This window comes from Dendrobates tinctorius, unplaced genomic scaffold (genome assembly GCF_039654945.1).
Source record: "Dendrobates tinctorius isolate UK_male_01 unplaced genomic scaffold, ASM3965494v1 ptg000011l, whole genome shotgun sequence".
Classification (NCBI taxonomy): Eukaryota; Metazoa; Chordata; class Amphibia; order Anura; family Dendrobatidae; genus Dendrobates; species Dendrobates tinctorius.
In genome coordinates this window covers 121,144,836-121,216,924 of record NW_027361679.1, presented here as the reverse complement: position 1 = coordinate 121,216,924, position 72,089 = coordinate 121,144,836, and positions in this window count along the sequence as shown.

Genomic DNA, 72,089 nt, shown 5'->3' with positions numbered 1-72,089 from the left:
TTATTTTAGTTTCTTTATGGGTTTCCTTCAAATGTATTAACTGACTTGAATCAACTCACCCATCCTTTAATCATACTTTTTGCTACAGTCTTGGTAATTTATAAACTCTAAAGTTTAAAAACATTTTAACCCTATTTTTGTCAGCTTGTCGAAATTGAGAAATTCCTATACAAATTCTACTCTATCTATAATAATAAATGCCCTAACCAGCTTCCGGTTGTAACAACTTCCGTCCAGTTGTAACCGGTGACGTCACCACACACACACGCACATGTTAACCCTCAACATACCACACCGCCTCAACACACACTCCTCTCACCTTTCACCTCCACTCATGTCCACTCACTCTTTCACTCCACATACGTTCCTTTCTCTCACTCCGTTTCTCATACTCACGCCGTCATCGTTGCTGCCCCGACATCTTCCTCCGCCGCCGCGATCCAGGATCCAGACGTTCTCCAGGCCGCCGACATGTTCTTGCGGGACGCCATCTTGGATGTCGTGAAGTCCCGCGAGATTCAAGATGGCGTCGCCGCAACAATATGTCGCTGGCGTGGACGACATCGGGATCCAAAAAGATGGCGTCGGCGAAATCTCGCGAGACGCCATCTTGCATTCGTGAAATTGCGTCATTTACCTCACGCCGACTTGCTGTGCGGACGCTTGGCATTGCCTGTACCACCATAACTATGCCTGTTTACTGCCGGTGTCTAATTACTGGACCAATTTGCCTGTACCGCCATAACTACTGCTGCCTTGCTCCTCTGCCGGTGTCTAATTACAGGACCAATTTGCCTATACCGCCATAACTACTGCCTTTGTCCTCTGCCGGTGTCTAATTACAGGGCCAATTTGCCTATACTGCCATAACTACTGCTGCCTTTGTCCTCTGCCAGTGTCTAATTACAGGGCTAATTTGCCTCTATCGCCATAACTACTGCTGCTTTGGTCATCTGCCTGTTTACTGCCGGTGTCTAATTACAAGGCCAATTTGCCTCTACCGCCATAACTACTGCTACCTTGCTCCTCTGCCGGTGTCTAATTACAGGGCCAATTTGCCTCTACCGCCATAACTACTGCTGCCTTGCTCCTCTGCCGGTGTCTAATTACAGTGCCAATTTGCCTCTACCGCCATAACTACTGCTGCCTTGCTCCTCTGACTGTTCACTGCCTGTGTCTAATTACAGGGCCAATTTGCCTCTACCGCCATAACTACTGCTGCCTTGCTCCTCTGCCGGTGTTTAATTACAGGGCCAATTTGCCTCTACCGCCATAACTACTGCTGCCTTGCTCCTCTGCCGGTGTCTAATTACAGGGTCAATTTGCCTCTACCGCCATAACTACTGCTGCCTTGCTCCTCTGCCGGTGTCTAATTACAGGGCCAATTTGCCTCTACCGCCATAACTACTGCTGCCTTGCTCCTCTGCTGGTGTCTAATTACAGGGCCAATTTGCCTCTACCGCCATAACTACTGCTGCCTTGCTCCTCTGCCGGTGTCTAACTACAGGGCCAATTTTGCCACTACCACTTCATAACTACTGCTGGGCAATTACAGGGTCAATTAGTATCTGTTTACTCTACAATACTCCAGGACGCCTTCTTCACTGCCAGATAACTGCCAAATAGACTCCTTTACCTGTGCCAACATGAGTCATAACAAAAAGTATGCCAATGCCAGTGAAAGGAAAGCAGCTTTAGCACTACGACAAAAACAACGCCGTGCTAATGAGACTCCTGAGGAAAAACACCATCGCCTTGAGAAGATTAAGGCTTATAAACGCCGTCGCCTCACACACGAATCCCCTAACTCTAAATCCATAAGATTGGCTGAAGAAGCCTCTGCACGCCGTCACCGCCGACAACAGACGGCCTCTTCCTCATCATTATTATTAGACTCACAACAGGATGCTTCCACATCAGCATGTGGAACAATTTACTGCTACACTTCATCCCATATGCCGTTCACTGACATAACTAATCAGCAATCTGTTTCTGCCCTATCAATACCACCATTCAATACCGATGCACAGTATGCCAATGCCAGTGAAAGGAAAGCAGCTTTAGCACTACGACAAAAACAATGCCGTGCTAATGAGACTGCTGAGGAAAAACAGCATCGACTTGACAAGATTAAGGCTTATAAACGCCGTCGTCTCACACACGAATCCCCTAACTCTAATTCTATTACATTAGCTGAAGAAGCCTCTACACGCCATCACCGCCAACAACAGATGGCTTCTTCCTCATCATTATTAGTAGACTCACAACAGGATGCTTCCACATCAGCATGTGGAACAAGTTACTACCACACTTCATCCTATATGCCGTTCACTGACATAACTAATCAGCAATCTGTTTCTGCCCTATCAATACCACCATTCAATACCAACGCACAGTTTCTTCACATACAAGCTGCAGTTAGCCCGCAGAAAGTGCAACCAAGACAAATATACGTTGGTCTCAAAACTAGGCGCACCCCATCGGTTGAACATGCACTTCTACTACAACCTCACATTTTCACTAATGATGAAAATAGTATTACCGAACACAGCTGTGGTGACATGACCCATGTATGTGAGCATTGCGAAGCTTTGCATTTTGTAGCAGAGATACCTTCTGATAACAACTTTACGCTCTGCTGTCAGAAGGGTAAAGTCCATGTACCCATACTACAATATCCTGATGTCTTTACACATTTGCTGAAAGGGCAAAGTGAATTTAGCAAAAATTTCATGGATAATATTCGAAGTATTAACAGTTCCTTTGCTTTTGCCTCCATGGGTGCAAATATTTCACCACCTCCTGGATATGGCCCATACTGTTTCCGCATACATGGCCAGATCTATCATAGAACTGGAACACTACATCCCTCAGATGACCAGCAACACGCATTTGCCCAACTTTACATTCTCGATACCACTACTGCAAACGAACAACGCTTACGATGTAAAGAAAATCAAAAATGTCATCCTACATTGATGAACATTATTGCCCTTCAAATCCAAACTATTAATCCTTTTGTGGAAGCTTATCAAATGTTACGTGATGTGGAAGAACAAGAAAAAATTAAATCTCTACAAAACGGAACTGTCATGCCAAACATCACTATGGCTATTAAACAAGATCGTACTCAAGACCCTCGACGCTACAATAATCCCACTGTCAGTGAAGTAGCAGTCGTGTTTCAAAATGACAATGGTGAGCCACCTTTCAATAGAGACATATTAATTCATTTAAAACCTGATCCCCATAACCCTTTAGCTCCAAAAACACAACAAATTAGTATTCTCCATAGCAATTTGGATGCCCTCCTCTATCCAATATTTTTCCCTTATGGAGACCAAGGATGGCATGATGCACTCAAACAACAAGGCAAAAGTTCGAGGAGGATCACTCAACTCCAATACTATTGCTATATGTTATCTGTCAGAAATTACTTTAATCCACTCCTCAATGGTGGTAAGCTAACACAGCAATATTTAGTAGATGCTTATGTCAAAATCGAAGCTAATCGCCTACATTACATCCGCAAACACCAAAAAGATTTAAAAGTGGAGGATTACTGCCTCCTTCAAGAACATCTACTCAAAAAATCGGTTCAAAAGGGCATCCCTATTGGGAAAACCGTCATTTTACCATCTTCTTTTGAAGGCAGTCCAAGAAACATGCAGCAGCGCTACCAGGATGCTATGGCTATTGTTACAAAGTATGGTCGACCAGATCTATTTATCACCATGACATGTAATCCTAAGTGGAATGAGATTACTACACATTTAGAACCGTGGCAGCGTGTTGAACACAGACCAGACTTGGTTGCACGTGTCTTTAAAATTAAACTGGAATCCCTCTTAAAAGACATTAGCAGTGGATTATTTGGAAACGTCACTGCAATGGTCCATGTCATTGAATTTCAGAAGCGTGGTCTCCCACACGCTCATATTTTAATTATTCTTGACAGCCTGTCTAAATTACGGACTGAGGCGGACATAGACAATATAGTCTGGGCTGAAATACCTGATGAAACAATCTACCCTCAGCTCCATAACATTGTTCTTCAACACATGATTCATGGTCCCTGTGGAGAACACAATCCTAATTCTCCCTGTATGGATCTTGGAAAGTGTAGCAAAGGTTTCCCAAAACAAAACCAACCATATACCATCAAAGAAAAGGATGGCTATCCCACTTACCGCAGACCCATTGGCAAAACATATGAACACCATTCTAAGACGATTGACAATTCATGGGTAGTTCCATATAACCCATTTTTACTCACCAAATACAAGTGCCATATTAATGTAGAAATATGTGCTTCCATTCAAAGTGCAAAATATTTATTTAAATACGTTTACAAAGGACATGACAAAGCCAACCTTGAAATTTCCCAAAATAACATTCAACATGATGAAACACACCAATTTACGGATACCAGATATGTTAGTGCACCTGAGGCTGCATGGCGGATATTTGCTTTTCCTATGCATAAACAATCTCATGCCATCATTCGCCTAGCCGTACATCTGCCTAATTCTCAACCACTCTATTTTCATGAGAATGACTCTGCAGACAACATCCATCAAAAGCTCAATTCCAATTCTACACTTATGGCGTATTTCAACCTTAATAAGATCGACCACAATGCACATAACTATTTCTACCGCGAAATTCCAGAACACTACGTTTGGAAACAAGGCACATGGGAACAAAGAAAACGAGGGGGTCTCACAGTTATTGGAAGAATGTATACTGTTAGTGTGAAAGACCAAGAACGCTATTATTTACGTTTGTTGTTACTGCATGTAAAAGCTGCTACCAGTTTTGACAGCATTAAAACCGTCAATGGAGTTATGCATGAAACCTTTAAGGATGCTGCGTTAGCACTTGGATTATTATTCGATGATAGCATCTGGAGACATACTTTAACAGATGCTTGCATTCTTAACATGCCTTCCCAACTTAGAGACATGTTTGCTTATATCTGTATTTTTGGCCCCCCCAGTAATCCACTTGAATTGTGGAATTAATTTAAGGACCATTTTTTACAAGACTATTGTCATACATACCACAGCAACACTGAAGAGTGTATCGATTGTGAAGGATATGCTATGAAAGATGTCCAAGATGTCCTCATTAGAGTTGAGCGACTTTTGGTTTTTAGGGTCGCGTTTCGTTTCGTGAAACCCGACTTTTCCAAAAGTCGGGTCGAGCAAGATCGTCCGATTATAGGGAAAAGTCGGGGTCGTCCCGAAACACGAAACCCAATGTAAGTCAATGGGGAATAAAAGTCGGCAGTGAGAGGAGGACAGGAAACACACCTACAGTGCCCATTTGAATGCCAAAAGCATCAATTCTTCTTACTTAAGCTTGTCAACCTTAATTAACTTCATAATACAAGTTACGCACTGAAAAATGGGGGTTATTTGGCTAAATTTGTGGGGGGGGAGGGCTGGCTGCAGGTTTTCATGTGCCCTGGGCGAAAGAGCGCCCCTTTAACACATACCACAACTCATCATGCTCCGATACGGCAGAGAAATAGCGGTATAGTACAATGAAAAATACCTCACTTTTTACATCTCATGACGAGGCCCATCTATTTCTCCATACAAAATCATTGGTCCCATGTAATGTTTGAAACAGTATATGATGAGCTCCACATAATGCTACAGTATATGTTGGTCCCCATGGATGAAGCTCCACTGTCTAATGGGCCCAAATAATGCTCCAAACATAATGGGCCCCATTTCTAATGCTCTAGTGTATAATGGGCCCTGTAAATGCTGCTCCAGTGTCTGATGTCCACCTTTGGAATGTTCCAGTGTATGGTGGGCCCCATCTATCATTCTCCAGAGTATAGTGCTCCCCAAAAATTGCTGTCCCAACATTGAAAACAATCAAATAAGTCTCCTCGCTAGGGAATCCCTGTACTTGTCTGGACAGGTGCTGTAGCTTGCTTAACAGCTCGCCAGCCGTTCTCACGCCCAGTATGGATTGCACGTGATTGCACAAAGGTTAGAAAGGGTACCGTATCCCTGAATAACATGTATGGATAGCGTACACATTCAAAATATATGTCTATACAGCATGAGGCAGGCTCAGACGGTGTTAGGCCCAGTATGGATTGCACGTCATTGCACAAAGGTTAGAAAGGGTACCGTATCCCCGGATAACATGTATGGATAGCGTACACATTCAAAATATATGTCTATACAGCATGAGGCAGGCTCAGACGGTGTTAGGCCCAGTATGGATTGCACGTCATTGCACAAAGGTTAGAAGGGGTACCGTATCCCCGGATAACATGTATGGATAGCGTACACATTCAAAATATATGTCTATACAGCATGAGGCAGGCTCAGACGGTGTTAGGCCCAGTATGGATTGCACGTCATTGCACAAAGGTTAGAAAGGGTACCGTATCCCCGGATAACATGTATGGATAGCGTACACATTCAAAATATATGTCTATACAGCATGAGGCAGGCTCAGACGGTGTTAGGCCCAGTATGGATTGCACGTCATTGCACAAAGGTTAGAAAGGGTACCGTATCCCCGGATAACATGTATGGATAGCGTACACATTCAAAATATATGTCTATACAGCATGAGGCAGGCTCAGACGGTGTTAGGCCCAGTATGGATTGCACGTCATTGCACAAAGGTTAGAAAGGGTACCGTATCCCCGGATAACATGTATGGATAGCGTACACATTCAAAATATATGTCTATACAGCATGAGGCAGGCTCAGACGGTGTTAGGCCCAGTATGGATTGCACGTCATTGCACAAAGGTTAGAAAGGGTACCGTATCCCCGGATAACATGTATGGATAGCGTACACATTCAAAATATATGTCTATACAGCATGAGGCAGGCTCAGACGGTGTTAGGCCCAGTATGGATTGCACGTCATTGCACAAAGGTTAGAAAGGGTACCGTATCCCCGGATAACATGTATGGATAGCGTACACATTCAAAATATATGTCTATACAGCATGAGGCAGGCTCAGACGGTGTTAGGCCCAGTATGGATTGCACGTCATTGCACAAAGGTTAGAAGGGGTACCGTATCCCCGGATAACATGTATGGATAGCGTACACATTCAAAATATATGTCTATACAGCATGAGGCAGGCTCAGACGGTGTTAGGCCCAGTATGGATTGCACGTCATTGCACAAAGGTTAGAAAGGGTACCGTATCCCCGGATAACATGTATGGATAGCGTACACATTCAAAATATATGTCTATACAGCATGAGGCAGGCTCAGACGGTGTTAGGCCCAGTATGGATTGCACGTCATTGCACAAAGGTTAGAAAGGGTACCGTATCCCCGGATAACATGTATGGATAGTGTACACATTCAAAATATATGTCTATACAGCATGAGGCAGGCTCAGAAGGTGTTAGGCCCAGTATGGATTGCACGTCATTGCACAAAGGTTAGAAGGGGTACCGTATCCCCGGATAACATGTATGGATAGCGTACACATTCAAAATATATGTCTATACAGCATGAGGCAGGCTCAGACGGTGTTAGGCCCAGTATGGATTGCACGTCATTGCACAAAGGTTAGAAAGGGTACCGTATCCCCGGATAACATGTATGGATAGCGTACACATTCAAAATATATGTCTATACAGCATGAGGCAGGCTCAGACGGTGTTAGGCCCAGTATGGATTGCACGTCATTGCACAAAGGTTAGAAGGGGTACCGTATCCCCGGATAACATGTATGGATAGCGTACACATTCAAAATATATGTCTATACAGCATGAGGCAGGCTCAGACGGTGTTAGGCCCAGTATGGATTGCACGTCATTGCACAAAGGTTAGAAAGGGTACCGTATCCCTGGATAACATGTATGGATAGCGTACACATTCAAAATATATGTCTCAGGAGGCAGGCTCAGACGGTGTCAGGCACAGTATGGATTTGACGGCCCAGATTACACAGCGGAGGAGCAGGGAGAGGTAAAGATTGCAAATGCTGGGGCCCTGGCCAAGCAAGGGGGGCCCACTCGTTGGCGTCGGTACTGGCACTGGGCCCCTCATAGTACAGCGGTGTGTCTGACGGCGGGTGTGCACCACCACCGTCAGAGACACTTGATTGCACTATGAGGGACCCTGTGCCAGTGCCCGCGCCCAAGAGTCGGCCTACCCACCTGTCCAGGGCAACGGCACTCGCACGGTGTCGTGCGGTAGGTGGTGACCCCGGCCATGGGGGGGGAGGCAGCACAGTTAGGGAGTTTTAGAAAGTGGCATATGTTGATGTTGGACATTCAGCTGATGCAAAAGGCGAAATAGGTGAAGTACCAGGAAGAGGTGGACCAAAGCAAGCCATTTTTCTGTCACCCTATGTGTCATCAGGGGAAGGTGGAACAAAATCCTTGGAAACCCATGCGTGGTTCATTTTAATGAAGGTTAGATCATCCACATTTTGGGTTGACAGACGGGTCCTTTTTTCTGTCAGGATTGATCCAGCTGCACTGAAGACTCTTTCCGATAGCACACTTGCAGCTGGGCAAGCGAGCTCCTGTAAGGCATATTGGGCCAATTCAGGCCAGGTGTCCAGTTTAGCGGCCCAATAGTCAAAGGGGAATGACCTGTGTGGGAGAACATCGATATGGGAGGAAAAGTAGTTTGTAACCATAGTTGACAACTGCTGTCTCCTGTCACTTTCCATCGATGCAGTATTACCAGTTGTGTGAGCGGTATTTGAAAAATCAGTCCACAACATTGTCATGAAACCCCTGTCTCCAACGCCACTTCTGCTGTGTGCACCACGAACACCTCTGCCAAGCTGCCCCCGGCCCGTACGGCTCTTGTGAGAACCATCACCGCTGCTGTGTGCTGGGAATGCCTCAAGCAACCGATTTACCAGAGTTGCTTGTTTATTAGCCAATATTAGGTCAAGGTTCTCCTGTGGCATGATGTTTTGTAATTTGCCTTTATAGCGTGGATCCAGGATGCTGGCCAACCAGTAGTCGTCATCGTTCATCATTTTGGCAATGCGGGGGTCCCTTTTTAGGATCCGCAAGGCATAATCTGACATGTGGGCCAATGTTCCCGGTGTCAATGATGCACTGCGAGTGCTGGGTGGAGGAGCACTTTCTGACAAATCCACATCCCTCCAGTCACGCACAAACCCTGTACCAGACCTTGCCACGCCAACATTTTCACTTGCCCCACGAGATGCATCCTCCTCCCCTAAGTAATCATCCCCATCATCCTCCTCCTCCTCCTCCTCTTCTTCCTCCACCTCGTCCAGGAGAGGTCCCTGAGCAGACAATGGCTGAATGTCATCAAGGATTCCCTCCTCCTCTTCCTCTTCATCAACATTGGCTGCAGACGCCTGCTCCTTAAGGTGCGTCAAAGTTTGCATGAGCAGACGCATAAGTGGGATGCTCATGCTTAGGATGGCGTCGTCTGCGCTTACCAGCCGTGTGCATTCCTCAAAACACTGAAGGACTTTACAAAGGTCTTTCAGCTTCGACCACTGCACGCCTGTCAACTCCATGTCTGCTCTCAAAGTGCCTGGCTGTGTATCCTCCCACAAATGCATTATGGCCTGCCTCTGCTCGCACAGCCGCTCCACCATGTGCAGGGTGGAGTTCCACCTTGTTGCAATGTCGATAATGAGGCGGTGGTTGGGAAGGTGGAGCAATCGCTGCATCTTCTGCATACGAACGGAGTGTACAGGCGACCGGCGGATGTGCGCGCACAGTCTTCGCACCTTCTGGAGCAGGGCTGTTAACTCCGGATAATTTTTGAGGAAGCACTGCACCACCAGGTTCAAGGTGTGAGCCAAGCAAGGTATGTGGCTGAGTTTTGAAAGGGCTATGGCTGCCACAAAATTACGGCCGTTATCACTAACTACCTTGCCTGCCTCAAGATGTACACTGCCCAGCCATGACTCAGTTTGTCGCTTCAAGTACTCGGCCAGCACCTCGGCGGTGTGTCTGTCGCCCAAACACATCATCTGCAACACAGCCTGCTGACGCTTTCCACTAGCTGCTCGATAGGGGGACACATCGTGTGCAACAGTGGCAGCTGCAGATGGAGTGCTCGTACGACTGCGCTCTGTGGACGAGCTTTCGCTTCTGGAGGAGGAGGAGGAGGGTCGAACGCCTACAGCCAACTGTTTCCTATACCGTGGGCTAGGCAGCACTGTCCCACCACCGATGTCCCCTGTGGACCCTGCATCCACCACATTAACCCAGTGCGCAGTGATGGACACGTAACGGCCCTGGCCATGCCGACTGGACCATGCATCAGTTGTGAGGTGCACCTTTCCGCTCACTGACTGCTTGAGTGCATGGACAATGCGGTCTTTCACATGATGGTGGAGGGCTGGGATGGCTTTGCGAGAGAAGAAGTGGCGACTGGGTAGGTCATAGCATGGTACTGCATAGGCCATGAGTTCGCGGAAAGCTGTGCTTTCCACCAACCGAAAGGGCATCATCTCAAACGAGATTAGTTTGGCAATGTGGGCGTTCAAACCCAGTGTACGCGGATGAGAGACTGAGTACTTTCTTGACCTACTCATAATGTCTGGGAGGGTGAGCTGGACTTGAGAGCTGCATATGGTGGAAGTAGCGGTGGACAGGGCGGACTGAGAGAGGGTTGATGATGGTGATGGAGTTGGTGTTCTTTCTGATGGCCTAGAATCAGTCTTTCGTTGATATAACAGTGGGATTCCCTGACTGCTGTGGCCTTGCAACGACACCTCAACATTTGCTGCTGTGCTAACCAGTGGGCTTACAGTGGGGGAAACAATGTAGCGTTGCTGACTACCTTCGTTGTGATCAGTTGCACATGTGGCACTTGAGGTTTGGTGTTGTGTCCACGCTTGCTAGTGCATGCTGGTTAAATGTCTAAGCATGCAACTGGTATTCAAATTTTTCAGATTTTTCCCTCGGCTAAAGGTCTTTGCGCACTTCTTACAGATAACCTTGGCCTGATCATGAGGATTTTGTTCAAAAAAGTGCCACACTGCACTCTTCCTACTTTGGCAGACATTTTGCGGCCTAGCACGCTGTGATCTTTTGACCCTCTGGACAAGCTGTCCAGCAACTCTTTTGATGTTTGGAACCTGTCTTTGGAGTGCTCCGGGCCTGCCAGATAACAGCTGTTGCGATGTCGATGTCTGCTGTGGATGCTCCTCATCTGAGCTATTGGAAGCAGCACCCTCTTCCCCCAATGGATGCCAATCTGGGTCAACAACTGGGTCATCCATCACCTCCTCTTCTATGTCATGTGCACCTTCCTCTGTGTCACCGTGTATGGTGGTATAGTGTGCGGGAAGGGGCACCTGAGTCTCATCAGGGTCAGAATCTGGCTCTGTACACTGCGAGGACAATGTAGTGCTCTGAGTGAATGTACCAGCAGAATCATCCATCAGCGGCTGTGCATCAGTGCACTCCATGTCAGATTCATCTTGGCCTGGGTAATTCACCATTTCACTTGATAATCCAGGCATGGTATGTGAAAACAGCTCCATGGAGTAATCAGTAGTATGGCCTGCGTCATCCTTCAATCTTGGTTGGGGTGAAGGACACAAGGAAAGGTGTGGTTCATGAACATGAGCCTCCAATGACGACTCAGTGCTTTTACTTTTTACAACTGAAGAAGAGGAGGCGATAGAGCTGGAGGCTGAGTCAGCAATGTAAGACAAAACTTTTTCCTGATGCTCTGCCTTTAAAAGCGGTTTGCCAACTCCTAGAAAACTAAGCGTTCGAGGCCTTATGTAGCCAGACGATGACACAGGGTCAGCACCTCCTGCATTCGGTCCTATTTTGCTCTTGCCACTACCATCAGATCCACCACCAACACCATCATTACCAGCTGCCAACCCCCGCCCAATTCCACGGCCTCTTCCACCAGCCTTCCTCATTTTTGGTAGAAATGTAGACAAAATCCAACAAACTATATAGTAATGTAAAACAAGGTACAAGGTGTCTATAGGACAGGGGAGTTTTAGAATTTCTGCACACACTTGTGGACAGTGGACACTTGTGGATTGTGTGAGGCCCACTGATATCTGAGCGCTATGTGACACGCTCGATGGCACAGCTGCCTGTGACCAAAGTGACGAGAGGATAATGGAGATTTTGAATCTCTGCGTACACTTTTGGACACTGGACACTTGTGGATTGTGTGAGGCCCACTGATATCTGAGCGCTATGTGACACGCTCGATGGCACAGCTGCCTGTGACCAAAGTGACGAGAGGATAATGGAGATTTTGAATCTCTGGGTACACTTGTGGACAGTGGACACTTGTGGATTGTGTGCGGCCCACTGATATCTGAGCGCTATGTGACACGCTCGATGGCACAGCTGCCTGTGACCAAAGTGACGAGAGGATAATGGAGATTTTGAATCTCTGCGTACACTTGTGGACAGTGGACACTTGTGGATTGTGTGCGGCCCACTGATATCTGAGCGCTATGTGACACGCTCGATGGCACAGCTGCCTGTGACCAAAGTGACGAGAGGATAATGGAGATTTTGAATCTCTGCGTACACTTTTGGACACTGGACACTTGTGGATGGTGTGAGGCCCACTGATATCTGAGCGCTATGTGACACGCTCGATGGCACAGCTGCCTGTGACCAAAGTGACGAGAGGATAATGGAGATTTTGAATCTCTGCGTACACTTTTGGACACTGGACACTTGTGGATGGTGTGAGGCCCACTGATATCTGAGCGCTATGTGACACGCTCGATGGCACAGCTGCCTGTGACCAAAGTGACGAGAGGATAATGGAGATTTTGAATCTCTGCGTACACTTTTGGACACTGGACACTTGTGGATGGTGTGAGGCCCACTGATATCTGAGCGCTATGTGACACGCTCGATGGCACAGCTGCCTGTGACCAAAGTGACGAGAGGATAATGGAGATTTTGAATCTCTGCGTACACTTTTGGACACTGGACACTTGTGGATGGTGTGAGGCCCACTGATATCTGAGCGCTATGTGACACGCTCGATGGCACAGCTGCCTGTGACCAAAGTGACGAGAGGATAATGGAGATTTTGAATCTCTGCGTACACTTTTGGACACTGGACACTTGTGGATGGTGTGAGGCCCACTGATATCTGAGCGCTATGTGACACGCTCGATGGCACAGCTGCCTGTGACCAAAGTGACGAGAGGATAATGGAGATTTTGAATCTCTGCGTACACTTTTGGACACTGGACACTTGTGGATAGTGTGAGGCCCACTGATATCTGAGCGCTATGTGACACGCTCGATGGCACAGCTGCCTGTGACCAAAGTGACGAGAGGATAATGGAGATTTTGAATCTCTGCGTACACTTTTGGACACTGGACACTTGTGGATGGTGTGAGGCCCACTGATATCTGAGCGCTATGTGACACGCTCGATGGCACAGCTGCCTGTGACCAAAGTGACGAGAGGATAAGGGAGATTGGATTGCTTTTAAAAAAGCAGTTTGCGGAGCAGTGGGTAAACAGCAATGCCAGCGTGTCAGGAAGCCTTAAAAGGCAGCCCAACAACCAACACCACTGATGCACCACAATATAGCCTCCCCTTGCACTGCACACACAGTGACTTGTGTGTTGTGCAGGCCAAATCGCTAGCAGCAGAAGCAGTTTTTTTGTCTTCTTCCCTGCCTAACGCTCTCCCTACAGAATCAGCAGCAATCTCTCCCTATACTAAGATCGGCAGAAGTAAGATGGCGGTCGGCGTGCACGCCCTTTTATACCCCCTGTGACGCCCACCAAAGCAAGCCAATCACTTGCATGCCCTTCTGAAAGATGGTGGTGACCCATGCCTATGTCATCACGTTGCCCACAGTGTCCGTGGATCCTGTTTGGCTGAAAAAGAGCGCAAAACAAACTTTTGAAACGCGACTTTGGCGCGTAAGTCGCCGACCTCGTGGCCGACCTCATCCTAGGGTCGGGTTTCGTTTCATGAAACCCGACTTTGCCAAAAGTCGGCGACTTTTGAATTTTTTCGACCCGTTTCGCTCAACTCTAGTCCTCATAGTCCATGGAAAAACTTTTGCTGATTATAATTTACCACGCCCAGCAAAAAATATTAAACAACTCCTTAAACAATATGATAAGGATTATGAGTTAAAAAAAGCTGCAGAGATGAAAGAAACTCTTAATCAGGAGCAACTTTTTGCCTATGATGTCATTACTGAAGCTTTACAAAATAGCAGTTTAATACCAAAGTGCTTTTTTCTCGATGGACCTGGTGGCAGTGGAAAGACCTACCTATACCATCTACTTACACATCATTTAAGAGGACAAGGAGAAATTGTGTCACCTGCAGCAACTACAGGAATAGCATCTAACTTGATACAAGGAGCCCGAACAATCCACTCTCTATATGGCATACCTATTCCGATCAACAAAACATCTGTTTCCAGGATTAAAAACGATACAAATGCAGGAAAACATTTACAGAGTACAAAACTTTTTATTATTGATGAGTGCACTATGGTCCAAAAACATGCATTGTATGTGATAGATAGACTTCTACGTGACATCATGACAACAAATGTTGCTGAAAAAAATAAAACACCATTTGGAGGTAAAGTTATTGTTCTTGGAGGAGACTTCAGACAATGTCTTCCCGTCATCGCTCATGGAACAAGAATAGACATTGTAGATTCCTGCATTAAATATTCAGAACATTGGCAACATTTTACCAGACTACCGCTAATTAACAACATGCGCTCCACTGATCCTGAATACAGCACTTGGTTGCTTAAACTTGGAAATGGTGAGCTGTCTAATGAACATAACCTTGGAGAGGATGTCATTGAAATTCCTCCAGACATGCTTTGCACTGGCTCTATAGTAACCGAGATCTTTGGAGACCATATTTGCATTGATGTTAATGACCAACAAAGCCTCGACACTGCTGCATCACATGCTATACTATGTCCGAAAAATGATGACGTCGATTTTCTGAACTGTAAAGTAATGGATCGCATTAGTGGTGATTATACTGTATATACAAGTGATGATTCTGTCGATGCTGATGAGGCAGAGGAATGTGAAAACTACCCAGTTGAATTTTTAAACTCTCTGACACCATCAGGAATGCCATCACATCTCTTAAAACTTAAAATTGGCACCATTGTGATGCTATTAAGAAACCTAAACACCAAGAAAGGTCTCTGCAATGGCACTCGCCTCATTGTCATTGCCTTACTCCGCAACATCATACAGGCTAAAGTGATTACTGGCTCAGCTGAAGGAGACATTGTGTTTATTCCACGCATCGATTTGTGTCCTTCAGAAACTGGGTTACCTTTTAAATTAAAACGTCGACAGTTTCCTCTAAAACCTGCTTTTGCTATGACCATTAACAAATCCCAAGGACAGACCCTCAATCGAGTTGGAATTTTTTTGCCCGAACCTGTATTTGCCCATGGACAATTGTATGTTGCATTCTCCCGAGTAAAGCAACGCAGCAACGTTAGGGTCAAAGTGGTGGATACACCACTTCAAGGACAATTGCTACCTAATAGCCCAAAAATCTTCACTAGAAATGTCGTTTACAAAAATGTCTTACTTTAAACTATTTAAGTTGGTCCTGGAATGGATAGATATATAGATATATAAATGATAGTTACATTCTAAATAGATATAGATAATAGACTTCTAAGACTTCTATACATAGCTTGATATATGTTATATATATAAATATTTTAAGCAGATAGATATATCTTACACTAATTATCTCTTTCACATATATGTCATAGACATATTTAAATCCATAAAAATATACATAGGTATAGGTATATATAGATTTAAAAAAAAAACGGCAAAAACAAAAAAAATTTAGGCAAACATACGTAGATTTCAACTACATAGCTAACACATACCTACATAACTTAGGTAATAATAATTAATTTTTTATTTATTAATAGAGTACTATTATTTCAATAGCACTTTACATACATCAGTAATACTGTCCTTTTTGAGGCTCACTATGTAAATATCTTATCCACATAAAAACATAGGTGTGATACATCTATCTACTATAATAAATGCGCTAAGCAGCTTCCGGGTTGTAACAACTTCCGTCCAGTTGTAACTGGTGATGTCACAGCACACCTCTTGCCATGTTAACCCTCAACACACCACTCCTCCTCAACACACACTCCTGTCACCTTTCACTATCTCCACTAACGTCCAGTCGTAGGATTTTAGAATACTCAAGATGGCGTGGCCGCAAGAACATGTCGCCGGCGTGGACAACGTCGGGATTTAGGATGGCGCCGGTGGAAGAAGATGTCGGGGATCGTGGAGCAGCGATGATGACGGTGTGAGTATGAGAGACGGAGTGAGAGAAAGGGTCGTATGTGGAGTGAAAGAGTGAGTGGAGATGGTGAAAGGTGAGAGGAGTGTGTGTTGAGGCGGTGTGGTGTGTTCAGGAGGAGAGTGTGTTGAGGGTTCACATGGCAAGAGATGTGTCACTATCCTCCCGATGCGATAGCATCGGGCCTTAATCTACTATAATAAATGCGCTAAGCAGCTTCCAGGTTGTAACAACTTCCGTCCAGTTGTAACTGGTGACGTCACAGCACACCTCTTGCCATGTTAACCCTCAACACACCACTCCTCAACACACACTCCTCTCACCTTTCACTATCTCCACTAATGTCCACTCGCAGGATTTGAGAATACTCAAGATGGCGTGGCCGCAAGAACATGTCGCTGGCGTGGACAACGTCGGGATCAAGGATGGCGCCGGTGGAAGAAGATGTCAGGGAACGTGGAGCAGCGATGATGACGGTGTGAGTATGAGAGACGGAGTGAGAGAAAGGGTCGTATGTGGAGTGAAAGAGTGAGTGGACGTGAGTGGAGATGGTGAAAGGTGAGAGGAGTGTGTGTTGAGGCGGTGTGGTGTGTTCAGGAGGAGTGTGTGTTGAGGGTTCACATGGCAAGAGGTGTGTCACTATCCTCCCGATGCGATAGCATCGGGCCTTAATCTACTATAATAAATGCGCTAATCAGCTTCCAGGTTGTAACAACTTCCGTCCAGTTGTAACTGGTGACGTCACAGCACACCTCTTGCCATGTTAACCCTCAACACACCACTCCTCAACACACACTCCTCTCACCTTTCACTATCTCCACTAATGTCCACTTGCAGGATTTCAGAATACTCAAGATGGCATGGCCGCAAGAACCTGTCGCCGGCGTGGACAATGTCGGGATCCAGGATGGCGCCGGCGGAAGAAGATGTCGGGGATCGTGGAGCAGTGACGATGACGGTGTGAGTATGAGAGACGGAATGAGAGAAAGGGTCGTATGTGGAGTGAAAGAGTGAGTGGACGTGAGTGGAGATGGTGAAAGGTGAGAGGAGTGTGTGTTGAGGCGGTGTGGTGTGTTGAGGAGGTGTGTGTGTATTGAGGGTTAACATGGCAAGAGGTGTGTCACTATCCTCTCGATGCGATAGCATCGGGCCTTAATCTACTATAATAAATGCGCTAAGCAGCTTCCGGGTTGTAACAACTTCCGTCCAGTTGTAACTGGTGACGCCACAGCACACCTCTTGCCATGTTAACCCTCAACACACCACTCCTCAACACACACTCCTCTCACCTTTCACTATCTCCACTAATGTCCACTCGCAGGATTTCAGAATACTCAAGATGGCATGGCCGCAAGAACATGTCGCCGGCGTGGACAATGTCGGGATCCAGGATGGCGCCGGCGGAAGAAGATGTCGGGGATCGTGGAGCAGCGACGATGACGGTGTGAGTATGAGAGACGGAGTGAGAGAAAGGGTCGTATGTGGAGTGAAAGAGTGAGTGGACGTGAGTGGAGATGGTGAAAGGTGAGAGGAGTGTGTGTTGAGGCGGTGTGGTGTGTTGAGGAGGACTGTGTGTTGAGGGTTCACATGGCAAGAGGTGTGTCACTATCCTCCTGATGCGATAGCATCGGGCCTTAATCTACTATAATAAATGCGCTAAGCAGCTTCCGGGTTGTAACAACTTCCGTCCAGTTGTAACCGGTGACGTCACAGCACACCTCTTGCCATGTTAACCCTCAACACACCACTCTTCAACACACACTCCTCTCACCTTTCACTATCTCCACTAATGTCCACTCGCAGGATTTCAGAATACTCAAGATGGCATGGCCGCAAGAACATGTCGCCGGCGTGGACAATGTCGGGATCCAGGATGGCGCCGGCGGAAGAAGATGTCGGGGATCGTGGAGCAGCGACGATGACGGTGTGAGTATGAGAGACAGAGTGAGAGAAAGGGTCGTATGTGGAGTGAAAGAGTGAGTGGACGTGAGTGGAGATGGTGAAAGGTGAGAGGAGTGTGTGTTGAGGCGGTGTGGTGTGTTGAGGAGGTGTGTGTGTATTGAGGGTTAACATGGCAAGAGGTGTGTCACTATCCTCTCGATGCGATAGCATCGGGCCTTAATCTACTATAATAAATGCGCTAAGCAGCTTCCGGGTTGTAACAACTTCCGTCCAGTTGTAACTGGTGACGTCACAGCACACCTCTTGCCATGTTAACCCTCAACACACCACTCCTCAACACACACTCCTCTCACCTTTCACTATCTCCACTAATGTCCACTTGCAGGATTTCAGAATACTCAAGATGGCATGGCCGCAAGAACATGTCGCCGACGTGGACAACGTCGGGATCCAGGATGGCGCCGGCGGAAGAAGATGTCGGGGATCATGGAGCAGCGACGATGACAGTGTGAGTATGAGAGACGGAGTGAGAGAAAGGGTCGTATGTGGAGTGAAAGAGTGAGTGGATGTGAGTGGAGATGGTGAAAGGTGAGAGGAGTGTATGTTGAGGAGGTGTGTGTGTATTGAGGGTTATCATGGCAAGAGGTGTGTCACTATCCTCTCGATGCGATAGCATCTGGCCTTAATCTAGTGCTTTTATAATTAAATTTATTTTACATTGATATAAGTCTAACAACTGAAACATAGCAATAAATAGAGATGAACTAACTTTTTCAGAAAATGTGCTCCAATCTCAAATTTGGCACGAATGTAGCACATTCGGATTTGTGTTGACTTTCACGTGCATTTTTACTCAAAGTCGTCAACATTCGGTCACAGTTCGGTAAATCATTACATTTCCACTAAAGCTTTTGTTGTTACTTTGGCTAGGATAATGGTGTTGTATGATGAGCAGGGGGGGAGGACAGGGGTATGTGTTTGATAAAGGGAAGGGATGTGTCTAGGTCAGTGGAGCTGCAAATTATTTTTTCTTTTTCTTTAACTTATAGCGTACATTCCAGCAACCAATCAGGGCGCAGAAACCATTTACAACTAGAGATTGGCAAACCCCTGGATATTGGGGTCTGGCAGGTTCGGCAGAACAATGAAAAAAAGCTTGGGTTCGGGTGCTAGAACAGCACCTGGACCCAAACTCAGACCCCATTCACTTGAATGGGGGCGCAAGCATCCAGTGTTTGCTGCACTGTCATGTGCAGTGTGTGACAGCTCCACAAACACTGCTTCTGATTGGCGGTAAAATCATTACCGCCAGCCAGATAGCTGAGGTTCCCACGCTGTCAAATGACTATTACTCCCATCAGCCGATGCCATCTGCCGCTAATAACAGCGAGAGAAGGCGACAGTGTGTATTTTTGATAACCAGCCAGGCAAAAGTGTCGCATGCCGTAATGCATCTGTGCGACACGTGCTCTTCAGCAAGGATAGTGGCATCATGTGACCGTTTATGCTGAGAAGCAAGAAAGAATGAGCTGCAACGAGCGGGCCCCTGAACTACAGTGATCATCACTAGCACAGTAAGAAAAAGTCACACTGTGCAGAGGTGAGTTCACAGCAGTTCACCGTGAGAAATTTCTCCTGGTGAAATGCAGTTAACATACTGCAGTTTACTGGCCCAACTGGGAACAGAGCCTCAGTGACTGACGGTAACCTCGCTGACATCACTGATGCTGTGCTTGCAGCAGCTCATTCTCCCAGTGGTTCTTAGCCTGAATGGTCGCATCTTGGCACCGTCCAGGTTGAAAACTGTTTATCCCCAGACATGGATTACGATTTTTGTTTTATTACATGAGACAAGGGATTCAATGAAATGGGTATTAGGTGAGTATAACTGTGTTTGTGTTTTTTTTTAAATAAAAATGGAAAAGTGTGTTTTTATTTTAAATAAAAGACTTTATTCTGGCTGTGTGTTTATTTACCATATAACTATAGGATTAGTAATGGATAGGTGTCTTATAGACACAAACATTACTAACCTGTGGGCTTGATGGCAACGGATAATACAAAGCTGACATAAACCCCACTTGCCACCACCACAGGGCATGTGGGAAGAGCCGGGAAAAGTGCCAGAATTGGCGCATCTAATAGATGCACCTTTTCTGGGTGACTGCAGGCTGTTATTTCTAGACTGGGGGGGGCAATATCCATGGAATCTTACCAACCTGAGAATGCCAGCCCCAGTTGTCTGATTTACCTTGGTTGTTTGTCAAAAATTGAGGGATATCATGCCTTTTTTTAATTACTTATTTAAATAATTTAAAAAAAAACAGCGTGACTACCCCTCCACCCCTCCATCTATATATATATAATCGTCTTATCATGTCTGTCTGTCTGTAACCGAAATCCAGTGGCGCTGATTGGTCCAATCAGTGACAGGCGCAGCTGTAATGGTAAGCTGCACCTGCCACTGATTGGTCACTGCCGCCAGGCTGCAACCAATCAGCGGCAGGCGCAGTTGGGCGCAGCACTCAATCGGGCGCAGGGCTCTGTAAAAAAAAGAATTAAAATAAAAAAAAGGTTATTCTCACCTTCCGACAGCCCGTGATCTTCACTCCACGTGCCCGGCTTCGCGGTCTCAGTAATGCTTTGCGCCTTAGACCGGAGATTACGTAACTCTCGCAAGAGCGCAACGTCATCAGCAATGTTTTGCGCAATGCATTACTGGGACCGCGAGGCCGGGCGCGTGGAGTGGAGATTGCAGGCCGTCGGAAGGTGAGTATATAACTATTTTTTATTTTAACAGAGACCATGCATACCAGGAAAGAAGGGTGGCGGGACCATGCATACCAGGAAAGAAGGGTGACGGGAGCATGCATACCAGCAAAGGGGGGTGACGGGACCATGCATACCAGGAAAGAAGGGTGACGGGACCATGCATACCAGGAAAGAAGGGTGACAGGACCATGCATACCAAGAAAGGGGGGTGAGGGTGACAATACATACCAGCAAAGGGGGGTGAGGGGACAATGCATACCAGCAAAGGGGGAGGGGGACCATGCATATCAGCAAATGGGGGGGTGAGGGGACCATGCATACCAGCAAAGGGGGGGACCATGCATACCAGCAAAGGGGGGGAGGGGGACCATGCATACCAGCAAAGGGGGGTGAAGGTGACCATGCATACCAGCAAAGGGGGGTGAGGGTGACCATGCATACCAGGAAAGGGGGGTGAGGGTGACCATGCATACCAGGAAAGGGGGGGTGAGGGTGACCATGCATACCAGGATAGGGGAATGAGGGTGACCATGCATACCAGGATAGGGGGGTGAGGGTAACCATGCATACCAGGATAGGGGGGTGAGGTTGACCATGCATACCAGGATAGGGGGTGAGGGTGACCATTAATGCCAGGAAGGGGGGGTGAAAGTGACCATGCATACCAGGAAAGGGGGGTGAGGGGGACCATGCATACCAGGAAAGGGGGGTGAGTGGACCATGCTTACCAGGAAAGAGGGGTGAGAGGACCATGCATACCAGGATTGGGGGGTGAGAGGACCATGCATTCCAAGATTGGAGGGTGAGGGGACTATGCTTACCAAGATTGGGGGGTGAGGGGTACCATGCATATCAGGATTGGGGGTGAGACGACCATGCATATCAGGATTGGGGGGTAAAGGGACCATGCATATCAGGATTGGGGTGTGAGGGGACCATGCATACCAGGATGGGGGAGGGGTACCATGCATATCAGGATTGGGGGGTGCATTATTGCATTATTATTAAAACTTCATAAATAAACTACATACATATTCTAGAATACCCGATGCGTTAGAATCGGGCCACCATCTAGTTCTTGATAACCAGCTAAGCTGAGGACTGCAGCCCGCAGCTGTCAGTTTCAACTGGCTGGTTGTCAAAAATACAGGGGAACCCCACACTGTTTTTTATTCTTTGTTATTTATTTAGAGTACAGGCAGCGGTGGATGAATACCCCCGTCAGCCACCGCCTGCTCTCGCTGTTATTACCGGCAGCAGGCGTACTACTGCTCCAGTAGTCCCATCAGCCGACGCCAGTGGCTGGAGGTAAATTTTTACCTATGATAACAACTGTGGGCTCACACTGATCAGAAACAGTGTTTGCCATGCTGTCATGCACAGGACAGCTTGAGAAAAACCCAGTGTTCAGGGAGCCAACCCCCAAACAGTTACAAGAACTTCATGGTGAAGTCTGTGTTTGGTGTCCATGCCCGAACAGTAGGTAATTGGTATGTAAGAGGGTGCCAGGACTTAGTCCTGACTAATTTGCTGTCATTGTTTAACCTGTTATTACTCCCATGCTTGAGCGCATCATATGTGCAGCATGTGTGTTATGTGCATGTGTGTTTGTGGCCATAGGGCTGTTATGAATGGGTCGCCGAGGAGGAAATAAAAAACAACACAAGCTAAGTCTCGGAAAACCAAAGAGGTTGGTAACTATGCAGACTGCAGACCCCTGATCCTAACACGCAACTAGCAGCAGTCGTGGAGCGTTCCTATGGTGGTCCTAGACGCCTCGTCACAACCAGAGAGCTAAATAAGCCTAAAGCCGGAAAAGAGGAAAACTAACTGCCCCAGAGCAGACCCCCAAAGGAAAGACAGCCCCACACATGTATTGACGGTGAAACAAGATGAAAACACAAACAAAGGCAGGAAAATAGGCTGAGCAAACGATGGGGCCAAACTAACTAGAAAGGACAGGAAAGGAAAGACACTGTCTGCAATCTGCCAAAAGCCCTACCAAAATGTCCAACACAACTGATAGCAAAATTAACCCTGAAGTCACTAGACTTCTCCCACTATATCAGCACTCTGAAATATTCTGAGACAGAGCAAAAAGAGGCAAATCTAATAAGGGACAAAAAAAGGCAATTTGGCAGATACAGATAAATAAGAGTGGAAATTCAGCACAGCCCAGCTGGGCTGGCTGACCACACAAAAAAACTGAATTGACCAACAAGAGCAAGTGTGAACATTAGCAAAAACAAACTTAACTTGAGAAGACTGGAACAGAGCTGAGTCCAAGACCTGAGAAGCAGACTGAATCACCAGCACCAGGATAGGGCATCGGCTGTCTTATATCCAGTCTGATACTCCAGAGATCCAATCGTTATCTTCCTCACCAGGTGGCAGATCACTACCAATTAAACCAACCTCACTACCTCCTGTCACCACCAGAGGGAAAACGGAAGGAGAACTCTCAACTGGTGGAGCAGAAAATGAGCTCATAACAGTACCCCCCCCTTGAGGAGGGGTCACCGAACCCTCATCCATGCCACCAGGCCGATCAAGATGGGCCCAGTGAAAAGCCCGAACCAATTTATTTGCATGAATATCAGAGGCAGAGACCCAAGAATTATCCTCCTGGCCATAACCCTTCCATTTGACCAAATACTGGAGTCTCCGTCTAACCAAACGAGAATCCAATATTTTCTCTACCTCATATTTCATATTGCCTTTAACCAACACAGGGTCAGGAGGTGCCGCCACAGGAACTACTGGCTCAACAAACCTCTTCAACAGTGATTTGTGAAATACGTTATGGATTTTGAACGTAACTGGAAGAGCCAATCGAAAAGAAACAGGATTAAGAATCTCCAAAATCCTATAAGGTCCAATAAATCTTGGCTTAAATTTTGGAGATGCAACCTTCATAGGAATATTCTTAGACGACAACCAAACCATATCACCCACTTTAAACCGGGGACCAATGGTCCTATGCCGGTTGGAAAAACGCTGGGCCTTTTCCTGAGAGAGTGACAATTTATCCACCACTTGGTCCCATATCTGCTGCATTCTCACAACCACAGTGTCCACACCTGGGCAGGACGAAGATTCCACTTGCCCTGAAGAGAATCGAGGATGAAACCCAAAATTACAGAAAAAGGGTGACATCAAAGTGGCAGAACTAGCTCTATTGTTCAGCGCAAATTCGGCCAAGGGCAAAAATGAGACCCAATCATCTTGATCAGCAGATATAAAACATCTTAAATAAGACTCCAGGGTCTGGTTTGTTCTCTCAGTCTGCCCATTGGTCTGGGGATGAAACGCGGAGAAGGATAACTGAATTCCCAGATTGGAACAAAAGGCTTTCCAAAATCTGGAAACAAACTGGACCCCTCTATTGGACACAATGTTCTCAGGAATCCCGTGTAACCGAACCACCTGTTGTAAAAACAAGGGTACCAACTCAGCGGAAGATGGCAACTTTGGGAGTGGTACAAGATGGACCATCTTCGAAAATCTATTACAAGTTTCCCAGATAACAGTCATTCTCTGAGAGACAGGAAGATCAGAAATAAAATCCATTGAGATATGGGTCCATGGCCTCTTGGGTACCGGCAGGGGCATCAGCAACCCACTAGAACGAGAACAGGGTTTAGACCGAGAACAAGTCCCACAGGACCGTACAAAATTCCTGACATCACGAGATAAGGCAGGCCACCAAAACGACCGACTCACCAAATCTCTGGTACCAAAAATACCTGGATGACCAACCATTGCAGAGCAATGGACTTCAGACATCACTCTCTTTCTCCACTGGTCAGGAACATACAATCTTCCCATAGGGCAACGCTCAGGTTTATCCTCCTGAAATTCCTCCAGGGCGCGTCTCAAATCGGGCGAAATGGCAGAAAGAACTACCCCCTCACCTAGGATAGTAGTAGGCTCGGTCACATTAAGAGAATCAGCAAAGAAACTCCTAGAAAGGGCGTCTGCCTTAACATTCTTAGAGCCCGGAAGAAAAGAGACCACAAAATTAAAACGCGTGAAAAACAAGGCCCATCTAGCCTGTCTAGGATTCAAGCGTTTGGCTGACTCCAGATAAGTCAGATTCTTGTGATCGGTGAGGACCACAAATTGATGTCTAGCTCCCTCCAACCAATGTCTCCACTCCTCAAATGCCCATTTCATGGCCAACAATTCCCGATTCCCCACGTCATAGTTGCATTCAGATGGGGAGAACTTTCGAGAAAAGAAGGCACAGGGATTCATCTTAGAAGTCACAGGATCTTTTTGGGACAAAACAGCTCCTGCACCAATCTCAGAAGCGTCTACCTCCACTTGAAATGGAAGTGAGACATCAGGTTGCCGTAAAACTGGGAGCTGAAGTAAATCTCCGCTTAAGCTCCTGAAATGCTGAGACAGCCTCAGGAGACCAATTCAGCACATCAGCACCCTTCTTGGTCAGATCAGTCAGCGGTTTGACAATACTAGAAAAATTACCTATAAATTTATGATAGAAATTAGCAAAACCCAAAAACTTCTGGAGGGCCTTCAAAGAAGTAGGCTGAACCGAATCATAAATGGCCTGTACCTTGGCCATGTCCATTTCAATAGTCGATGGAGATAAGATAAATCCCAAAAATGAAATCCTCTGAACACCAAAGAGACATTTTGATCCCTTAACAAACAGGGAATTCTCCCACAAAATCCGGAACACAGTCCGGACATGTTCCACATGGGAAACCCAATCACTAGAAAAGATCAAAATATCATCCAGATAGATGATCAAAGACTTATCCACAAAGTCTCGGAAAATATCATTCATAAAGGACTGGAAGACAGAAGGGGCATTGGAGAGCCCAAAAGGCATCACCAGGTACTCAAAATGTCCCTCTGCAGTATTAAACGCCGTCTTCCATTCATCCCCGTGCTTGATGCGAATAGGATTATACACCCCCTGAGGTCAAGCTTAGTAAACCAGCAGGCACTCTTAACTCTGGAGAATAAATCAGACATCAGAAGTAACGGGTACTGATATTTAACCGTCATCTTGTTAAGGGAACGATAATCAATACACGGTCTTAATGAACCATCTTTCTTGGCCACAAAAAAAACCCCAGCACCTAAAGGTGACGAGGATGGTCTAATATTACCCTTCTCCAACGACTCCTTAGTATAGGATTGCATAGCATCATGTTCAGGTACAGATAAGTTGAAAAGCCGACCCTTGGGAAATTTACACCCAGGAATCAACTCAATTGCACAGTCATAACTCCTATGAAGGGGCAAAGACGCAGACTTACTCTCACTAAATGCATCAGAGAATTCAGCCAGATAATCAGGAATATCATGAGACTGAGGAGAGGTGGAGAAAACAGGAGCATCCCTAAGAACACACTGACAACCCCAACTCACCACAGACACAGATCTCCAATCCAAAACTGGGTTATGAGTTTGCAACCAGGGGAAACACAGAACAATAGTATCATGCAAATTATGCAGCACCAAAAATGTACAATTTTCTTGGTGGTCTGGGGCAACTCGCATTATCACCTGGGTCCAAAACTGAGGTTTATTCTCCGCCAAAGGAGTAGCATCAATACCCCTCAAAGGAATAGGCGTCTGCAGAGGTGTCATGGACAAACCACAACGTTTAGCAAAGTCAAAATCCATCAGATTCAGGGCTGCTACTGAATCCACAAAAGCCTTAGTGGAAAACATGGACAAGGAGCAGATCAGAGTAATTGCCAAAAGGAACTTAGGTTGTACACTGCCCACAGCAATTGTGTGTGCAAAACGTTTCTCTCATTTAGGGCAGACAGAAATAGTATGAGAGGCGTCTCCATAGAAAAAACACAGCTTATTACGCCTTCTAAACTCCTGATGTTGCGCCCTAGACAAAACCCCATCACATTGCATAGGTTCTGACATTTGTTCAAAAGGTGGCAGCACCTCCTGTGTAGTTTTACGTTCAAGTAAACGCCGATCAACTTGAATGGCTAATGACATAGAGCCATCCAGACCAGAGGGAACAGCAGCAAGTTGCTCCACACAATCAGACAATTGCTTAATCTCCATTAGGAAAAAGCAAAAGAAAAAAAAAAATCCTCCTACGGCCCCAGAAAAAAAAGAGGAAAAAATAAATAAAAAAAAAATTCTGACACTTTTTTTTCCCCTTTATTTTTTTTTAACAACTTCCTCCTGCTTTTGAGTACCCTAGAATCTGCGGTATGGCTGGTGATTCTGTTATGAACTGGTCGCTGAGAAGGAAATAAAAAACAATACAAGCTAAGTCTCGGAAAACCAAAAAGGTTGGTAAATATGCAGAATGCAGACCCCTGATCCTAACACGCAACTAGCAGCAGTCGTGGAGCATTCCTACGGTGGTCCTAGACACCTTGTCACAACCGGAGAGCTAAATAAGCCTAAAGCAGGAAAAGAGGAAAACTAACTGCCCCAGAGCAGACCCCCAAAGGAAAGACAGTCCCCCACATGTATTGACGGTGAAACAAGATGAAAACACAAACAAAGGCAGGAAAATAGGCTGAGCAAACGATGGGGCCAAACTAACTAGAAAGGACAGGAAAGGAAAGACACTGTCTGCAATCTGCCAAAAACCCTACCAAAATGTGGAACACAACTGATAGCAAAATTAACCCTGAAGTCACTAGACTTCTCCCACTATATCAGCACTCTGAAATAATCTGAGACAGAGCAAAAAGAGGCAAATCTAATAAGGGACAAAAAAAGGCAATTTGGCAAATACAGATAAGTAAGAGTGGAAATTCAGCACAGCCCAGCCGGGCTGGCTGACCACACAAAAAAACTGAATTGACCAACAAGAGCAAGTGTGAACATTAGCAAAAACAAACTTAACTTGAGAAGACTGGAACAGAGCTGAGTCAAGACCTGAGAAGCAGACTGAATCACCAGCACCAGGATAGGGCATCGGCTGTCTTATATCCAGTCTGATACTCCAGAGATCCAATCGTTATCTTCCTCACCAGGTGGCAGATCACTACCAATTAAACCAACCTCACTACCTCCTGTCACCACCAGAGGGAGAACGGAAGGAGAACTCTCAACTAGTGGAGCAGAAAATGAGCTCATAACATAGGGCATTATGTAGAGACATTAGGTAGTGTAATACTAGAAAAGGGACACAAGATAGGGGCACTGAGCACATTTAGATGGGAGCCTTTAGGAGGGCATTAAGAGGGTTAACTAGAGGGACATGAGAGGAGTGGCTAGCCGGGAGCAAAAGGAGAGAGATTTTCCATTTAGGAGCAGAGGAGAGAAGTGTGTGCAGCTGGGGGCAGTCTCATGGTACAGATGCAGAGGCAAAATTCCTGATGAGCCTAGCTGACAGAGACAAGTGGTGAAGCAGCGTCCCTCAGCCATCCTGAGAAGTGAGTCAAGTGTTGTGCCTACAGCAGCAGCCAGTGAAGGCGAGTCACTAGAGGCCCATTAGCTAGAGACTGGGAGCTAACGTGCTAGCGAGGCTAATAGGAGAGCCTCTGGAGTCAAGTCAGCGTGTGTATGGAAGCTGAAGTGACACTGAAGCCAGTCTGTGAAACCAGCCCATGTCTGGAAGTGGTCAAGCTAGGGAGGTCAGTGAGTGAGTCCCTGTGGAAGTGACGGCCAGAGTGTGGGAGCTGAGTAAACAGTAGAATGGGCCACTAGCCTAGAGCATGAACAGAATCAACAGTGTTGTAAAGGGGTGAACTACAGTGTAGAAGACGTGGTTACCTTCGTGGTCTGTAGTGGAAGACGAAGAGCCATATTCACGGTGTTCTGCGTTCGTCGTGTGGTCCACCCTTGTGTAATTAAAGAAGTTGTGTGCTGCTGTAGATGAAGATGTATTGCTGGTAACGTGTTGAGATCCCTAAAGGCATCATGGATGTGCTGTGTCCTGAGGAAAATAAAGTTTAACTGTTTAAGTTTATTCCGGCCACTGCCTACAATTCTTTGAATACCAGGAAGAGTGAGCATTGTACCAGGAATGAAGCAGCCTCCATCACATTGAGTACTGGAGCGGCTGATGAGGCTACCCCCTGTCTCCCGTGTTCTTACAAGTACACATGCCGAACTTTACTTTTATGGTTTGCCCATCTCAATTCACAATGTCATGACACAAAGTCTTCTGTGATTGGCTGCTGAAGTCATATGTTCCTGGTCATAAAAAAAGTGGACATCTCATTTTGATGGTGCAATTTTCTCAATATTACAGTGCAAAGAACCTGCTCCTGATAGTTTTGCAAATGAACTTGTCAGTTAGCTAGATAGGATCCTGTGCTGTGTGAAATCGATCTTTCAGCATCTAACTAGATTGTGTTGCAGTCTCAGAAGGCACTATTTGCTAATCCAAATCGTTTGTGATAAAACTATGTTGGAGTGAGGAATCAGGAGGCCACATATCTTCTTAGAAATCGTTAGGCCTAATATAGGTGTTCAGCCAGGAGTTCCTATTTGCTTATGCAAATGGTTTGTGATAAAACTGTGCTTCAGTGAGAAATCAGAAGATCAGATTTCCATTTAAAAATTGTTAGGCCTAATATTGGGGTGCAGCCGGGATTCCCAATTTGTTAATCCACTCTATTTCAGTGAGAAACCAGAAGACCACATTTCCTCTTAAAAATCGTTACGTATAATAGTGTTGTCCAGGCACACTAGCTAAGAAAATAAATGATTGTTCATATAGTGACAGGTGACTAACAGATGTGGACCTAAGGTTGTTACACAGCAGGTTACAAGAGGGGAAGGCTACATAAAAAATGAGTGGGGAAAAAGGGAGGTCAAGGTGGAAGGGGGAATAGGCTTGATATTCGAGGTGTATGTGAGTTAGGTGTTGATGTTAATGAAAGCTCAACAGAACAAACACCGTCTTGTCCTATCCAAAGATCACTGAACACATCTGCACTCCCTTCCTTTTGCAGTCACACAGCGGTACGCCTTGTAGATGAGTACCAGAAGAAGCATGTGCTCCAGTTGTTGGCAAGCACTGCATCAAGTGACCTCTCTTCTTTCTCCACCTTAACAACACACACAGTACAATCCTCAGAGGTAGCACCCCAATCACCCTTGCTTTCCACTATGTCACAAATTTCCAAACACCCAAATGACTGTGGGGAACCACAGATGGGCCATTCTGCATAGCTGTTCACACATGAGCACAGAGGTCTGCTCCAAAGATTCACAGAATCCAAAGGAGGAAAGCATCTGCACCGATGCCCAAAATCTTTTCATGTTGAATCCAGGCCCAGATGAAGTGAGAACTACATGCATGAACCAGAACATAGAATCATAGAATCGCAGAGTTGGAAGGGACCTCCTGGGCCATCTGGTCCAACCCCCTGATCAAAGCAGGATTCGCTAAATCATCCCAGACAGATGTCGGTCCAGCCTCTGTTTGAAGACTTCTATTGAAAGAGAACTCACCACCTCTCGTGGCAGCCTGTTCTACTCATTGATCACTCTGTCAAAAAGTTTTTTCTAATATCTAATCTGTGTCTCCTCCCATTCAGTTTCATCCCATTGCTTCTAGTCTTTCCTTGTGCAAATGAGAATAAAGATGATCCTTCTACAATGTGACAGCCCTTGAGATATTTGTAGACAGCTATTAAGTCTCCTCTCAGTCTTGTCTTCTGCAAGCTAAACATTCCCAAATCCTGCAACCTTTCCTCATAAGACAGGGTTTGCAGATCGGTCACCATTCTGGTCACTCTTTTCTGAACTTACTCCAGTTTGTTGATGTCTTTTTTAAAATGTGGCACCCAAAACTGGACACAGTATTCCAGATGAGGTTTGACCAAAGAGGAGTAGAGGGCAATAATGACTTCACGTGATCTAGACTGTATGCTTTTGTTAATACATCTAAGAATTGGATTTGCCTTTTTTGCTGCTGCATCACACTGTTGACTCATATTCAGTCTGTGATCTATTAGTATACCCACGGAATGCTGAGGTTAATAACAGAATTACCAAAGAAGGTCTACTGCACGGTGGTCCTCACCACACTTCTCTATGCTAGCGAGACCTGGACAGTCTACAGCCCACATGCTAAACAGCTCAATCATTTTCACATGAGTTGCCGCCACAGACTTCTCCACATTAGGTGGAAAGACAATGTCCCGGACACGGCAATTCTGGAACAAACCAAACTCTGCAGCGTTTACACTCTCCTGCTGAAAACCCAAGCCAGGTTGGCTGGACCTGTCTGACAGCCAGCTACCGAAACAACTGCTTTACGGAGAACTGTGCCAAGAAAAGCGAGCAGTTGGGGGGCAGAAGAAGCGCTATAAAGACTGCCTTAAGGCGTCCCTCAAAAACCTGGAAGTTAACAACAATGAATGGGAAGAGCTTGCCCTGGATCGTCCAGGTTGGTGAGGCAGGATCACCTCAGGAGCACGTGCAGCTGAAGACAGGAAAATCTTGGATTGAAAAAGAAAACGTGCTGTCCACAAGGCACAAGCAGAATCTGATGTACTGACCACATCTTCTTCCTTATGTCAAATATGTGGGCGAACCTTCAGGGCCCGGAAGCCATGGTCATCTTCGACTACGAAGGATGAACATCATCAGATAGTGTAGTTAGCTAGTGTCCAGTGTGGCTGTTAAATTTACCTTCCAGCACCTTTTTCTCTGTGGCCATTACTGAGGTCCACAGACAAAGCCAGCAGGGCACATGTCCTGGAAGTGTGTTGTGCACTGCTCCTATTGTGCTCCATGTTCGAGTATAGCATTCTACATAATTTTTTTTACCTAGCTAAATGTGAAATAGCCTGCTATATCCCACCTTGTCATTTAGTGCTGCGGTGATATGAACCTATCTGCAGACATAGGGCACAATAAAAAAAATTAACTTTTGAGTTGCAAAAAGTTAGACAAGCCGCCGTATCACACTTTGTCATTTTGTTGAGTTGAAGTGAGGCTGTAGAGGCCTGATCCATAGGCCACAAAAAAATTCTGTTCTTAGTGTCATACAGTAGAGGACCTGACTTTCTAATTGTTTGTAGCATATCTTCTTTGTCAAACAGGCCTCAGCCACACTCAAACAATTATTTTTTTCTGTGACTAACACGATGCATCACACTATTTTTCAAAATGCAATTTACTGTCGCTGAAATTCAGCTGTTTGCAGAGGTGGTGCAGAGTTTAAAATCACGTTTTTTGTTGCTAATACTGTGCTCCTAACACACTAAGCAACATGACTGGAGAAAAAGCGAGGCCATGGTGGAAGGGGAATTAGGCTTGGTGTTCAAGGTGTAGGTGGGGTAGGTGGTAATGTTTGTAAAAGCACTAGTGATGCAACGTCACATCCTATGTAAAGACAGCTGACAACTCCTTTTAATAGGCTAAAACAGTATCTTTCTTTGGCAGACACACAGCGTTATGCCTTGTCGATGATGCCCAGAAAGAGCATGGACTTGAGTGGATGGCAAGCGCAACCTCAAGTGGCCTCGCCTCCTCTTTCTCCACCTCAACATCACACCCAGTACAGTCCAGAGAGATGGAACCCAAATTCCCTTAGCTTCCCCACGCGTCCCAACTTTTCAACCATACAACTGACTGTACAGAACCATAGATGGGATGAGTCTCAAGAGCTATTCATACATTCTATGCCATGCTCATCAGAAGTGTACTTAACAGCTTCCCAGAGCTAAGAGGAGGAAATCTGCACCGATGTCCAAAATATTTTTAGCTTGGATCCATGGCAGGATGAAGTAGGGTCCGAACAGCATCCTGACTCTCGTCATCAGTCGGTAATCCCTGGGGGGTGTTGATCCTGATGAGACTCAGATATCTGAGTCTTTCAGCGTTTCCAGATCAATGGAGAGCCACAGGAGGTGGTGAGCAGTGTGGTGAGCAGTGTGTTCACCACCTCCTGCCACTCTCCATTGATCTGGAAGCGCCGAATGAAAGGAGTCCTTTTTGTCCTCCTCATTAATTAATTCTATGGCAATTATTTTATTCATTAGCAATAAATATTTATATGAAAAATATACAAAAAATTATGTATGTTTTCCGGATCCCGGGTTAGTGCAGAGTTTTGCGGCTCTTTATTAATCTATAGCACTGGACTGAGAAAAACTGTCTTCTCCCCACAGCTTTTTATTATTGACAACCAATATGTATTTGAACAAATTTTATAAACTCTATTTGAAGAAATTTTGTAATTTCTTAAATAAATACCAGACTACTAGTTTTTAATTTAAATTTCTATTTATTAATAAAGAACAATTTTATTAGACATTATATAATAGGATTCAGTTACATTAAGTTTGGCAAATTGGCTTCTTCAAACCACTCGGTGGTTTAAATGTCATGCATCTGTCTTTGAACTCGAATGCCCCCTTTTTTGCAGGTTCTTGTCCTCTTCAAAAGAAGGTCGGGATCTGCTTTCTTAATTCTTTCATTTTTCTTCTTTTTATCATATTTCTTTAATCTTGACCTGTTAACTTGTAAAAGAAATGGATTAATGATAATGACAAGCATTTGTTTTACAAATATATACATGGTTCAACTGATATGGATTTGTTAACCCTGTGACAGCAATGAACTTTGACCTTATGTCACCTGATGTATTGGCAGCACTTTTTGAGATGCAGCGTGTATTTAAACCATGTAAGTCTGTGATATCTATACATGAAATGTGGCATTTCCTGATGAAGGGGACATAGGAACCCCGAAACGTGTTGAATAAACCCACTTTGTATCCTCAACATAACTCTTATGTCAGCGTGGAGTTTATCCACAAATTTCTACTGAAACCTTTGATTTTTTTTATCCCAGCAGCAGCATATGAGGCATATATTAATATGGAGCATTTTATGGGGCCATTAACCTACATGGGGCGTATTTTAATATGGAGCATCTTATGGGGCCATCATTAACCTTTGTGCAGCATTATATGGGGCATATTTTTGTATGGAGCATCTAATGGGGCCCATCTTGAACTTTTTGGAGCGTTATATGGGGCTCCTGACTCAATATGAATATTCAAAAAAAATGTAACCTACTGATGTCTCAATTAATTTTACTTTTATTGGTATCTATTTTTATTTTTGAAATTTACCAGTAGCTGCTGTATTTCCCACCCTAGGCTTATACTCGAGTCAATAAGTTTTCACAATTTTTTGTGGCAAAATTAGGGGCCTTGGCTTATACTTAGGTCGGCTTTTACTTGAGTATATATGGTACATTCCCAAACTAATCTATACATCCACACAAGTATTCTAAAGGACTCACAAGACCGCCTTACGTCCTCTGCTCTCATATGCTACTCACCCAATCGCCTCCAGCATTCCCTATCCTCTAAAACTCAGTGTTTCAACATGTTTGATTATGTCTCACATTTGGAACCCTCAAACATAACTTGAAAACTCATCTATTCAAAACCACCTACAGCCTGCAATAACCCTGCTGCTACCTCACTACCAGTGGAGGTGCAGCAACCCTCCCCTCTATCTATTGTCTCCTTCCACAATACTCTGTAGCTTGTAAACCCGTGAAGACAAGGTGGTCTCCCCCCTGCATCTTCCCCCCTTTCCACTTCTGCATCTTTCTAAATATGTTATATATGTACACCATTTTTCACAAGTAAAGCACCCTGGAATTAAGGATGCTTTAAAAATAAATAATGATTATTTAAACCCATGCATTGCTTTTGTAGAAAATATGGCACCACATCAAAGCAACAAATGGTGACAAATAGAGTGCCTACATATGTATTGTGGCTGCGGAACAATATATTGCCCCTCAAACGCACTGAATATATTGCACTGTATATATTGTGTCCATGTATTGCTTCTAAGAGAGAATAGGATATTTTACATAAGCACTACTTATTTTTCAAATGGGCACTGTGAAGACACATCGTTTTATGCCAGACATGTTATTCAGCAGGTCAGGAGACTTGAGCCATTGTTCATATGAGCCTGAACGTTGACTCTTGAATTAATATTTGTTGCAGCTTATTGTCTGCTATTGTTGGGGAACAGAGAAACTGAATAATTGATGTTTGCTAATATGTTGATTACTAGAGTTGAGCGACTTTTGTTTTTTTAGGGTCGAGTTTCGTTTCATGAAACCCGACTTTTCCAAAAGTCGGGTCGAGCAAAATCGGCCGACTATAGGGAAAAGTCGGGGGTCCAACCGAAACACGAAACCCAATGTAAGTCAATGGGGAATTAAAGTCAGCGGTGAGAGGAGGACAGGAAACACACCTACAGTGCCCATTTGAATGCCAAAAGCATCAATTCTTATTACTTAAGCTTGTCAACCTTAATTTACTTCATAATACTAGTTACGCACTGAAAAATGGGGGTTATTGGGTTACAGTTGTGGGGGGGTAGGGCTGGCTCCAGGTTTTCGTGGGCCCAGGGCCAAAGAGCGCCCCTTTTTTATCACATACCACAACTGATGATGCTCCAATACGGCAGAGAAATAGCAGTATAGTACAATGAAAAATACTTCACTTCTTACATCTCATGACTGATATCCATTTTAAATTCTCCAATAGCTCCAAAAACGGACAGTATATAGCTCCATACAGTATTATGGCCAGCGCTTAGTGCGCTATACAGAGTAATGAGGCCCATATATTTCTCCATATGGAATCAATGATCCCATATAATGTTTCAAACCGTATATGATGAGCTCCACATAATGCTATAGTATATGTTGGTCCCAATGGATGAAGCTCCACTGTCTTATGGGCCCAAATCATGCTCCATATATAATGGGCCCCATTTCTACTGCTCTAGTGTATAATGGGCCCTGTAAATGCTGCTCCAGTGTCTGATGTCCACCTTTGGAATGCTCCAGTGTATGGTGGGCCCCATATTATTCACCAGAGTATAGTGCTCCCCAAAAATTGCTGTCCCAACATTGAAAACAATTACATAAGTCTCCTTGCTAGGGAATCCCTGCACTACTCTGAACTCCTTGTCGTCCTCATCTTCCATCTCACTGCACTTGGCTGTTTAGGCCCTCCCACCGGCAGAGACACTTTTGCGTACTATGCGGTGCCCTGTGCCAGTGCCATCGCCCATGAGTATGCCCCCCCACCTGCTCAAGGAACCTGCACTTTCATCTGCACCTTCCTCTTTGTCACCGTGTAAGGTGGTATAGTATGTGGGAAGGGGAACCTGAGTTTCCTCTGGGTCAGATTCTGGCAGTGTAGAGTGCGAGGGGAATGTAGTGGTCTGGGTCAATGTACCAGCAGCATCATCCAGCAGTGGCTTGGCCTCAATGCACTTGTGGCGTCCCAAAGAGTACGGTTGCCACTATGGCATTACCTTCCTCCTAGGGAGTGTGTTGTCAAGCTTGGGAGCAACGAAGGATCTCTCTAGCAGTGAAACCAACACACAACACATTTCCCACTCCAGGCTAGCAGGGAGACCTCTGAACCTGACTGCTGAGGAGCTGCTCTCTGTGGTCGGGAGGAGGTAAGTTAGGGCACTCTGTGCAGGGAAGGGGAAGTGTGTGGACGTGAGAAGAGGAGCTGGAGGATGAGCAGAGTTAAGGCTCACTCCTAGCTGGAGCGCATGGTCCCGATTCCGGTCTCCGAGTTTGTAGGGACACTGACGTTCCTGCAGCAGAAACCGGGGGAAGTAGCAGCTATACAGTAAATGCTCTGTACCCAACTAAGGCTCGGAGGCCCCAGCATCGACGTGTGGGAGCCAGAAGGAAAAGGCTACAGCTGTCTGCCATACAAGTAAAGTCTGAGGAACATCTGTTAGACAGGAGGCGCTTCAGTGAACCACGGTCCTGTGAGTGCTTCCCCCACAAGCGCTAGAAAGGAGACGTTCAGGAAGGTACATGTTGGCGGAGTGTTGGAAGGGAGCTTTCCATTTTGGTCCCGGAGGTTGGCTGTGGTCCTGACCCGGAGGACACAGCAAAGAGGCCGGCATCTGTGTAACCTGCAGACTGTGAGTAAAGCTTTGGAACTGCACGCTCTGGTGTCCTACAGTTATTCCAGCACCGCTACATCTGGGTACCAGCACCTACACCGCCTGTGCCTTTCCCCCATCACTACATCTACACTTCCCTGGGACTCCAGCTCCACCTGTGGGGAGCTTCACCATCTTTGCTGCACAACACCATCAGTCCCAGAGGATCTGCATGCAGCGTCGGCCTAGCATCTATGTTGCCGAACACCACAGGTGGCGTCAAACTATCTATATAAACTCTTTACCATTATACCACGCCATTTACATGGGCGCCCAGGGCCACCGTCCGGGTCACCGCTGCTGTGACACATCCCACTGACACCGGCCCGGTACCGAGTACACCACAGCCCTGGGAGGGCGACCCATATGCCGACTGCTGATCGGGCGGCGTTATTCCTACGAACCTCCAAACAACGTCCATGAAGGCAAAGTTTTTGGTTTCCGGGGGCAGTATGATTGCAAAGCTGAACCTTAAGGGAATGTCCAAAAGGGCACCACCAGGAGTGGAGCCTGTGGCTTAATTGGACTCCACCCGGGAAACCACAACCATGCCACCTAAAGAAAAGATGCACACTTTGAAAGCCTTGTCGATTCTGTGTATGGTGTGGTATGTGTGTTTGTAGTTGTGCTAGCGATTTCTCAGCTTTATTCCGTTAACAACCGAGACTCCGGCATGCCCCGCAGTACGCGTCAAGCTTACTAGAGGGATAAGCGAGGCTCTGGCACGTGAGATCGAGCAATAACAGGTCTAGCATTCCCGTACATGTCCAGGGCTGCATGCACGCTACACTGAAAGGACCAGGTTTTGTCGCTTACAGGTGCAGATAACCTGCTGAACTCCATTAGTGATGGGGATCTGGGATTCAGATTATTCCCCGCGAACGATGATTTCCCAGTAAGTTCAGGTCAACCGCAATTCCGGAGTAAGGCCTAACTTTCATTCCTGAAAAAATTACGTGTCCAAACCACAGGTGCTGTAGCTTGCTTAACAGCTCGGCAGCCGTTCTCAGGCCCAGTATGGATTCAACAACATTGTAGAAAGTTGATAAAGGGTACAGTTTCACCGGATAACACGTATATATGTAGCCTAGTTTACACATTAAAAATATATGTCTATAGATCAGGAGGCAGACTCAGATGTTCTCAGGCCCAGTATGGATTTGACCAGATTGTACAAAGTTGAGAAAGGGTACTTTATCACTGGATAGCAGGTATATATAGCATAGTTTAAACATGTAAAATCTCCGGGTTCTCAGTATGGATTACACAGCAATCTAAAAAGTGGAAAAAAGGAAATCCATTTGAGGCGTACACAACTATATACTTTTGGTGTTATTTTTAAATCTTCATATATATTTCTGTCTCAGTAATACAGCCCAGCCTCTCCGCAATAGGAAATGAGATGCATACAATTACTGACATAAAGGCTAGTGATTGCAGAAATCTAGGAATTACTATTCAGGGAAAAACTTCCATCACAATTCTCATAGGCAATGCTGACCCTCAATTAATTTGTGTGTTGAGACAGTGAAAACATTTTTTTGTGAATAAAGTCTTGCTGTATTGCACTTCCGTTGATTCCATCACTGTTACTCATCTCAATCAAATTTTTATCACAGGGAGCGATGTAAACATGGTGCTCACTGGCTATCATGATCTGTCACGTAACTTTGGAGTGCAAAAGACAGAAGCCACAGGCCGTAGGCGATTCTATTTGATTGGCATGAGAGGGCACATTTTAAAATGTGTGCCGGAATGTCACACGTTTGTGAGTAGGAAAACTGTGAAAGCTGATGATAAACCACCACTGCATGTCATTGTGAGTCGATGTCCATAAGAAATGGAAGCCACTGATCATCTGGAGCTAGAGCCCGGACAGCAGGACAGGGCATAGCTACATCTTAACCATCATCTTTCAATTCAATCAATTTGTAGTGGCACTCCCAGTGAAGGATTTGACAGCCCAGACTACACAGCGGAGGAGCAGGGAGAGGTAAACATTGCAAATGCTGGGGCCCTGCCCAAGCAAGGGGGGCACACTAGTGGGCGCCGGTACTGGCACTGGGCCCCTCATAGTATGGCGGTGTGTCTGACGGCGGGTGTGCACCACCACCGTCAGAGACACTTGATTGCACTCTGAGGGACCCTGTGCCAGTGCCCATGCCCAAGAGTCGGCCTACCCACCTGTCCAGGGCAACGGCACTCGCACGGTTTTGTGCGCTAGGTGGTGACCCCGGCCATGAAGGGGGGCAGCCCAGTTAGGGTGGTTTACAAAGTTGCATATGTTGATGTGGGACATTCAGCTGCTGCAAAAGGCAAAATAGGTCAAGTTCGCGGAATAGGAGGAGGACCAAAGCAAGCCATTTTTCTGGCAACCTATGTGTCATCAAGGGAAGGTGGGACAAAATCCTTGGAAACCCATGCATGGTTCATTTTAATGAAGGTTAGATCATCCACATTTTGGGTTGACAGACAGGTCCTTTTTTCTGTCAGGATTGATCCAGCTGCACTGAAGACTCTTTCCGATAGCACACTTGCAGCTGGGCAAGCGAGCTCCTGTAAGGCATATTGTGCCAATTCAGGCCAGGTGTCCAGTTTAGCGGCCCAATAGTCAAAGGGGAATGACCTGTGCGGGAGAACATCGATATGGGAGGAAAAGTAGTTTGTAACCATAGTTGACAACTGCTGTCTCCTGTCACTTTCCATCGATGCAGTATTACCAGTTGTGTGAGCGGTACTTGAAAAATCAGTCCAGAACATTGTCATGAAACCCCTGTCTCCAACGCCACTTCTGCTGTGTGCACCACGAACACCTCTGCCAAGCTGCCCCCGGCCCGTACAGCTCGTGTGAGAACCACCACCGCTGCTGTGTGCTGGGAATGCCTCAACCAACCGGTTTACCAGAGTTGCTTGTTTATTAGCCAATATTAGGTCAAGGTTCTCCTGTGGCATGATCTTTTGTAATTTGCCTTTATAGCGTGGATCCAGGATGCTGGCCAACCAGTAGTCATCATCGTTCATCGTTTTGGCAATGCGGGGGTCCCTTTTTAGGATCTGCATGGCATAATCTGACATGCGGGCCAATGTTCCTGGTGTCAATGATGCACTGTGAGTGCTGGTTGGAGTAGCACTTTCTGGCAAATCCACATCCCTCCAGTCACGCACAAACCCTGTACCAGACCTTGCCACGCCAACATTTTCACTTGCCCCACGAGATGCATCCTCCTCCCCTAAGTAATCATCCCCATCATCATCCTACTCCTCTTCTTCCTCCACCTCGTCCAGGAGAGGTCCCTGAGCAGACAATGGCTGAATGTCATCAAGGATTCCCTCCTCCTCTTCCTCCTCATCAACATTGGCTGCAGACGCCTGCTCCTTAAGGTGCGTCAAAGTTTGCATGAGCAGACGCATAAGTGGGATGCTCATGCTTAGGATGGCGTCGTCTGCGCTTACCAGCCGTGTACATTCCTCAAAACACTGAAGGACTTTACAGAGGTCTTTCAGCTTCGACCACTGCACACCTGTCAACTCCATGTCTGCTCTCAAAGTGCCTGGCCGTGTATCCTCCAACAAATGCATTATGGCCTGCCTCTGTTCGCACAGCCGCTCAACCATGTGCAGGGTGGAGTTCCACCTTGTTGCAATGTCGATAATGAGGCGGTGGTTGGGAAGGTGGAGCAATCGCTGCAGCTTCTGCATACGAATGGAGTGTACAGGCTACCGGCGGATGTGCGCGCACAGTCTTCGCACCTTCTGGAGCAGGGCTGTTAACTCCGGATAATTGTTGAGGAAGCACTGCACCACCAGGTTCAAGGTGTGAGCCAAGCAAGGTATGTGGCTGAGTTTTGAAAGGGCTATGGCTGCCACAAAATTACGGTCGTTATCACTAACTACCTTGCCTGCCTCAAGATGTATACTGCCCAGCCATGACTCAGTTTGTCGCTGAAAGTACTCGGCCAGCACCTCTGCGGTGTGTCTGTCGCCCAAAAACATCATCTGCAACACAGCCTGCTGACGCTTTCCACTAGCTGCTCGATAGGGGGACACCTCGTGTGCAACAGTGGCAGCTGCAGATGGAGTGCTCGTACGACTGCGCTCTGTGGACGAGCTTTCGCTTCTGGAGGAGGAGGAGGAGGGTCGAACGCCTACAGCCAACTGTTTCCTATACCGTGGGCTAGGCAGCACTGTCCCACCACCGCTGTCCCCTGTGGACCCTGCATCCACCACATTAACCCAGTGCGCAGTGATGGACACGTAACGGCCCTGGCCATGCCGACTGGACCATGCATCTGTTGTGAGGTGCACCTTTCCACTCACTGACTGCTTGAGTGCATGGACAATGCGGTCTTTCACATGATGGTGGAGGGCTGGGATGGCTTTGCGAGAGAAGAAGTGGCAACTGGGTAGGTCATAGCGTGGTACTGCATAGGCCATGAGTTCGCGGAAAGCTGCGCTTTCCACCAACCGATAGGGCATCATCTCTAACGAGATTAGTTTGGCAATGTGGTCGTTCAAACCCAGTGTACGCGGATGAGAGACTGAGTACTTTCTTGACCTACTCATAGTGTCTGGGAGGGTGAGCTGGACTTGAGAGCTGCATATGGTGGAACTAGCGGTGGACAGGGCGGACTGAGAGAGGGTTGATGATGGTGATGGAGTTGGTGTTCTTTCTGATGGCCTAGATTCAGTCTTTCGTTGATATAACAGTGGGATTCCCTGACTGCTTTGGCCTTGCAACGACACTTCAACATTTGCTGCTGTGCTAACCGCTGGGCTTACAGTGGGGGAAACAATGTAGCGTTGCTGACTACCTTCTTTGTGATCAGTTGCACATGTGGCACTTGAGGTTTGGTGTTGTGTCCACGCTTGCAAGTGCATGCTGGTTAAATGTCTAAGCATGCAACTGGTATTCAAATTTTTCAGATTTTTCCCTCGGCTAAAGGTCTTTGCGCACTTCTTACAGATAACCTTGGCCTGATCATGAGGATTTTGTTCAAAAAAGTGCCACACTACTTTGGAAGACATTTTGCGGCCTAGCACGCTGTGCTATTTTGACCGTCTGGACAAGCTGTCCAGCAACTCTTTTGATTTTTGGAACCTGTCTTTGGAGTGCTCCGGGCCTGCCAGATAACAGCTGTTGTGATGTCAATGTCTGCTGTGGATGCTCCTCCTCCTCATCTGAGCTATTGGAAGCAGCACCCTCTTCCCTCAATGGATGCCAATCTGGGTCAACAACTGGGTCATCCATCACCTCCTCTTCAATGTCATGTGCACCTTCCTCTGTGTCACCGTGTATGGTGGAATAGTATGCGGGAAGGGGCACCTGAGTCTCATCAGGGTCAGAATCTGGCTTATTACACTGCGAGGACAATGTAGTGCTCTGAGTGAATGTACCAGCAGAATCATCTATCAGTGGCTGTGCATCAGTGCACTCCATGTCAGATTCATCTTGGCCTGGGTAATTCACCATTTCACTTGATAACCCAGGCATGGTATGTGAAAACAGCTCCATGGAGTAATCAGTTGTATGGCCTGCGTCATCCTTCAATCTTGGTTGGGGTGAAGGACACAAGGAAAGGTGTGGTTCATGAACATGAGCCTCCAATGACGACTCAGTGCTTTCATTTTTTACAACTTCAGAAGAGGAGGCGATAGAGCTGGAGACTGAGTCAGCAATGTAAGCCAAAACTTTTTCCTGAAGCTCTGGCTTTAAAAGCGGTTTGCCAACTCCTAGAAAACTAAGTCTTCAAGGCCTTGTGGAGCCAGACGATGACGCAGGCTCAACACCTCCTGCATTCTGTCCTATTTTGCTTTTGCCACTACCATCAGATCCACCACCAACACCATGTCCATAAAATTGTCAAGCTCTGTGTTTTTTAAGTATACGGACTGACACACGCTGTCTCTCTATAGTTTTGAATGTGATCAAACAGCAAATATACTTAACTGTTTGAAAACCAGACAAAACTAGAAGGTGGAGGTCTGTAAGAACGGAACATGTCCTCGACTTATCCTTACAGAGTCACACACAGATAGCTTCACTGTGGCCGTGATAACAGCCATTACACGGTACTGTGTGAGGAGCGTACACCGCTGTATGGTGTGAAAAAATGCACGCTCAGTACCTCACCAGGGCAAAAAAAAAAATTGGATTGCTTTTAAAAAATGTCATGATCTCAGTGCGGGTTTGACTCGCACACGTGGGGTTAATGTTTGGAACCAGTGCTGATGACTGGCATTTCTGGGGTTAAAGGTTGTGATCCTGATGCAGGCTTACCTGCACACCTGGGGCTATGATTGTGGCCTCTCCCTGGTTCTGGGGAGGCTTCTTATAGCTTCAGGACGCTCCCATCCCTGTCAGTTATACTCTTGCCCTTGGCATTGTGTGGTGACCCCTGAGTGTGTTAGTGCTGTGTTCTGGTTGCTTGATTCTCTGTGTATGACTCGGTCTGTTCCCTGGATATTGCTTTGGATTCTGCCTGGTACCTCCTATGTCTGTTTGGTTTTGATCTCTGCTTGGCCCTGATTATCCGCTCTTTCTCATCCCTGGTACTGTACTGTGATCCTGTGTATGACCTTTGGCTTTGTCTGACCTCCCGTCTGTTTGTCCCTCCTGTACTCCGTTTGCCCGTACTGTTGTGACCTCCGTTTTGCCTGACTCTGAGTTGTACTGTCATATCTGAAAGCAGGACGCTAAGCCCCGCCCCCTTGCAGTCACATGACCATAGGTCCCGTGCAAGCTTGCTCATTTTCAGTGTCCGCAGGTCCCGTGCCTCTTTACTTTCCAGCGCTGACTGGACCCTGACACTATTAGCTTGTAGCACGCATTGTCACCTCTGCTGCCCTGCTCCCCAGGTAACTCTTAGCACTGCTTCTGTACTCAGGACACGCGCACTGGCTCTATGAGCAAGTGTGGTGCGGTGTCTCTGACATTATAACTGACCATTTCAGTTTTTTTTTTTTGTTTTTTTTCTGAAAAAAAAAAAAAAAAAAGTGTGTTATCCTCATGGATCCCATACAAGCCTTGTCTGATCAGGTCAAGCACCTGACCCAAATGTTCCATAAGCTCAATGTGGAACAACACACGATGGCCCAGACCCAGCAACAGTTGGTGGTTACTGTGCAGGGGGCTGTCGATGCAGGGGCTTCTGGTTCTGGGGGTAGGGATGTGTCATTAGCGTCCCCCAAATCTCCAGTCAAATTACCAGACCTTTTCTCAGGGGATAAAAAGGAGTTCAGGTCTTTCAGAGAAGGATGCAAGCTTTTTTTTTCTCTAAGGCCCCGCTCCTCCGGGGATGAGTTCCAGAGGGTGGGGGTCATTATTTCCCTACTTCGAGGGGCTCCGCAAGCATGGGCTTTCTCTCTGTCTTCCTCTGCTCCTGAACGTATGTCAGTGAACGCATTCTTTGAGGCCCTCGGGCACATTTATGATGAACCTGACCGAGTGCGATTGGCAGAGGACATGTTGATGAGTGTCTGTCAGGGGAAACACTCAGCTGAGTGGTTTTGTTCTGAGTTCCGCCGCTGGGTGGCAGAGGTCTCTTGGAGCGACGCCGCACTCCGAGGACTCTTTCGCAGAGGCTTGTCCGAGCGGCTGCAGGATGCCTTGGCGTTACATCCACCACCTAACTCTCTCGAGGACGCCATGACCCAGGCCGTCCGGATGGACCGCAGGCTGCGGGCCAGAGGGGTGATGCAGGTGGATACTCCATTATTCCCCAGTGGAAAAGAGACTGCCCCTGAGCCCATGGATGTAGGCGCCCTCTCCCTGAAGGATACGGAGAGGAAACGCCGGAAGGACATGCAGTTATGCTTTTACTGCGGTAAAACGGGACATTGGAAAAGGGAGTGCCCGAATTGCCCGTCTTCAAACCCGGTCGGCGGGAAACGACTAGGTCTGGGTAGTCAACGGGGAGGCTGCTCAGACCCTCAGGTACCATTTTCCTCGTTTTCTAAAGTAGTACTGCCTGTGGAACTGTTTGTGGATGGTAGTTCTTTTTCCTCTACAGCCTTCGTGGACTGCGGATCATCTATTAATCTTATTGACTCCCAATTGGTCAAACACTGCAAGATAGGGACAGTTAGGCTCAAGGTTCCGATCAAGGTGATGGCCATTGACTCATCTCCCCTCACTAAGGAGGGAATTCGCTTTTTGTCTGATGTGTTTTCGCTCAGAGTGGGCGCTACTCATGTGGAAAACATAAGTTGTTTTGTGCTGGACAATCTACCTGCAGGGTTGGTGTTGGGCATACCCTGGTTACAACACCATAACCCAGTTATTAACTGGAAAACGAGGGAGATTGTACAATGGGGGTTTAATGATTTTGAGTTGTATGATAAATCCGCACTGCTGGTTGAACCTGTTAAATCTGTGTCTGTATCATCTGTCGAGCTGGAAGGTATTCCGGAATGCCTGAAGGACTTCGAAGATGTATTCTCCGAAAGCGAGGCCGAGACGTTACCGCCACATAGACCCTTTGACTGCGCTATTGAGCTGGTCCCGGGGGCTAAATTACCCAAAGCCTGTCTGTTTAATTTGTCCGGTCCTGAGCGCTTGGCTATGAAGGAGTACATTACTGAAAGTCTGCGCAAAGGACACATACGTCCTTCAGTCTCACCTGTGGCGGCAGGTTTCTTTTTTGTAAAGAAAAAAGATGGCGGGTTACGTCCCAGTCTCGACTTCCGGGAGCTTAATCAAATTACTGTACGGAATACGTACCCCCTTCCGTTGATTCCCGATTTATGTAACCAACTATCAGGGGCAAAGTGGTTTTCTAAACTGGACCTTCAGGGGGCATATAATTTGATAAGGGTCCGTGAGGGGGATGAATGGAAAACCGCGTTCCTCACGACCGAGGGACTATTTGAAAATTTAGTAATGCCGTTTGGTCTTACCAACGCCCCTGCCATATTTCAGAATTTCATCAACGTGGTATTCTCGGATCTCATTGGTCATTTTGTCGTTATCTACTTAGATGATATTTTTATATATTCCCCCGACAAGTATTCTCATTTGGAACATGTACGAACTGTGCTCCAAAGGCTGAGAGAAAATCATTTGTATGCCAAATTGGAAAAATGTGTATTCTGTGTACAAGAGTTGTCCTTTTTGGGGTTAATTGTATCCGGTGAGGGTTTTCGCATGGACCCCAAGAAGGTGCAGGCCATTGCGGAATGGGTGCAACCCCGAGATCTTAAGGGTCTTCAGCGCTTCTTGGGGTTCGCCAATTATTACCGCAAATTTATCCGCGGGTTTTCGCAAGTGGTCAAACCTCACGGATCTAACATGCAAAGGTGCGGATGTGAGAAATTGGTCCTCGCTCGCAAAAGAGGCCTTTGCGACGCTGAAAAAATGTTTTATGTCTGCTCCTGTGTTAGTGCAGCCAGATCCGTCCAAACCATTCGTCGTGGAAGTGGACGCCTCTGAGGTGGGGGTGGGGGCGGTCTTGTCCCAAGGGCCTGCCACTCTAACCAACCTCAGGCCATGTGCTTTCTTTTCCAAGAAGTTCTCTGCTGCGGAAAGAAATTACGACGTAGGCAATAGAGAGCTTCTTGCGGTCAAATTGGCATTTGAAGAATGGAGGCACTTTTTGGAGGGGGCCAGTCACCCGGTTACGGTGATCACGGATCACAAAAATTTGTCGTACATTGAATCTGCTAAAAGACTAACGCCCAGACAAGCCCGTTGGTCACTTTTTTTTTCCCGTTTTCAGTTTATGATTACATTTCGTCCAGGGTCTAAGAATGTCAAGGCTGACGCCTTATCACGCAGTTTTCAGCCGGTGTCGCCCCCTGAGCCACCGTCCTCCATTCTTCACCCTGGGGTTGTGATAGCAGAGGTCTCATCTGAATTGGAACGGGAGATTCAGGGGGCCCAGTCGCAGGCCTCGGCGGCCAAGCCAGAGGGGAAGTTGTTTGTCCCAGAGCAACTTCGCCTGAAACTCTTGCAGGAGTTCCATGAATCCAAGCTGAGTGCTCACCCTGGTATTTCAGCCACACGTCTGGCGGTGGCTAGGATCTTTTGGTGGCCTACCCTTGGTTCGGACATAAAAAAATTCATTGCTGGTTGTGGGGTCTGCGCTCTAAAAGCTCTCATAGCCGGCCGGCAGGGGAGCTGATACCCTTGGCAGTGCCCGAGAGGCCATGGACTCACTTGTCCATGGATTTTGTTACCAATCTCCCTCCATCTAAGGGTAATACAGTGGTATGGGTAGTGGTGGACAGGTTTTCTAAGCAGGCTCATTTCGTACCCCTGTCCGCACTACCGTCAGCTGAGACTTTATCCAGGTTGTTTGTGCAGCATGTGATCCGGTTGCATGGGGTACCCCTGAATGTGGTGTCTGATCGTGGTGTGCAGTTTGTGGCTAAGTTTTGGCGTGCTTTCTGCAAAAAATTAGGTATGTCTCTGTCCTTTTCGTCTGCATACCATCCTGAGAGCAATGGGCAGACGGAGCGCACTAACCAGTCCCTGGAACAGATCCTCAGGTGCCTAACCTCTGCTATACAGAGTGACTGGTGCGATGCACTGCCGTTGGCTGAATTTGCCTTCAATAGTCGGGTGAGTCAATCCACTGGTAGGTCCCCTTTCTTGATTAACTATGGGTTCAGTCCTCATTTTGGTGAGTTTTCTCGTCTGGATTCGGGGTGCCCCGGGGCTGAGGACTCTGTTCAGCGGTTAAAAGATACATGGGCAGAAGTCCAGCGGCGTATATCCAGGTCTCAAGGCAGGTATAAGTTTTTCGCGGACAGGAAACGAACACCTGGTCCCACGTTTCAGGTTGGAGAGAAAGTTTGGCTCTCCACGCGAAACATTAAGTTAAAGATTCCGTCAGCCAAGTTAGGACCCAAATTCATTGGCCCGTACAAGATTGTGGAAAAAATCAATCCAGTGGCGTATAGGCTGTGCCTTCCACCCTCTTTCAAGATCCCTAACGTCTTCCACAAATCTCTACTGAAACCTTTTGAAGCAGTCCGGGGAGACTCAGAGTCTCCTGCTTCTCCTGTTTTGGTCGAGGGGCAGGTGGAGTACGAGGTTGGTCATATCGTAGATTCCAGGTTGGTATGGCGGTCGGTACAGTACCTGGTTCATTGGAAGGGGTATGGACTGGAGGACAGGTCCTGGGTACCGTCCCAGTTGATGCATGCTGATCGCCTGGTACGGGCTTTCCATGCTAAGTACCCGGGCAAGCCTGGGGGTCCAGAGGCCCCCCGTTGAGAGGGGGGTACTGTCATGATCTCAGTGCGGGTTTGACTCACACACGTGGGGTTAATGTTTGGAACCAGTGCTGATGACTGGCATTTCTGGGGTTAAAGGTTGTGATCCTGATGCAGGCTTACCTGCACACCTGGGGCTATGATTGTGGCCTCTCCCTGGTTCTGGGGAGGCTTCTTATAGCTTCAGGACGCTCCCATCCCTGTCAGTTATACTCTTGCCCTTGGCATTGTGTGGTGACCCCTGAGTGTGTTAGTGCTGTGTTCTGGTTGCTTGATTCTCTGTGTATGACTCGGTCTGTTCCCTGGATATTGCTTTGGATTCTGCCTGGTACCTCCTATGTCTGTTTGGTTTTGATCTCTGCTTGGCCCTGATTATCCGCTCTGTCTCATCCCTGGTACTGTACTGTGATCCTGTGTATGACCTTTGGCTTTGTCTGACCTCCCGTCTGTTTGTCCCTCCTGTACTCCGTTTGCCCGTACTGTTGTGACCTCCGTTTTGCCTGACTCTGAGTTGTACTGTCATATCTGAAAGCAGGACGCTAAGCCCCGCCCCCTTGCAGTCACATGACCATAGGTCCCGTGCAAGCTTGCTCATTTTCAGTGTCTGCAGGTCCCGTGCCTCTTTACTTTCCAGCGCTGACTGGACCCTGACACTATTAGCTTGTAGCACGCATTGTTACCTCTGCTGCCCTGCTCCCCAGGTAACTCTTAGCACTGCTTCTGTACTCAGGACACGCGCACTGGCTCTATGAGCAAGTGTAGTGCGGTGTCTCTGACAAAAAAGCAGTTTGCAGAGCAGTGGGAAAACAGCAATGCAGCTATCAGGAAGCCTTATAAAGCAGCCTAACAACCAACACAGCTGATCCAGCAAAATATAGCCTCCACTTGCACTGCACACACAGTGACTGGTGTGTTGTACAGGCAAAATCGCTAGCAGCAGAAGCAGTTTTTGGTGTCTTCTTCCCTGCCTAACGCTCTCCCTACAGAATCAGCAGCAGCAGCAGCTCTCCCTATTCTGAGATCAGCTTGAGTAACATGGCGGTCGGCGTGCATGCCCTTTTATACCCCCTGTGACACCCCCCAAAGCAAGCCAATCACTTGCATGCCCTTCTCAAAGATGGTGGTGACCCCTGCCTATGTCATCACATTGCCCACAGTGTCCGTGGATCCTGATTGGCTGAAAAAGGGCGGAAAACAAACTTTTGAAACGCGACTTTGGCGCTAAAGTTGCCGAGCTCATGGCTGACCTCACCCTAGGGTCGGGTTTCGTTTCATGAAACCCGACTTTACCAAAAGTCGGCGACTTTTGAAATTTCTCGACCCGTTTTGCTCAACTCTATTGATTACCTATTCTATCAGTCTACGCAGTTTGTTGATCTGCAAACATTTAAGGATCAACTAGGCAGATTGAACACTCGAACAATGAGAGATTCACCCACGTTCCCCCAGACCTGTGGATGATGGTCTAGAGGACAGTTGTGGGTATAAAAATGACCTCTATCCTTCTGCAAAGAGACTCTACATGACAGTAGAAAAGACACCATGGCTCCAACCGGAGGAATACAGATTTAAGACACTCTGCAGGATGCCAGCTTGGGGAACCAGTGCCCCAGCTGGGGTAACACAGATGTACTTAATTGACCATTACTAAAACCATGGAGACATTTGGAGAAGCCAGGTTGGGGCAATCAGGCCACCTGGCCACATGCAGTACCTCAAGAGACTGTCAGCTTCCTAAGCTTGCCACTACCTCCTCTCTGTAGGTGCTTGCCCAAAAGCAGTGTGCCACTGGTTGAGGTAGTTGACCCTGGAAGTCGCATATGTTTTAGTTTTTGATGAGCGCATTGAAAGGGTGAGACTCTGTAATTTGCACCCTCATCTGTATTTTATGGGACTGTTCTATATGTTATTGTCTGTTGGTGGTTGAATAAAGTATTGCAACAATGTGTTACCCTCACCTTGTGTTGTCGAGTAGTATTCTGCTTATGGGAAAAGAGAGTGTGGATTGAGTCCTGGTCCATATAGTCTTTCTAAAATCAGCCAGGCCAGAGGATGAGAGCACCCACTGAACCTTGTGTCTCCACAGGCACCATGTTTGTTGGCATATACTCATGTATAAACTGCCCAGTAACACACAATGCTTGCAGTTTTCATGCAGAGGAAAATATAGTGCTACTCACAAGCACCATATCTATGTGAAATGTATGTAAAATGCCTTCCATAAATGAAATGCCATAATAAGTGTGTCATTATATTGGATCGATGCACATGCCACTTTTGTATGTATGATCCTTATTCCTTCCATAAGAAATTCAGTTGATCAGAAGAGTGATCCATTTCGAATTTGTCAATAATAAAAAAATATAAATTGAAAGTAAATCAAATGTATGCATACTAATTCAACCCATTTAACGCTTTATACAAATCTAATTTATGTTAAAAGTTTTGGAGCATGTTAGAAGTCAGACATCCTAGATAATCAGGCCAAATTATAGTCTATAGTGATTGCTGTAAAACTTCTGGGATAGCTCATTGTCCTTGGCTTATGCTTAGTTACCAAGTGCCTAGCATATAGAGGAGATGAGAACAGCAGATGCCTAACTATCTAATTCTTTGTGTAGATGGGTATAACAGATTGTTTATTGCTGAAATAAAAGGCATATTATCACAATAGAATGTAGACAATTTTATAATCACCTCACTGCAGGAGCCACAGCAATGAGGAAAGATTGTAAATGTGATTGATGCACTGAAGAGAAACATGAATTAAAAATATATTAGGAGTCATTAGGGAAACATACTTGCGTGATATTTACAGACCTCTAACATTTTGAAGTGAGAACAGGCAAATTAGAATAAGGTTGAATGTGCATTCTGGTCTACCTTTTGTGGAAGAATTAATAATGGCTCTCAGACACTCTGAATGTATGCCACAGTCGCATTCCTGAGGCTGTGTGCACACGTCCGGAATTCCCATGGATTTTATGCGTTTTTGCCGTGTTTTTTCGAATTTTGTGTCACTAAGAACTTTAGTTTGCTAGTCTTTTACTCTACCGTTTTTTGCTTAGCAGTCTCTGTATTTTACCATAATTGTATTTTAAATTAACTAAATATTATTTTAGGATTACACTCCTTGAGCCTGTAGCTCCTTTCTTAGTGTTAACATCCAGTTTTCAAGTTATTTCTGTTCACCGCTTATATGAACTTTGTCCACAATTCTTCAGCTGTATGACTGCGTTCTCCAAGACATATCAATTTTAACACTGCCTGATTGCAATGAGCTCTGGCTGTGCAGTATGGAGGTGGTGAGGATTCGCTCTGCACTGTTGGAATGCGTGTCTCATTAAGGCAGAGGTTGAGTGTTTTGATTAGGTCACCGAGGAGGATAGAAGGGGAATAAGCTAGGCAACCAGAAAACCAGAAAGGTTGGTAACTAAGCAGATTGCAGACCCCTAAAACTAACAACACAACTAGAATTAGCTGTGGGACGTACCTACGATGCCCTAGACGCCTCGGCACAGCCAAAGAGTTTAACTAAGCCTAAAGCAAGAAAGGGGAAAGCTAAACTGCCCAGGAGTAGAACCCCAAAGAAATAGATAACCCCCAAACATATACTGCACCAATCTCAGAAGCATCCATCTCCACCTGAAATGGGAGTAAAGCATCAGGTTGCTGTAAGACAGGAGCAGCAGTGAATCTAGATAGAACAGGACAGGAAAGATACTGTCTGCAATCACTCAAAAAACCCTAAGAAAAATCTAATACGTCTGATATGCAAAAATACTGAGGCCACACGACCTCTCCCCCACTAGATCAGCATTCTGATGTGAACTGGAAGCAAAGCAAAAGATACTGATATAACAGGGGACTAGTAATACTGAACAGACTGATATAAGCTGTGGCATATGGAATGGGGTCCAGCACTGGTCCCAGCAGGGAACAATGCTGAACCCACACAGCAAAGCAGAAAGCAGAGAAAGGCAAAAACTGGATCAAATGCAAAAATATTCCAGCAAACAAATAACTTATCTGAATGATGCAGGACCAAGCAGGGGGCAAGCAGACTTCAAAATGCACAGGAAGAAGACCAAATCACCAGCAACAACTGAAGGAAGCTTGCTGACTTAAATATTCCCAGTCTGTAACACCTGACCTCCACTCATCCTCTTCAGGTGATTGACCCGACCAGCTCCATTACCCGCAGCAGCTACCAGAGGGAGACCAAACTCAGAAATCAGGTCTAAAGTGTTCACAACAGTAGAGGGTGCAGGTGGAAGCCCTAGAGGAGGTGGAGGAGGCAGAAGCAGTGGAAGAAGTGTGAAATACAGAGGTTTGTCCAGCAAGCCTTGGGGATTCCAAGACGTGTGGAGAAGCCCCTTCCCTGCCTGCCCCCACAGCCACCAGAGTCACCTAGTACCCAGTCAGCGAGCTGTAACGAGTTCATGGCCATGCTTAATCGTCCAAGTGTGTGGCGAAATGAACCCTGGCAGACATAGATTTAGTCAAGGAATGGGTGATGCTGTCTGTGGCATGCTGGTGTAGAGCAGGCACAGCTTTCTTGGATAAATAATGGCAACTGAGCAACTGGTACTGGGGGACTGCGATGGCCATCAACTTTCGGAAGCCGTCTGTATCTACCAGGCGAAAAGACAGCATTTCCGTGGCCAACAGATTGGAGATGGTTGAGTTCAACCTCTTAGCTTTGTCATGTGTAGGAGAAAACAATCTTTCACATGACCACAACTGTGGTACCATGGGCTGGCTGCAGTGCAGAGAGAGGGCAGAGCAGAGAAAGGGCGAAGTACGGTGAATCTGACAAACTGCTGGACCGTGAGTGAGGTGAAGACGGACATGTTACGGTGGATTTATAAAATTATGGTGTGCTCATTCTCAGAGATCGGTCAAAAAAAGCAAGCATGTGCACTTCAGTTGCAGCTGATGGGCTCTCACTCAGCGTGACTTGAGCAGGTAAAGAATCCGAGGTTCTGCGGTCGGAGACCTGCGCGACAATACTTGGCATGGTAACAGAGTTGGAGGAAGAAGCAGTAGATGCAGTTGACGGAGCGGTTGATGGTTATTGAGATCCGCTGGTACGCATTTTATTACAGTGGGATTGCCAGAGTAACGCATGTTTGTTGATTGTGCATTTGAAGGTTCATGCATGTAGTAGTCAAATTATTGCACTTTTTCACTGTACTCATTTTTTTTCAAAGTTGACAGATAAGATGAGTTGGCTCATCCTTTGCGGTGTAAAAAAAGACCTAGGCTAGGCAAGTCTTGCCGCCCCTGCAAGGGCTGAGGATTCAGTGCTCATTGTGGTAGCATCACTCTGTGTCTGTGCCATAGGGTGCAGTGTAACCTACTCATATTCCTCTGCCACCTCCTCAGATGACCTACTCAGCTGCATGTTCACGCTAAGTGGGATTTACAACCTCATCATCATCCTCTGTGTTATCTAATTCCTCACCCGGACAGTCACCCTCCTCCTCTTCCTGCCCTGACAGCCCAGTACAGTCCGCATGAGCCTCAGATATTTGAGTTTCATCAGGATCACCTCCCCCTGGGATTAATGTCTGGTGGCGAGGGTCAGGATACTGCTCGGACCCTACTTCGTACTGCCCAAGATCCAATTAAAAAGAAAAATTGGTGCTAGCGGGGATCTTACCGAGGTCACGGCAGTTCAGCCTGGCTGGGAACGGAGACTCAGGGACCGGACGTAACCTCGATGATGTCACCACCGGTCTCTGAGGCTGCGCTCGCAGCAGCTCATTCACTGATGGTTTTCAGCCTGGATAGTCGCATCTTGGCACCGTCCAGGTTGAAAACTGTTTATCCTCCAGACATGGATTATGACGTGGGACAGATGACGGACAGGTATGATATATTGTTTTTTTTTATTTTACTTTTATTACAGTGGAACGAGGTCTTCACTGGAATTAAGCATTTAACTAAAAATGGAAAACTGTGTTTAGTCTTATTTCAAATAAAGGACTTTATTCTGGCTGTGTCTTTATTTACCATATAACTATAGGATTAGTAATGGATGGGTGTCTTATAGAAGCCTGTCCATTACTAAGCTGTGGGCTTGATGTCACCTGAGGGGATATTGAGCGGATACACCTTTTCCATTTGGTAACATCATTTGGTTTCATGGGGATTTATTTATAGACTGCGGTTTGTATATGGCTACTTTGCCACATCACATTTATGCATATGGGCGATTGTGATGTTCTGAGCACCTTTAGGCTATGTGCAAACGTTGCGGAATTGCCGCGGAAATCTCTGTGGGAATTCCAGAATTCCATTCCATGGAAAATATGCGAGAAAACAGCATTTTAATTCCCGCCTATTTCCCATGGAAAAACTAGCGATTTGCAAGCGTAACTAGCTTGCAGAATGCTAGCGTTTTCCAAGCGATCTGTAGCATCACTTGGAAAACAGATTGACAGGTTGGTCACTCTCGTCAAACATAGTGTTTGACTAGTGTGACCAACTTTTTACTATTGAGGTTGCCTATGCAGCATCAGTAGTAAAAAAGTAAAAAAGATCTAATGTTAAAAATAATACAAAAAATAAAAAATCGTGTTTTTCTCACCTTACGACGTCCCGCGCAGCGTCCCCGATCATCGCGATGCTCTCGGCAGGTCCCGTTCCCAATGATGCACTGCACCAATGACCTTTGATGACGTTGCGGTCTCGCGAGAACGCTGCATGGGACAACGGAAGGTGAGAATATGACAATTTTTTCTTTTTAAGGCCGGGGTCACACTAGCGATTAAAACGGACGAATGCAATGCGATAAAAAATCGCATTGCATTCGAACCCATGTTATTCTATGGTGCTGCTCACATCATGCGATTTTTTATCGGATCCGATCGTCGGACCGAGACAATCGCAGCATGCTGTGATTGTCAACGATTTTCGGATCGGTTTCGACAATGCAAGTCTATGGATGCGATAAAAAATCGCATGGAAAACGCACCACACGTGTGACTTGCGATTAAATCGCAAGACTTCTCCTGGGCAACAGGAAAGAGCAGGAGGCATGGCCAGGAAGCTTGGGTATGCAAATTTCTCAAGCAGCATGAAAAAAAACAGGAAGAACGCCTCCACGGAGTCCTCCATCATGTCCACGCCAGTGAATGTGGAAATGCTGATAGTTCTGGTCCAGGAGGGCCAGAACTATGGGACCAGAGAGATCCCCACTATGCTGACCGCAGACGCAGGGAGGCAGCGTGGACAAGAATCTGTGGCCAGATGTTCCCTGGATATGCGGCAAGACCTCGGGAGGAGCGGGACCAAATTAGTAAGTGAAAGAATGTGTTCACATAATCAAATCCCCTAATCTAATCTGCACAATGTAAGGCCCAATAAGTCATTGCTCAGATATCAGTAATTAATGACTTCGCCTTTATTTTTTTGGACCATATTTACTACATCTACATTCCAAATCCCTGACTGGTGGCAGGATGAAGATTTTGCGTGAAAAAAGTTTGATTTATTTAGCTAATTGTTCTGCCACCAAATGCAGTGATCTTCTATTTTTTTGGGCACGTATCTTAGCCACTATATAACTAGTGTTTTTGTAATAAAAACAGCATAGATGTTCGCATTATTACCACAGGATTTTTTAAATTTGGTTAGCAAATATGTTGTTTCGAAGGTCCTTTGTAGTAGGCCTCAACCTTTTTTTTTTTTTTGGCTGATTGGTGTGGAGTCAACAGGAATATAAATCCTATCATTTGTAAAATGTGTGCCTAAGCATTGGGTAACCCTTGATTCCATAGCCATATGTGTGTTGTAACAAAATCCTGTGTTTTTGTTAACATTGTAGTGACTGATGTGACAAGGCGTTGGCGCAGCTGCAGGGACACATATAGGAGGAAGAGACAGCTGAGGTCCCGTAGTGGAGCGGCCGGAACCACAAAGAGGAAATACCTCTATTACGACCGCCTACATTTCCTGGCTCCTGTGATGGACCTGAGACCGTAAGTACATGGTTTAATGTAGTACTTTGTATATTCTGTAAGCACAATTTATTTGATGTGATTTTTACCATTGTAGCACCGAGTCAAACCTCACAGAGAGGGAGACGGGTTCCGACTCTGAGGTGCTGAATGATCCTGAGTCGGATGTTGCTGCAGGCTCCGGACCATCTTCTGGACTTCCCAGAGCAACACCAGCACCACCACCAAGATCACCACCACCAGAATCAGTTTGCCAGCCAGCACAGCCTGATGACCGGGGCAACAGTAGCAGCCCCACCATGCTACTGGAGACCTCGACACAGCCTTCTGCCCTACCACGACGAGGCAGGCGCAGGAGAGAAGGAGCAGCTTCGGGAACGAACAAGGATGCAGGTTGACCGAGTTGTATTGGACTACTTGTCGACAGCTGCTCATGATGATGGGGAGGAGGCATATGGGCGCAGTCTGGCACAGTATTTGAGGGCAATTCCCCGTGGGTACAGGCTGCGTATGAGAGGGGCTCTCCAAATCGTCTTGGATGCCAGCACACCACCCAATAATCACCGCAGTGTCTTTCAGTTTCTTGAAAGGTGGCAGCTGTCAGAGGAAAATCAGATTGATAGGCTGGTTGGACTTGATGTGACAAGTCAACCATCCTTGGAACCTGTTCCTCCTCCTCCTCCACGGGTGGCAACACCTCCGCCTCAGCCTGCACACATCCCCAATGTGGCTCCACAGGTCCAATATATGGGCCAGGGCGCACATGCCCAATATGGCCACTTTAACTTACCCAATGTTGGTGGTTGGCCCCAACATGGGTATGTTAGACATGGACATATTGGGGGATATGGGCAATTTGGGCAGCCCTACCAGGACTACCCACAACAATTACAAAATTACCCCTACCAAAACCCACAAATAGATCCTGCCAGGATGCAACAGTTGGCACAGCCACCTGCCAGTGCACAGGGGGACAGAGATGTGACCCAGCAACCAAGGTCAAATGTCCAAACAGGCCCCCCACCTTCACCACCCCCAACCTACCATGACTTGTAGGTTTTCATTTTTACCTTGTTGTTAGGTTTGGTGTATTGTCCATGATGTTTTTTGTTTTCCTTGAAATGTTTAATCCTAATGTGCTGATAACATTAGGCCAAAGGGAACTACTACCCCAAAAAAACAAGTAATAAACTTGATTACATTCACTATGTGTGTCTGTTCATGTACGTACATCTTCTGTAATGTGTTAGATAGATATAGTAACAAGTACTGGTAAAACAAAAAATTAACACAAAGGTAAAGCCAAAAATCTTTATGAGAACACAACACTAACAAACCACTACATAGATAAGACATCATCTTGCCATGGAGTTGCACCCTGAGGTGTTACGAAATAATTTGTCAACACATCGCGGACTTTGAGTCCGGAAATTGGACGACGGGGTGGGTTTACATGTGTCCTAGGCCTAGACACATTAGCAGAGTCCACTTCAGCATCATCATATGAGGGGCAGTCATGTATCCTTGTGAAGTTATGTAGGACAGCACAGGCTTTAATAACTTCATTGACATTAGCTTCACTTAGCTGAATTGCCGACTGTAGGACCCTCCATTTGGCGGTAAGAATGCCAAAGGCACAATCCACCAGTCGCCGAGCACGTGATAGGCGATAGTTAAATATTCTACGCCGGTGGTCAAGGGTTCGTCGTAGATATGGCCTCATGACATGTCTGCTCAATGGGAACTCCTCATCTGCTACAATAACATAAGGCACCGGATCCAGATTTGAGTTGGGAAGCTGACGTGGTGGTGGTAGGTCAAGCTCATTATTACGCAGCCGCCGACCCATAATGGAAGAATTGAAGACTCTGGAGTCTCCAGTTCTTCCATAGGCCCCAATATCTACAATTATAAACCTGTAGTGAGTGTTAACCAAAGCCTACAATACTACAGAAAAATATTGTTTATAATTATAGAATTGGGACCCTGAGTTCGGCGGCTTACGCACACGGATGTGCTTCCCATCTAGGGCTCCAATACATTGTGGAAACTGGCACGTGTCCTCAAATCCACAGGAGATACGCAACCAGTCAGGTATTTTGGGATCTGGCATTACCACATGATGGAGTTTGGTCCAGATTTCGGAGCATGTAGACCGTACAATGCCAGAGATTGTTGATTTCCCAATTAAAAATTCTAAATGCAGACCAGCATATGAAAGGCCAGTTGAAAGGAAGCTAAAAAAACAAAGGAAAAAAAAAAATTAGGACATAGCCAAACAAACAACAGATACAGTTTGAAACACATTTAAAGTCGAGGAACTCTAAAGTAGGCATGATGAAGATTACATTACATGCCATGGCTTGGTTCTGAAAGCCACAAGCATAAAATTGTTGTTGGTAAATGTTTTGGAAATAAATTAAGATAATAGGGCAATACGAAAAATGATTAAAGGTGTGTTAAATAAATATGCAGCTTCACACATCATCAACATATTGGTTTGAGACATACCGTAAGGTGAGGAGTAGACGCTCCTCAGCAGAAATAGCTTTGCGCATCCTCGTGTCCTGAAACGTGATCCCAGGGCGCACAATCTCCAACAAAATATCAAAGGTCGCAAGGCTCATCCGACAATATTGATAGAACTTCTCCGGATGGCTATGCAGAGATGTATAGAGACGGTAGAAATGGCCTTTAGATATCCTTCGGAGCAAAAGGGGATGGACCCACATTCGCTTACGCCTCCTCGGATCCACAATCACAGGGTATTGCTCCCCAAAACGTCGGGATAAAACCCAATAGAAAAGAACACGCTCAGTGGTGTTAAAAGTGAGCCTGTCTGTCACGTTTAGCACAAAGCAGAGCTAACCAAATCCAAGCAGTGACTGTATGTCAAAGGTAGCAGCCTCACACCTGCTGGAGAGGCCATAAATATAGGGCGGGATGATTTTTTAAATGAGTTTCAGGCCTATGAACGGTTATTTGTCAATTTTGGAATGGTCAGAGAAAAAAATCGGCAGATGGATGTAAAACGGATGCTTACAATTCGATTAAAATCGCATCAATGAAGAAAAATCGCATCAAAAACAGATCACTGGTTAAGAGACCTTTGTGCGATTTCGTACCGTTAAAATCGGACCTTTTTTTAATGGTTGTGTGTGACTCCAGCCTAATTCTATTTTTTACAGGGATATGGTACCCACAGCCTGGAGGAGAATCTCCTCTCCTCCACACCGTGGGTACCATCTGCAAATGTTCTGCTTACTTTTCCCATGGTGGGCACAGCCACATGTGGAAAGTTAGCAGAACAATGCATTCCTATGTGTGCGGCTTTTCCCGCGATTCCACACAAAACCTGAGCATGCTGCGTATTTTTCCGCTATGCAATTCCACTGCGGAAAAATCCGCAGCATTAGCACAGCATGTGCAGAATGCCATAGGATTGCATGGGATGCTTTTTTTGGCGTTTTCGCAGCAAAATCGTGCGTTTAAAATCGCCGCGAAATGCAAAAAAAATGCTACATGTGAGCACAGCCTTATATTTGGATAAGTATATATTATGGCTATTTGGCTTTTTACTTGATGTCCATGTAATTATCACATGATCCATTTATAGCATGTTTTAAACTCATTTGAGTTGTACCCATTCTATTATAATGATGTGAGATTTATAGTGTTGTTTATATAAGTGACTTATCATATACCATTATTATTATTAATTGTATTCTCCCGCTCAGTGTCCCCTGGACAGTATTTTGCTTTATAAATCTTTTAATAGTATTTTAATTGATTTATTAATAGTTTATTGATTTTATTATATTTTGAGATCTCTTCTTTTTCCCATTACATTGCTATATATGGGATAAGAGTAGTATTATATTAGTTGAAGTGCTCTGCAAATATAGACATCCTTTTGTTGAAATAACTATTCTACCACTGTCCTCCATATCTTCACTCCACAACACGGACACTGCCGCTAGTTTCAACAATGCCACTCTTGCATCGGCTACCCGTCTCATGCATAGCAGAGTGTGGGTCGCCCTCCAAAGGGCTGTGGGTAGAGTTGAGCGATACCGTCCGATACTTCAAAGTATCGGATCGGAATGGATCGGCCGATCTTTAAAAAAAGTATCGGTATCGCCGATTCCGATACCGGAAGTCCCATTCAAGTCTATGGGACTTCCGGTATCGGAATAAGAAAAACCCTGTTTTTGCCTTGTACAGCCTCTCTGGGGTCTGTACGGGCCTTTCGGGGGGCTGTGCCGGCCTGCCAGGGGGTCTGTGCAGGCTCCGGTGGTCTGTGCCGGCCTGCCGGAGGGCTGTGCCGGCCTGCCGGTGGTCTGTGCAGGCTCCGGTGGGCTGTGCCGGCCTGCTGGGGGGCTGTGCCGGCCTGCCGGTGGTCTGTGCAGGCTTCGGGGGTCTGTGCAGGCATCGTCCGATGGGACTACAAGTCCCATTGGGCGATGCCTGCTACCATGACAGTGATTGACACATTAGCCAATGATGGGACAGTAGTAGTCCCATCATCCGGCTAATGTGTTAAATGTTAAAAAAAAAAAAAAAAAATACTACATACATACTACATGCATGCTACATACATACTACATGCTACATACATACTACATGCTACATACATACTACATATATACTACATGCATGCTACATACATACTACATGCTACATACATACTACATATATACTACATGCATGCTACATACATACTACATGCTACATACATACCACATACATACTACATACATACTACATGCTACATACATACTACATATATACTACATGCATGCTACATACATACTGCATGCTACATGCATGCTACATACATACTACATACATACTACATGCTACATACATACCACATATATACTACATACATACTACATACAATACATTCATACAATACATACATAGACATACAGTACATATAACATAGAGTAACATACTTACCAATACTTGTCACATTGTTCCCCGAAGCCATTGTCTTTTCCGGAATAAATATTAACATAACAAACCACAAAAATACTCACCCACGATCCGAAGCAGTCCACGAGTGTGTCCCACGACGATCTTGGGTAGAGAACTGCAGCATCAGATGATGCTGCCGTTCTCTACGGGCTGCAGGAATCCAATGACGGAAGGTAGGTATCCTTCCGCACTGTATTCCTCCGCCACTTAAAAAAAAAAAAGTCCCTAGTCTCACTTTATGCCATTGCTGTGTGGGAAATTCCCACGCAGCAATGGCATAAAGTGAGACTAGGGACTTTTTTTTTTTTAAGTGGCGGAGGAATACAGTGCGGAAGGATACCTACCTTCCGTCATTGGATTCCTGCAGCCCGTAGAGAACGGCAGCATCATCTGATGCTGCAGTTCTCTACCCAAGATCGTCGTGGGACACACTCGTGGACTGCTTCGGATCGTGGGTGAGTATTTTTGTGGTTTGTTATGTTAATATTTATTCCGGAAAAGACAATGGCTTCGGGGAACAATGTGACAAGTATTGGTAAGTATGTTACTCTATGTTATATGTACTGTATGTCTATGTATGTATTGTATGAATGTATTGTATGTATGTAGTATATATGTGGTATGTATGTAGCATGTAGTATGTATGTAGTATGTATGTAGCATGCATGTAGCATGCAGTATGTATGTAGCATGCATGTAGTATATATGTAGTATGTATGTAGCATGCATGTAGTATGTATGTAGCATGTAGCATGTATGTAGTATGTATGTAGTATGTATGTGGTATGTATGTAGCATGTAGTATGTATGAAGCATGCATGTAGCATGCATGTAGTATGTATGTAGCATGCATGTAGTATGTATGTAGCATGCATGTAGTATGTATGTAGTATGTATGTAGCATGCATGTAGTATGTATGTAGTATGTATGTAGTATGTATGTAGCATGTAGCATGTATGTAGTATGTATGTGGTATGTATGTAGCATGTAGTATGTATGTAGCATGCATGTAGTATATATGTAGTATGTATGTAGCATGTAGTATGTATGTATGTAGTATGTATGTAGTATGTATGTGGTATGTATGTAGCATGTAGTATGTATGTAGCATGCATGTAGCATGCATGTAGTATGTATGTAGCATGCATGTAGTATATATGTAGTATGTATGTAGCATGTAGTATGTATGTAGTATGTATGTGGTATGTATGTAGCATGTAGTATGTATGTAGCATGCATGTAGCATGCATGTAGTATGTATGTAGCATGCATGTAGTATGTATGTATGTAGTATGTATGTAGCATGCATGTAGTATGTATGTAGTATGTATGTAGTATGTATGTAGTATGTATGTAGCATGCAGTATGTATGTAGCATGTATGTAGCATGTATGTAGTATGTATGTAGTATATATGTAGTATGTATGTAGCATGTAGTATGTATGTAGCATGCATGTAGTATATATGTAGTATGTATGTAGCATGTAGTATGTATGTAGCATGCATGTAGTATACACTCACTGGCCACTTTATTAGGTACACCATGCTAGTAAGGGGTTGGACTCCCTTTTGCCTTCAGAACTGCCTCAATTCTTCGTGGCAGAGATTCAACAAGGTGCTGGAAGCATTCCTCAGAGATTTTGGACCATATTGACATGATGGCATCACACAGTTGGCGCAGATTTGTCGGCTGCACATCCCTGATGCGAATCTCCCGTTCCACCACATCCCAAAGATGCTCTATTGGATTGAGATCTGGTGACTGAGGAGGCCATTTGAGTACAGTAAACTCATTGTCATGTTCAAGAAACCAATCTGAGATGATTCGAGCTTTATGACATGGCGCATTATCCTGCTGAAAGTAGCCATCAGATGTTGGGTACATTGTGGTCATAAAGGGATGGACATGGTCAGCAACAATACTCAGGTAGGCTGTGGCGTTGCAACGATGCTCAATTGGTACCAAGGGGCCCAAAGAGTGCCCAGAAAAAATTCCCCACACCATGACACCACCACCACCAGCCTGAACCGTTGATACAAGGCAGGATGGATCCATGCTTTCATGTTGTTTACGCCAAATTCTGACCCTACCATCCGAATGTCGCAGCAGAAATCGAGACTCATCAGACCAGGCAACGTTTTTCCAATCTTCTACTGTCCAATTTCGATGAGCTTGTGCAAATTGTAGCCTCAGTTTCCTGTTCTTAGCTGAGAGGAGTGGTACCCGGTGTGGTCTTCTGCTGCTGTAGCCCATCTGCCTCAAAGTTCGACGCACTGTGCGTTCAGAGATGCTCTTCTGCCTACCTTGGTTGTAACGGGTGGCAATTTGAGTCACTGTTGCCTTTCTATCAGCTCGAACCAGTCTGCCCATTCTCCTCTGACCTCTGGCATCAACATGGCATTTCCGGCCACAGAACTGCCGCTCACTGGATTTTTTTTCTTTTTCGGACCATTCTCTGTAAACCCTAGAGATGGTTGTGCGTGAAAATCCCAGTAGATCAGCAGTTTCTGAAATTCTCAGACCAGCCCTTCTGGCACCAACAATCATGCCACGTTCAAAGGCACTCAAATCACCTTTCTTCCCCATACTGATGCTCGGTTTGAACTGCAGGAGATTGTCTTGACCATGTCTACATGCCTAAATGCACTGAGTTGCCGCCATGTGATTGGCTGATTAGAAATTAAGTCTTTACACACAGTTGGACAGGTGTACCTAATAAAGTGGCCAGTGAGTGTATATGTAGTATGTATGTAGCATGTAGTATGTATGTAGCATGCATGTAGTATATATGTAGTATGTATGTAGCATGTAGTATGTATGTAGCATGCATGTAGTATATATGTAGTATGTATGTAGCATGTAGTATGTATGTAGCATGCATGTAGTATATATGTAGTATGTATGTAGCATGTAGTATGTATGTAGCATGCATGTAGTATATATGTAGTATGTATGTAGCATGTAGTATGTATGTAGTATGTATGTAGTATTTTTTTTTTTTTTTTTTTTTTTTTAACATTTAACACATTAGCCGGATGATGGGACTACTACTGTCCCATCATTGGCTAATGTGTCAATCACTGTCATGGTAGCAGGCATCGCCAGATGGGACTTGTAGTCCCATCGGACGATGCTTGCACAGACCCCCGGACATCAGCACAGCCCCCCGGCAGGCCGGCACAGCCCCCCGGCAGGCCGGTACAGACCCCCACAGGGTGCACAGACCACCGGCAGGCCGGCACAGCCCCCCGGCAGGCCGGTACAGACCCCCACAGGGTGCACAGACCACCGGCAGGCCGGCACAGCCCCCCGGCAGGCCGGTACCGACCCCGGGCAGTCCACACAGCCCCCCGGCAGGCCGGCAGAGACCCCCGTAAGGCCCGAAATGACGGCGCATCATGATGCGCACACACCGCGCATCATGATGACGTCAGGCCGTCAATCAACTTTGAACTTCCGATTCCGATGCCGAATTCCGATATTGAAAAAATATCGGAAGTCGGTATCGGAATTCCGATACAGCAAGTATCGGCCGATACCCGATACTTGCGGTATCGGAATGCTCAACACTAGCTGTGGGGTACTCGGTACCGGGCCCTATGAGCTTCAATGGGAGTTGTCACGGCAGCTGGGACCCGGCCCGTGGCCCTGGGCGCCCATTGTAAAAGGGGCAGAAATGTTCAGTGTGCTTATGATGATTAGAATGAATGAGTCATGACGCAACCTGTGGTGTTCGGCAATGAAAGATTTAAGCCGACGCTGCAGACAGATCCACTGGGACAGATGGTGTGGGGCAGCAATGATGTTATAGCCCTCCACAGGCAGGGCTGTAGTCCCAGGGCAGAGTAGGTGAAGTGACACTTAGATGGAGTAGTGTCAGGCGCAGGGGATGTAGCAGTGCTGGGCAGGTTGACGCAGGAATAAGTGGAGGACACCAGGGCATGTAGTTCCAAAGCTTTACTCACAGTCTGTTGTGGCACAAGAGCCCGTATCCGTGCCGTGTCCTCCGAGTCAGGAGCTCAGTCAACTTCCAGGCAAGATGAAGTACTCCTTTCCAACACTCCGCCAACTTGTGTGCCTTTTCTGAACGTCTCCCTCTTAGCGCCCTTAGTGAAGTACTCACAGTACTGAGTTACACTGGAGTTCCTCCTGTCAGATGTTCCTATGAGCTCTACTTGTACGGCAGACAGCTGTAGCCTGCTTCGGGGACTCCTTACTACCTAGTCCCAGCTCACACACATTGCTGTTGTGCCCCCAAGTCTTGTGTGGGCATAAAGTGGTGACAACTTCTATTCCTCCGGTGTCTGTCGCAGGACCATTAGTATCCATACAACCTCGGGGACTGGACCCCGGCCTTGCGCTTAGAACTTGGGAAGGGTTTTCCTCTAGCCCTAATCCTCAGTTCTCTTCTTCTCCTCACGTTCCGTACTATTTCTTTCCTTCTTATGGAGAGTCAGGCTTTCTATTAATGTCCCTTTCCTGTGCCAGCAGACCCAGGTCACTGAGGTCAGCTGCAGCACTCCCTTCATCCATCCCACTCAGGGGATCTCCTTTCAAAGACTGACGTCGTCAGACTCCTGTGACAAACTACCTAAATCCTATCCTCTTCCCGCTCTTTTAGTGCAAACTAAACTCCACCCGCCTCCCAGCACGCTTCGTGTTCCAAGCAGGGAGCCACCAAAGGGTGCTTTGCTACACTACTATGTTGTGTGGGATGCAGGTGTTGGAGTGTGGTCAGGTGTCTCCACCTTACCTAGATGGTGGGGTACCACACCTCAGGAGGAGGTGCAGTACCCTCAGGGGCGCCACAAGTGCAATGCATCAATAAACAACCCTGGCACAATAACATCACTAAAAAGCTTCAGCAAGTATCCAAAATTGCAGAGCGGCGTTGGATGGAAACGCATTCACAAGATGACTTCACCGTATTGAAACAAGGAACACTCACATTCAAATCAGCCCTCACCTCTGCTAAACAGGTCTACTTTACATCCCTCATATCTTCCTTATCAGGGCCAGCTCCGCGGGCGAAAGAGTCTCAGTGGGCCTCTTTAACACATGCCACAATTCAAGATGCTTCAGTGTATAATGGACCCCATAAAAAAAGAAATACCTCTCGTTGCTGGCCGCTCCTCTGCCCTGGAATCCTCAGCATCAGTATCTTCCGGCTCTCTGCACTGTGACTGTTCAGGCAGAGGGCCCACAGACATGACGCCATTGCACGGTCTGACTTGAACATCACAGTCAGAAGAAGATGGAAGACGCCGCAGCAGTTGAGCTGGGAGAGGTAAGTATCGCAAGTGCTGCGTCCCTGAGCAAGTGGGAGGGCCCACTAGCAGGCACTGGCACAGACTCCGGGCCCTTGTAAGGGGGTAGACAATGTTTCTGTTATGCCTTGCCTTTCTCTCTCATTCCGGTCGCGTATGTTTTATATATATATATATATATATATATGTATAATGTTATATTGGTACTGCTACACTACTATGTGTATTACCATTCTTGCTAAATGTTTATTGTATATTTGTGCTGCTATGTATAGTGTATAGGGTAAGTGCAGTTATTGAACTGGCCACAAGATGGGGCATTATAGTGTACAGAGCTTTCATCTAGTGTGTAGTGTAGGAAATGGTTAACATAGGAGGGGCTGTTGTGTGGTAAGTTAGGAATGTTTCTTTAGGTAATTAGAAGGGCCCGGGCACCCGAATAGTGCACATGGGCTCTAGGTCCAGGACACCACAGCAGCCACGTAACGTTATAAGAAGAGAAGCTTAGCCATTCGGAGTCTATAGGACAGAAGTATGGTATCAAGCAGCAAGATTGCAGCAGTTCATAGCTGGCGAAAGGAAGCTGTCTGGAATAGCACAGGGCGCAGATTGTTCAACATGTGGCAGATTATTGCATGGGCTGATGCTCTCTGGACCGGGGTGAAACGGACTAGAGAATCCACAAGCACAGTGAGTCAGAACAGGGAGAACGCTGTGGTACCACCTAAGGCGCTATTACCCCATAATGTACTGGAGGATGTGGAACTGAGTGCAGGGAAAGAGCAGAATGAGAACTGCATGGGACTTGCTGTTGATGTTGTTACTGACAAGAATGTGTTGCCAAGTTATTCAAGTAAAGTTTCACATGTTGCATTTGAACCAGACTGTGTCTCAATTCTTGCTAAACCAATTGCAGAAAGGCTTCAGCACCACAGTGGTATCCCTGATGGTGCAGTGGGAGAAGACACAGGTATGCTGGTTAATGAAGGCTGTTTTCATGTGAGAGGAGGCCAGGGCACAGATACACCGAAGTGCTTGGCCATGACTACGGCCTTGGCAGCGTATTACAACATCATAGTGCGCTGGTGTCCCTGACGGTGAGTGGGTCCCCTGCCTGCTCAGGCCCCAGCACTTCACCGGGTGCACCAGGTGCTGACACCGGCCCTGTTCCTTTTCCTACAACCACAAACAGTTATTCAACACTTTTAACACCCTCTACCACCCACCACTGGCCCCTTTGACTTCCCTAATCTCTTCCGAGAGCTTTGTCATGCACTTCAAAAATAAGATAGACCAAACAAGGCAAGTCTTTATTGTTCGACCACCAGAACCCCTTTGTATAACAGATCAATACCCTAACCCCATAACTTCCCTCTCCAAAATCACTGAAGGAGAGCTTACTCATCGCCTCTCCAAATCATACCTCACCACTTGTGCACTTGACCCCATCCCACCTCCCACCACACTTATCCCATCCCTAGCCCATCTCTTCAACCTATCACTAACTTCTGGTACCTTCCCCTCTGCTTTCAAACATGCCACAATCACACCTATCCTCAAAAAGCCATCCATTGATCCAAGCGCTATGTCCAGCTATCGGCCCATTTCACTGCTCCCATTTACTTCCAAACTCCTTGAGCAGCACGTCCACGCTGAACTTTCCTCTCACTTTGCATCAAAGTCACTCTTTGAAAACCTACAATCTGGCTTCCATTCCCATTATTCCACTGAATCTGCCTTGACCAAAATTATTAACTACTTACAGCCAAAGCTAATAGGCAACTCTCTATACTTCTCCTTCTGTACCTGTCCTCTGCCTTCAACACATTTGACCACTGCCTCCTACTACAGATCCTCTCTTCCTTTGACATCAAAGACATTTAGCATTTCCTACTCCTGCACTATCTCTTCATCTGTCTCTTGTTGGTGTCCCTCAAGGCTCTGTCCTAGGGCCCCTACTCTTCTCCATCTATACCCATGACCTGGGACAACTCATAAAGTCCTATGGCTTCCAGTACCATCTATATGCTGATAACACTCAGATCTACCTCTCTGGCCCAGATGTCGCCTTTCTGATGTCTAGAATCCCAGAGTGTCTATCCTCCTTCTTCTCCTCTCGCTTCCTCAAGCTTAATGTGAAAAAATCTGAACTAATTATCTTTCCTCCATCTCTCATATCTTCCATACCTAATCTATCTATCAAAATAAATGACATCACACTTTCTCCTTGACTCTGCCCTGTCCTTCAAACCGCACATCCAAGTTCACGCCACCTCCTGTCACCTATAGCTCAAAAAAAATTTGCAGAATCCATACTTTGCTCAATCCTCACTCTACCTGTCATGATCCAGGCCAGGGTTTGTTTCTTGTTATTCTCTCCCCAGTCTGGTCGTGCGGAGGTTAACCTTCTCTGCCTCGTTTTGGGTTCTGTGTGGCTATTCCAGCCTGCTGTGGCCTGCAGACCAATGTCAGTGATAGTTCATGCTCTCAGGCTAGAGCAGCTGACCCCTTGATACTGTGTTTTGTCCTCTGCCCATTTACTCTGATCCCATGACTTCCCTTTCTGGCCACCCTGCTTGTCTTAGTGTTCGCGCCCTGTGCTTGGACCTCTTGGTATGTGTCCCTGCTTGTCTTCTGACCTGTTTAACTGTCTCACTTCTCTGTTATCTCTGCTCCCATCTGGCTCTGACTTCTGGCTTGTTTCTGACCACGTGTATTGCTGTGACCTCTGGTATTTCATTCCCTCTCTGTTTCTTACTTTGCTCGTCTAACCACTCTTTCACCACCAAGTGGCACTTGTGCTGCTGCGCAGTGGTGCTACGCTGTGTGTACAACCTCTCTTCCCTCACCAGCACCACCTGGTGGAAGTTGCACTGTATTGCACTGCAGCAGCATTGCACTACCAAAATGCTTGGGCATTCCCTAATCATCTTCCACCTCAATTACTGCAACATCCTCCTCTGTGGCCTACCTTCTAACACATTTGTACCTCGCCAGTCTGTCCTTAAGTCTGCTTCCTGACTAATTAATCTCTCTCCTCAATACACTCCTGCTTCCCCCCTTTGCAAATCCCTTCACTGGCTTCCAATTTCCCAGCATATCCAGTTCAAACTACTAACACTGACCTGCAAAGCCATCCATAACCTTTCTCTTCCATATATCTACGAACTAATCTCCTGATATCTCCCCTCACGTAATCCTCCCAAGACTTCCTTCTCTCCTCCACACTTATTCGTTCCTCACCAAATCGCCTGCAAGACTTCTCCCAAATATCCACCATCCTCTGGAATTCTGTGCTCCAACACGTCCAATTATCCACCACATTTGGCTCCTTCAGATGGAACCTGAAAGCCCATCTCTTCAAGAAAGCTTACAACCTGTAATAACCACGCTGTCACCTCAACACCATCAGAGCTACTGCAACCCCAATGTACTGTCTCATTTTTCATAATCCTGTAGAATGTAAGCCCACAAGAGCAGGGTCATCTTCCATCTGTACTAGTCTACCTTTGTTAGTTTGCCTACTGTAAGTGATATTTGTATTTTGATGTAATCCCTTCTCAGGTACAGCACCATGGAGTCAATGATGCAATATAAATAATTAATAATAATCTCCCGGACTGTATCATGTTAGTAACAGAAGAAAGTATTTTTTTTAGTGTGGATGAGGCCTGTATAAAATAGAAGATATGCTCCAAACGATTTCAAACTGAGATCTCCCCTACTGTATCACATTAGCAACAGACTAAAGTATTTTTTAGGGTGGATGAGGCCTGTATAACATAAAAGATTTGCTCCAAACAATTTCAAACTGACATCTAGCCTGCTGTATGATGTTACTAAAAGAAGAAAGTATTTTTTTTTTACTGTGGATGAAGCCTGTATACAATAGAATATATGCTCCAAACAAATTCAGACTCAGATCTAGCCTGCTGTATCAGGTTTGTAACACAAAAATATATATTTTTTACTGCTCTCTTTGTCTGTGGACCTCACTAATGGTACAAGAAGAAACAAATCTGCTGGAAGGTCCATTTCACAGGCACACAGGGCACTAGCTATCTAAACTATCTGACAAGCATCAGGAGCAGCCTCTGTATGTTGTTATGCAAGAAGGGCAACCGGGGGAGGTGAGGTAGTTATGGCTGAGTTTTTTAAAGGTACAGTTCACACACAGAGTCCACTGAGCAAACGGTCAGTGAGCACCCCGGGTCCCTTGTACATATGTGAGATAGCAGGTACACGGGATGCAATGATGAGCAAAAGACAGAGCAAGAGTTAATGGGTTTAATACAGGGAATACTCCACACAGGGAAATAATGGGTTGCTAGGGAGTAAAATTAATTAATATATTGGGGAAAGAACAATAGTTCATGAAACGGGTAAACTTATCAGACTTATCAGTCTGCTGCTTTCCTGGCTGTGAAGGCTTGAAATCCCATGGTGGCGCCTGCATAAGTGGCGCGTGAAGTCTCTGGCGTGGTCCTGAAGAAAGTTGAGGTACTGGCTCCCGCCGAATGCGGCGTATCCTGGATCTCCTAAGGAAGGTCCTGCATTCCCGGGTTGACATACGTGATGTGGCACAGTCTGTGGAACCACTGAAGCGTGACTCAGTTCAGTGTTGGAGGCTGGGGTGAACCTACCCGGGTCTGTATGAAGAACCAGGTCAGTCTTAGGCCACTGCCTGCTGCAATCAGTGGAACGGTGCGAGGCAGCTTCTCGGTGCCAGCTACTTGTTGCTCACAGTCAGTGTGCGCATAGGATGGGGAACTACAGCATGGGCCTGAGCTATCATATCGCTCCAAGGAGAGTGAACAACCTTCTCCTGCTGCACACTCTGTCTTCCTGCCAAGTCTCCCGTTTTCCCGTGCACCATCCCTTATATCCCTGACATGCCCCCTACTGTCGAGTGCAAAGGTCTGTACGGATCAGAAAGCTTTCCCCCCGGCAACAATGGTGACAGCCCCAACAGTTCCAGAACCGATGCAAGAGAGGTACCACTGGCCCGGTCCATTTTCCTAAACATACGTACCCACAGTAGCTCAGTCGCTGGAATCTGGGCACCTGAGACCCCTTCTGCAAAGGTCCTTCCAAAGTCCAGGGGCCTGTGTTTTAGTCCTTCAGTCTGTAGAAGTCTTTGGTCCGGGGAAACAGATCTCTGCCATATGGGAGTCTGAGAGTGCCCATTCTGCAGTACACGTCTGCCCTGGCTCACTGAACTGGAAGCAGCAGTTTCCTGTTCCCGCTCTGCTGCTGGCCCAGCCCATAATAACTGTTGCCTGTTCTTACTCTATAACAGTGACACATTAGCATCGACATAAGATGTACATACTTCCAACAGTAGTTAAAGGGGAACTCCCCACATTACACCATACATTACAGATACAGTGGGGAAAAAAAGTATTTAGTCAGTCAGCAATAGTGCAAGTTCCACCACTTAAAAAGATGAGAGGCGTCTGTAATTTACATCATAGGTAGACCTCAACTATGGGAGACAAACTGAGAAAAAAAAATCCAGAAAATCACATTGTCTGTTTTTTTTTCATTTTATTTGCATATTATGGTGGAAAATAAGTATTTGGTCAGAAACAAAATTTCATCTCAATACTTTGTGATATATCCTTTGTTGGCAATGACAGAGGTCAAACGTTTTCTGTAAGTCTTCACAAGGTTGCCACACACTGTTGTTGGTATGTTGGCCCATTCCTCCATGCAGATCTCCTCTAGAGCATT